This window comes from Schistocerca cancellata, chromosome 8, assembly GCF_023864275.1.
Source record: "Schistocerca cancellata isolate TAMUIC-IGC-003103 chromosome 8, iqSchCanc2.1, whole genome shotgun sequence".
NCBI classification, from domain to species: Eukaryota; Metazoa; Arthropoda; class Insecta; order Orthoptera; family Acrididae; genus Schistocerca; species Schistocerca cancellata.
The window spans coordinates 489,611,250-489,683,338 of NC_064633.1; the positions used below are offsets into that span (position 1 = coordinate 489,611,250).

General features: G+C 42.1%; 1 protein-coding gene and 2 non-coding genes across 4 annotated transcripts; 1 reads left to right on the forward strand and 2 right to left on the reverse strand.

The window, feature by feature from the left end:
* Positions 1 to 22,600: 22,600 nt before the first annotated feature.
* Positions 22,601 to 22,673, reverse strand: Trnaa-agc (transfer RNA alanine (anticodon AGC)). Its single transcript has one exon. It is a non-coding gene; the product is annotated as a tRNA-Ala (tRNA).
* Positions 22,674 to 23,093: 420 nt separating this feature from the next.
* Positions 23,094 to 23,166, reverse strand: Trnaf-gaa (transfer RNA phenylalanine (anticodon GAA)). Its single transcript has one exon. It is a non-coding gene; the product is annotated as a tRNA-Phe (tRNA).
* Positions 23,167 to 23,285: 119 nt separating this feature from the next.
* On the forward strand, positions 23,286 to 51,989 carry LOC126094462 (uncharacterized). Of its 2 annotated transcripts, XR_007521841.1 has the most exons (3): positions 23,286 to 23,548; positions 51,084 to 51,298; positions 51,405 to 51,989. XR_007521841.1 is itself a non-coding variant. In XM_049908845.1 (2 exons), the coding sequence occupies exons 1-2, from the start codon at positions 23,538 to 23,540 to the stop codon at positions 51,958 to 51,960; spliced, it is 888 nt and encodes a 295-aa protein (XP_049764802.1). In that variant the 5' UTR covers positions 23,286 to 23,537; the 3' UTR covers positions 51,961 to 51,989. The 2 variants fall into 2 exon arrangements, 1 of the variants encoding a protein (XP_049764802.1); XM_049908845.1 differs by having other exon boundaries at positions 51,084 to 51,989.
* Positions 51,990 to 72,089: the final 20,100 nt, after the last annotated feature.

The window sequence follows — 72,089 nt, forward strand, 5'->3', positions numbered from 1 at the left end:
AGCCACATATGGCAAGAAAGAACAATGGGTACCTCAAGCTTCTTTTGGTTACATTCTTGCCTAAGATGTTATCCATCATACATAGAGTAGGTTATGTTTAGTAAGCAAGATGTCTTAGTCCTTTGGCTACAACTGTTTACACTTATTGAACTTGTATACAGAGTGAGTGGAGGGATATTCTCTAGCAACACATTCAGGCCTTCTCCAACTCCATACCACTGTATTTAGATGCTGTGGTAGGAACATATAGGGGTTAACTCTGTGTTGTTGTTGTGATGCTGTTGTAGTCATGGTGATGGATAATTGGAAGCTACTTGCATTGGAACTTGCTTATTGTATTCGAGTCCTTGGTCTCTTCTATAATTTGTAACCCTTTTCCCACTCCCCACCTGTACCAAATAGAAGTTTCATTGATACCTCAGGACGTGTCCTGTCAATTAAACCCTTCCTTTTGTCAGGTTGTGCTGTACACTTCTTTTTTCCCCAGTTTGATTCTGTACCTCTTCAGTAGTTATTTGGTCTACCAGTCTAAACTTCAGCATTCTTCTGTAGCACCACATTTTAAAAGCTTCTATTCTTGTCTAAACTCTTTATTATCCTGTATTCTTAAAGCAGAAATTGTGTACAACCTGTAGTCCTAGTCATTTGTATATTGTTATGTGTCTAATTTATTGTATTAAGTTCATGTCAGCCACATATATCCTGCTTTGTCCTGCAGTTTTCACAAATTTCAGTATAATTTCATTGTTCTGTGCAGTCATGATAGCTGATTGGCTCTGTCTTCGGTACCCATGAGAGAGATTAAGAATGAAAAAGGCAATTCGAGTGCCTAACAGAAAAGAAAAGGAAAGAAATAATCCATTTAAAAGATGCAGTACACTTATTATTTTAGTACTAGTTACAAGTGAAACTGTTGTTACTCTTTACTAAAGTTCCTTTTCCTCAGAAAGGGATAGATAATACTATCGTAAAACTGTTCATTCACTTTCCAAATGACAGGATGACTTGGACAGAATTTTATTTGGTGTGATGACTAGCAGCGTGCTCTACATGTAAGTTAATGCGGCTGAATAGGAAAACCAAACCTGTAATGTTCGAATACAGTATTAGCAGTGTGCTGCTTGACGCAGTCACATGGATTAAATATCTAGGTGTAACACAGCAAAGAGATAAGAAATGGAGTGAGCACGTAAGAGCTGTGGAAGGGTGAGCAAATGGTTGACTTCAGTTTATTGGAAGAATCTTAGGAAAGTGTGACTCATCTGCAAAGGAGACCACATATAGAACACTCATGCAAGCCATTCTTGAGTACTGCTAGAGTGTCTGAGAACAGATCTGTAATTTAAGTGAATCAGTGCACTAATGCTGTGGTTCCTGAAAATGACAAAGAATTCTAGAAGCTTAGAAACTATACATAAAGCAAGACATTTTTAAAACATTAATAAATGGTTTTCTCTTATCACAAGTAATTTAATTTTTCAGACCACTGAGAACATGAAAAAAAAAATCCACAAATTTTCCTCATCTACGGGAGATTTCAATTTACTTTTGTATGTAATTTACACAGAGTCATGAGAAACCCTTATGGTGCTGGAACTTTAAAGGCCAGATGACACAAATCTTCCTTGAAAATAGCTGTAGCTATTCGAAATTCCAATTCTTTACTATGGTTCCAGATTGATATCCCTCGACTCTCACAATCAGTAGCACCCTCACGAACTATTTTGATGTTACATGTTGAACTGTCTGTTGAAGTACGGCCTGAGTGTTAGACATGAGCTCATTTTCTCTGTTTTCGACAAATTTTCCTGGGAGAGAACTTGACATTACTGTTGAAACGTACCCACAGTCACCGAAGGCGTAACTGAGAAATCTTAACTTGTTCTGTGGGAGACTCCCTACTCCTTAGATCCAGAAAGGGATGCAAGGCAGAAAAATTTGCAACAAATATTTGCATTGCATGTATGCATTATCCAGCAAAGAATAGACTAAGTGAAGATGATAAAGAGAGATCCACATTTACACTGTGTTGCTGTACTTTCATTTGGTAATATTTTTGCCTACTTGATAAATAAATCTGAATGCATGTGAGGTATGCATTCATTTCTATAAAATGACTGACACATATAAACCTGAAAAGCCCAAAAAATAACCAGCAAAGAGCAAACCAAAAGACTCATCAAATGTGAAAGGAATCATCCCAATCATTATTTTGTGTGTCTGCTGTCAGTTCCCTAGTCATTAAAGTCACATCTCCATTACAATTAGACTCAATGCCTGTCTTCTCTCCATGGCTCATTTGTAGTTTGTTGTTTCTCTCCTGCCTTGCTAAATAACAACTGCAGGATGCAATGTCAAGACCCTTTGAGTTAAAACAATGCCTGCCACTTCCTTCTTTGCCTGCTCTAAAAATGTAAGATGTAGACTTGGTCACGTTTGTAGCTGTCCAATTTGTTTGATGGTTCTTAAGATTTGTTTTTTGTTCTAATCCCCCATGAGTACATCACACGATGACTGATACAACAAACTTTATTAAGCCTTGAAAACAATTTATTGTAATGGGTACACTTGCCATGGAGTAGCTAACAATAACAGTCCAATAATACATATGCAGAGGTAAACATGTAACTGAGTTAGAGCTAGCCAGACCTCTTCTGTAAAAGCTGTAAGGCAGCTGGTAGACTGCGCAAGTGAGAGGCTGCACGTGCATCCATAAGTGATGGCCTCTGATGGTTGTTGAATTTCTAGCTGTGTCTCCTGATTTCTGTGGTGCGCCTTACGGCTATGCACCCAGATCTCAGTTGTGATCAGTGCAGGTCGCTACACCTCTCCCACATTGGGAGAGCATTGCTGATCCCCAGGGCAAGTTGTGGACAGCTGTGATATGGATATGGCATCCACATCCATGGAGGCCCTGGAGGCAAGAGGAGCAATCAACCCCTGGTTGATGGAGACCTGGAGATATGAGTGAAAGTGGTCAGTGCGAGGAGAGATCCAACAACCCCTCCGTCAGAGCACAAGACAACAGTGCTGGTGACAGGCAGTCCGAATTGGGATCCGTGGCGATGCCTGGAGGCGGTGTGCAAGGTGGAGTTGACATTACTACAGGTGGAGTCTGGTCCTGTGACAATGAGTCTGTGAGGGATATGCACTCTGGCTGGAGTGCCACTGGAACTGCTGCCAGAGGCTGCAAAGGTGTAGGCTCTTTAGGCAGAGGCAGACTGGAACCTTTGCAGGTAGGCAGCGCACAACCAGGGTACCGGTGAAGATAAAGTTGTGGCCAGGACAGAGGGGAGGGGAGGGTATTCACCTGGACGCAAAGCTGATTTCACAGCAGCCTTGTGGTAGACGATTACTGCCGGTATCCAGAAAGGATGCTCACCAAAACCAGATGCCCAGACTTCTGCCTTGGCTAAAATCTTATATGCTGGAACACAAGGGTGGGCAAGATCTGGGAGAGAGGAGATGGAGTGGTGTACTTGGCTGGCATCCATGGAGAACCTTCACTAGGTTACAGGAACCAATAGGAGTTGTTTGGTAGGCTGTCGGAAAAAAAAAAAATTAACGGCTCTTTGGTGGGGAAGACTTGCAGATATTTTTTTATCTGGGTCTTAAAAGTGCAACCCATGCGTTTAGCCTCCCATATGATTTTGGGTAAAAGGGAAGGGAGCTAACAACATGAATGCATCAGTGCATCAATGACAATCAGCCAGACCACATTCAGAAACGAACACACAAAATCAACATGGATGCATTCCAAGGGCTGGGTTGCTGGAAGCCGTGGTGAGAATGATGACCTGGGAACCGTGTGTAGACTGGTACACTGGGGACTTGCAACAACCAAGTGTTCCAGTTCTCGGTCAATGCCAGGCCAGTAAACATGTCTGTCAGCCAAGGCTTTGGTACCACTTATGTAACACCTGTAAAACCTCCCACCTCAAACTTCAGGAAATGACCACCCATGGAGCTGCTTTGTCCATGGAGATGAGGAGGCAATGGTGCAAAACAAAGTAGTTGTGAAGCAGAACCGACGAGTGGCCTGGAGGACGAAAAGACAATCCTGTTGGACGAGGCAGACTACCTGCCTGAGGATGGGTTCAGATGCTGTTGTTTTGGCAACTCGGGCCCTAATGAGCGGAAACCCGTTTACCACTTGGCAGGAGGAGGCATACAAATGAAAACAAACAAGCTCCTCCTGATTGAACTCTGGGTTTGGGCCCACAGGCAGCCAGGATAAGGAGTCTATTATTATTGGATGGTGCCCCATGGGGTGCAAATGAATATTTGGAGAGGAACAAGGCTCACTGCTGCAACCTGTAGGCCACCTTAATGTGGACCCAGGAAAATGGATTAAATAATGAAATTAAGACTTGTGGTCCATAATTCGTTGGAATTTTGTTCCATAAAAGATAACTTGAATTTTGGTGACCACATACACAATGGCTAGAACCTCGTTCTCAACTTGAGAGTGCTGGAACAGTGCTGCACTGAAAGTATTGCCTGCTCCAAAACACCTGCATTCTGATGGCAGGGATCATCCCCACACCATGTGTGAGGTGTCCATAGCCAAAACCAGTGGTTTGTTGGGATCGAAGATAGCTAGATACAGTGCCGACTGGAGGTGTTCCTTCAGTATGGTGAAGGCCTGGTCACATGTTGGAGACCAGACAAAGGGAACACCTTTGTGTAAAAGGAGATGCAGTGGGTGCGCGATGGTGGATGACCCGGGAATGAACTAGTGGTAATAGGCAATGTTGCCTGAAAAAAGCTTGCAAATCATGCAATTTTGAAGGCTGTGGCAGGTCTGTACTCCATGGTTGAGATGCCCTACCTCAAGAGGTGGCTGAAAATTTTGGAGTTCACAGATTGCAAGACAGATCTGTGGCCCAGAGTTTCTGGAAGAGGACTTGGAGGTGGTGCAGCTGGTAACTTGTAGCATGTCCTGTAATGATGACATCATCCAGGTAGTTGAAGCAATGTGGAATATTGGATGTGACCTCTTCCAAACAGTGCTGAAAAATTGTGGGGGCATTTGCCATCCCAAACATTAACCATTAGTGATGACAGAGGTTGACTGAAGTGTTAATAACCATGATACACATGGATGGAGAAGAATTGACTCCTGCTAAGCGTGTGAACAGTTGATCAGAACATGGCAGTAGGCACATGTCAACCATGGACTGTGAATTCATGGTAGCCCTAAAACTGCCACAAAGGTGAAATTTACTATAGAAACTCTTAATGATGACAAGGGGTGTGCCCCATTCTCTAGAGGAAATGGGAACCACAACCCCAAGAGAGGTAAGCCAGTCCAGCTCTGTCATCTTGACTTGGGAGCAGAGGGCCAGGGGACACTGCCTAGCACAAAAACATCTAGGACAAGCTAACCACTTCAAGGTTGTGTGCACTTGAAAGGCTGTGGTGCACTGTAGGCATTCCACAAACATATCCTGAAGTTCTGAGCACACAGATTCCAAAGACTTATAGGGGACATTGGCAGATACCACCTCTATGGAGACTGTGACTGAAAAAAGCCAAAGGCCTTCCTCCATGAATTGACCAAGCAAGGGAATTTGCTGATTACAGTATCCCCTGAAGCACCTGTCACCTATTGACAGATGTGGAATGCTGAAGTCCAAATATGTTCGGGCATTAAGCAGGGAAACTGCTGCCTTAAGATCTACCTGCAAGGTGAACCAAAACTTGGTGAAAAGCTTGTTGGAATTGTGATCAGGAACTGGCCCTGATGATGACACTTCCTGAATATCCCTATCTGTGGTCTCTGATGCTGCATTCTATGCAGTTAAATGGCAGACTACCACAATGTTGCCTTTTATCTGAAATGACAGGCAGCCCATTGCTGGGGTCACTCTGATCTTATTTGGAGTAACATAATGGCAATATGGAGGGGCAGCTGGAATGCTGTATAAGTGATGTATGGGAGCCATCGGGTCAGCTATCTTACACCACTGCAATGTCATCCTCCCCGGATGAGTAGATGCAGCCAGGCCATCCTCTACCACTGTGATATTATACCAAGCTTTCAACTGCTGATAAGCAGCTTCTCACATCTCATACAACTAGGCACTTGAGAAAACGTCTTTGAGGGAGGGGCTCTCTAACTGGAGTGCCCATTGCCTGAGTTACTTATCCGGGCAGAGGGAATGATAACATCGCATACCATGACAATCTGCATATTGCCCCTTTTAACTTGTATGTTGACAAAGTGGCACTTGTGACTAAGGCCGTGGATGGTCACGACTGAGGCGCAATGAATCTGATGGGGCTGCTTGTTGCATTGGTAAAATTCAACCCTTGCATCCATGATATGTGAGGTGGCAATAATAGGAAGATTACAATGAACATAAGGTGTCAAATGATGACAGCAAGGAAGGTTCTTGCAAGGGGGCCAACTGCCACAAGGTGGGAGAAAACCATGATAAAAACAGTGCATGATGTACCTTTGAGACATAACATGGAACATGTGAAAATGCTGCCACAGGCGGTGTTTGTAACCTCACAATCTTCTGATGGCTCGCTGAATGGCAGGAACTGAGGAGGAAATGGAGCCAGAGATGAATTTTTGGAGAGCCACGCCAGAAAAGCCTGTACCATGACTGTGCTGGGATCCTTCTGTTACTGCACCAACATTTGACTCACCAAATGCAACAAAATGCGAAAAGCAATTGCACAATGAAGAACGTGAAGATATGACCCTACTCATCGCCATTGTGTTGTAATCCCTCAAGAGAACACCACACAAAGACTGCCAAACAAATTTTACTAAGTCTAGAAAACAACTTATTGTAGAGGGTGCACTAGCCACAGAGTGGCTGAGAACAACAGCTCAATAACACATATGCAGAGGTAAATATGTAACTGAGTTAGAGCTGGTTGGTCCTGTGTCTAAAAAGCCGTCTGCTGGCCAGCAGAGTATGTGGGTGAGAGTTTGCGCACGCATCCATGAGTGGCAATGTTTGACAGTTGTCACTTTTTTTTTGCATCTCCCAAGTTCTGTGGCATGCCTTACAACTGAATGTCTGGAACTCTAGTGTTGTGCTAAGTAAGTTCAAGCTAATTACAATGTAATCTAGAAAATGGAGGGGTTATTTCAGTAAAAGCATGATTAGATATAAATAAAAGTGGTTCAATTAGTTTAAACTAAACAGCCAGTCTGTTGCCGGAAGACCTACACACATTTTATTTCTGTTCTACCATACATAAGAACGTACACTGAATTTATTATTTATCTATTTATGTACATTCTAATTCCATTATACTGTGTTTCCAATTTTTTGCATTCAGTATGTATTCATTGACTGAATAGAAAGGACTTTCTATAAGCAATAGTTTTGTTGTTTGCTTAAGTGAAATAATCCCATAAATTTTGGGGAGGTGAGCTCTGATGCCACGTTCAATCACATCCCAGATGTGTTCAATCAGGTTCAGGTCTGGCAAGTTGGGGGGTCAGTATATCAGTTGTAACTCGCCACTGTATTCCTTGAACTCCTGGCCTTGTGACATGGTGCATTATCTTGTGGAGAGATACCACTACCATTGCAGAACACGATCATCATGAAGGGTGTATGTAGTCTGCAACCAATGTATGATAATCCTTGGCCATCATGGTGCCTTGCACAAGCTCCACTAGGCCCATGGATGCCATGTAAATGTTCCCCAGAGCATAATGGAGCTGCTGCCAGTTGCCTCCATCCCGCAGTACAGCTGTCAAGGAGCTGTTTCCCTGTAATATGATACATTCGTGCCCTTTCATCAGCATGTGTTCTGAACTACATTCATATCCACTTCTTATGAAGGTAGGCTAATTGGACTATAGTTTCAGAGCACAATGGATCTCCGTTTTCGTATTGTGGTAAAATTGTGTCTACTTCATTTTATCTGTCTATTCCATAGTAGTAGTAGTTTATTCATCCAGAAACAATGAACATTGCATGGATTTCATAATATATATATATATATATATATATATATATATATATATATATATATATATATATATATATATATAAAAAGAAAGATGATGAGACTTACCAAACAAAAGCGCTGGCAGGTCGATACACACACAAACAAACACAAACATACACACAAAATCTAGCTTTCGCAACCAATGGTTGCCTCGTCAGGAAAGAGGGAAGGAGAGGGAAAGACAAAAGGATTTGGGTTTTAAGGGAGAGGGTAAGGAGTCATTCCAATCCCGGGAGCGGAAAGACTTACCTTAGGGGGAAAAAAGGACAGGTATACACTCGCGCACACACACACATGCGAGTGTATACCTGTCCTTTTTTCCCCCTAAGGTAAGTCTTTCCGCTCCCGGGATTGGAATGACTCCTTACCCTCTCCCTTAAAACCCAAATCCTTTTGTCTTTCCCTCTCCTTCCCTCTTTCCTGACGAGGCAACCATTGGTTGCGAAAGCTAGATTTTGTGTGTATGTTTGTGTGTCTATCGACCTGCCAGCGCTTTTGTTTGGTAAGTCTCATCATCTTTCTTTTTAAATATATTTTTCCCACGTGGAACGTTTCCCTCTCTCTCTCTCTCTCTCTCTCTCTCTCTCTCTCTCTATATATATATATATATATATATATATATATATATATATATATATATATAGGGTGAACAATACTACACAAAATACAGATGTGCATAGTAGACTACATAACATCAGACCACATTAAAATAGCAAGTACAACTTTGATTATTTACATTAATGTATGAGAAAGACTTTTTACATGGAATACACAGTTGATATTTAGATATAACACATACAATTCTAGCACTTTTGTACATATTATTTATTTAGATCATAGCAACAGTCAGATAAAAATTACTATTGGCACAGAGTACATAAATATAATTGTTTAGTATGAAGCTATTCCAGGTATTCTTTTACACTATAATAGCAGTTGGTCATTAAAAATTTGAATACTGCTTCTTTAAATGAAGACAATTTTTTTATTTCTTTTATCTTTACCGGTAGTTTGTTATACAATCTGCTTCCTTGTATGTTTGTTTGTTTCTGCACCAAAGCCTTGTTAACTCTTTTTATATGAATGTCATTGCACTTTCTTGTGTTGTAAGTACGTAGATCCGAGTTGGATTGGAAATTATTAATATTTCTTTTTACATTAATTACACTTTTCTGTATATAGAGGCACGTTAGGGGTAGAATATTCAGCTGTTTAAATAATTGCTTTGAAGGAGTTAGCCTTGAACTGTTGGTAATTATTCTAACAGCTCGTTTTTGTAGAGTGAAGATGGTTTTGAGATTTTTCTTACTATGACCCCAGAAGGTGAGGCCATAGGTAATAGCAGAATGTATATAAGCAAAGTAAACAGCTCTGCTACATTCCCTACTACATACAAAGCTAATAACACGTAAAGTAAAGCAAGCAGAGCTTAACTTATGCGAGAGATACAGGATATGGGATTTCCAGTCTAAATTTTCCTCTATATGTACACCTAACCCCCCCCCCCCCCCCCCCATGAACCATGGACCTTGCCGTTGGTGGGGAGGCTTGCGTGCCTCAGCGATACAGATGGCCGTACCGTAGGTACAACCACAAAGGAGGGGTATCTGTTGAGAGGCCAGACAAACGTGTGGTTCCTGAAGAGGGGCAGCAGCCTTTTCAGTAGTTGCAAGGGCAACAGTCTGGATGATTGACTGATCTGGCCTTGTAACAATAACCAAAACGGCATTGCTGTGCTGGTACTGCGAACGGCTGAAAGCAAGGGGAAACTACGGCCGTAATCTTTCCCGAGGGCATGCAGCTTTACTGTATGGTTAAATGATGATGGCGTCCTCTTGGGTAAAATATTCCGGAGGTAAAATAGTCCCCCATTCGGATCTCCGGGCGGGGACTACTCAAGAGGATGTCGTTATCAGGAGAAAGAAAACTGGCGTCCTACGGATCGGAGCGTGGAATGTCAGATCCCTTAATCGGGCAGGTACGTTAGAAAATTTGAAAAGGGAAATGGATAGGTTAAAATTAGATATAGTGGGAATTAGTGAAGTTCGGTGGCAGGAGGAACAAGACTTCTGGTCAGGTGACTACAGGGTTATAAACACAAAGTCAAATAGGGGCAATGCAGGAGTAGGTTTAATAATGAATAGGAAAATAGGAAAGTGGGTAAGCTACTACAAACAGCATAGTGAACGCATTATTGTGGCCAAGATAGACACGAAGCCCACGCCTAAAACAGTAGTACAAGTTTATATGCCAACTAGCTCTGCAGATGACTAAGAAATTGAAGAAATGTATGATGATATAAAAGAAATTATTCAGATAGTGAAGGGAGACGAAAATTTAATAGTCATGGGTGACTGGAATTCGAGTGTAGGAAAAGGGAGAGAAGGAAACGTAGTAGGTGAATATGGATTGGGGCTAAGAAATGAAAGAGGAAGCCGCCTGGTAGAATTTTGCACAGAGCACAACTTAATTATAGTTAACACTTGGTTTAAGAATCATGATAGAAGGTTGTATACATGGAAGAACCCTGGAGATACTAAAAGGTATCAGATTATATAATGTTAAGACAGAGATTTAGGAACCAGGTTTTAAATTGTAAGACATTTCCAGGGGCAGATGTGGACTCTGACCACAATCTATTGGTTATGACCTGTAGATTAAAACTGAAGAAACTGCAAAAAGGTGGGAATTTAAGGAGATGGGACCTGGATAAACTGAAAGAACCAGAGGTTGTAGAGAGTTTTAGGGAGAGCATAAGGGAACAATTGACAGGAATGGGGGGAAAGAAATACAGTAGAAGAAGAATGGGTAGCTTTGAGGGATGAAGTAGTGAAGGCAGCAGAGGATCAAGTAGGTAAAAAGACCAGGGCTCTTAGAATTCTTGGGTAACAGAAGAAATATTGAATTTAATTGATGAAAGGAGAAAATATAAAAATGCAGTTAATGAAGCAGGCAAAAAGGAATACAAACGTCTCAAAAATGAGATCGACAGTAAGTGCAAAATGGCTAAGCAGGGATGGCTAGAGGACAAATGTAAGGATGTAGAGGCTTATTTCACTAGGGGTAAGATAGATACTGCCTACAGGAAAATTAAAGAGACCTTTGGAGATAAGAGAACCACTTGTATGAACATCAAGAGCTCAGATGGAAACCCAGTTCTAAGCAAAGAAGGGAAAGCAGAAAGGTGGAAGGAGTATATAGAGGGTCTATACAAGGGCGATGTACTTGAGGACAATATTATGGAAATGGAAGAGGATGTAGATGAAGATGAAATGGGAGATACGATACTGCGTGAAGAGTTTGACAGAGCACTGAAAGACCTAAGTCGAAAGAAGGCTCCCGGAGTAGACAACATTCCATTGGAACTACTGACGGCCTTGGGAGAGCCAGTCCTGTCAAAACTCTACCATCTGGTGAGCAAGATGTATGAAACAGGCGAAATACCCTCAGACTTCAAGAAGAATATAATAATTCCAATCCCAAAGAAAGCAGGTGTTGACAGATGTGAAAATTACCGAACAATCAGTTTAATAAGTCACAGCTGCAAAATACTAACGCGAATTCTTTACAGACGAATGGAAAAACTAGTAGAAGCCGACCTCGGGGAAGATCAGTTTGGATTCCGTAGAAATACTGGAACACGTGAGGCAATACTGACCTTAAGACTTAGCTTAGAAGAAAGATTAAGGAAAGGCAAACCTACATTTCTAGCATTTGTAGACTTAGAGAAAGCTTTTGACAATGTTGACTGGAATACTCTCTTTCAAATTCTAAAGGTGGCAGGGGTAAAATACAGGGAGCGAAAGGCTATTTACAATTTGTACAGAAACCAGATGGCAGTTATAAGAGTCGAGGGACATGAAAGGGAAGCAGTGGTTGGGAAGGGAGTAAGACAGGGTTGTAGCCTCTCCCCGATGTTATTCAATCTGTATATCGAGCAAGCAGTAAAGGAAACAAAAGAGAAATTCGGAGTAGGTATTAAAATCCATGGAGAAGAAATAAAAACCTTGAGGTTTGCCGATGACATTGTAATTCTGTCAGAGACAGCAAAGGACCTGGAAGTGCAGTTGAACGGAATGGACAGTGTCTTGAAAGGAGGATATAAGATGAACATCAACAAAAGCAAAACGAGGATAATGGAATGTAGTCGAATTAAGTCGGGTGATGCTAAGGGAATTAGATTAGGAAATGAGACACTTAAAGTAGTAATGGAGTTTTGCTATTTGGGGAGCAAAATAACTGATGATGGTCGAAGTAGAGAGGATATAAAATGTAGACTGGCAATGGGAAGGAAAGCGTTTCTGAAGAAGAGAAATTTGTTTACATCGAGTATAGATTTAAGTGTCAGGGAGTCATTTCTGAAAGTGTTTGTATGGAGTGTAGCCATGTATGGAAGTGAAACGTGGACGGTAAATCGTTTGGACAAGAAGAGAATAGAAGCTTTTGAAATGTGGTGCTACAGAAGAATGCTGAAGATTAGATGGGTAGATCACATAACTAATGAGGAAGTATTGAATAGGATTGGGGAGAAGAGAAGTTTGTGGCACAACTTGACCAGAAGAAGGGATCGGTTAGTAGGACATGTTCTGAGGCATCAAGGGATCACCAATTTAGTATTGGAGGGCAGCGTGGAGGGTAAAAATCGTAGGGGGAGACCAAGAGATGAATACATTAAGCAGATTCAGAAGGATGTAGGTTGCAGTAGGTACTGGGTGATGAAGCTTGCACAGGATAGAGTAGCATGGAGAGCTGCATCAAACCAGTCTCAGGACTGAAGACCACAACAACAACAACATGTACACCTAAGAATTTTGTGGTAGCAACTCTCACAATTTCTTTATTTGGTATTCTGAGATCTAGATCAGAGTGTGACTTTGCTTTCCTGTAATGGATATAATTAGTTTTAGAGATATTTATGGTTAATTTGTTCACTTCAAACCAATTTTGCAAATATTCTATAATTCTGGTTGCAGATGTTGGCAATACCCAGTTTATGTCAGTTACTACAATGTTTGTGTCATCGGCAAACAGGGTTATATGAGTACCATTTACTGGAATCTTGATATCAGTTATGTAAAGAAGAAATAGGAGGTGTCCTAGAACACTCCCCTGCGGTACCCCAATTGGCACAGTCTGAATATCCGATCTGTAAACAATACTTTGGTTTTTACTGTTTGTTGTTGCAATTTCTACTACCTGTTTCCTCTTATTGAGATATGACAAACCACTTTTTGGCTACTCCTCATATACTGACATATTCTAACTTGTCTAGCAGGATATCATGTTGGACAGTATCAAATGCCTTTGAGAGGTCCAAATTTATTCCTATTGTACTGTTGTTCTTATCTAGCCCCGTTACAATATTTTCAATGAATTGGGTGATGGCTGACTCTGTACTCATTCCTTTGCAAAAGCCGTGTTGGTTTACAGACAATAGATTGAATTTCTCGAGGTAATTTGTAATTCTGTTTTTCATGACTGTCTCTATTACTTTTGAAAATACCGATAATAAAGCTATTGGTCTATAGTTTCCCACTTCATGTATATTGCCCTTTTTATACAATGGTTTTACTTTTGCAATTTTTAATCGTTGTGGGAAGACACCTTCTGAAAATGATATGTTTATGATGTGTGAGAGTGGGTCTGATATGACACTATCACATCTCATCATGACTTTGCAAGGTATCTCGTCAATCCCTGAGGGAATTTTATTCTTCATTGTTTTTATTATTCGATTAACTTCCAATTTGTTCGTGGGAGGTAGCAGTAATGAATTAACACTTTGTTCTTCTGGGATTGATGTTCTACTAATCTTAGAACAATTTTTACTCAGATTGATTGAACTATTTATGAAGTAGTCATTAATGTAATTTGCTAAAGTAAGATTTCTGACTAGCACACCTTGATCATCTTTTAAAACAAAGTCATCTGGATTTCTAACATTTTTGCTTGGGCCTATTTCTTTTTTACTACATTCCATATAGCTTTCGATTTGTTTGCTGACCCAGCAATTATACTGTCATTGTGCATTGTCTTGGCTTTTTTGATCACCTTTCTGTAAATTTTCTTGTATGTCTTAACATAATCTGTGAAGTGTTCATCTTTGTTATCTTTTTTGAGTTGACTGATATGTTTTAGTGTTTGACTAGATACTCTAATAGCAGGTGCTGTCCACTGGCTTGTGTTCCTAGGCACGACATTGATCTTTGTGAGCTTTTTTGGGAAACACATCTCAACTAGGGACATGAATGTACTAGAAAAAGCATTGAAAGATTCCTCGGTTGTTGTTTGTGCAAAGACATCTTCCCAGGTTTCATTAGCTAACAACTGGATGAAGGTATTCACTTTTTCTGTATAGAAGTGCCTTTTGTATCCCCACTTATATTTTACTGCCTTGGGGATAGAGTAATTTATGTATGTTAATAGTGTATTGTGATCTGAAAGACCTAAGTTTACGTTTAGTGGCTCAGTGATACCATTCTCTATATTTGTGAAAATATTGTCTAAAAGAGAAGACGACAGTTCTGTTATTCTGGTGGCATCTGTAAAGAGTGGTTTCATGTGGAAGCTGCTGAGTATACTCAAAAGCTGTCTTTTTTCATCACTTTCAATTAACAGGTTAATATTAAAATCTCCACATAAAAATAATTTCACTTCATTACTATAAAAAGTGTTTAGTGCTGCTTCTATTTTTTTTTGAAGAATATGTTTTTGTCACCCTGTGGAGATCTATATATTGTAATGACAACTAGTTTTTCACTCTTCTCCACAGTTTTTAACTCTATGGCACATGATTCAAAATGTTTTTCTATATTTAGATGGTCCAATTCTGTTTTCACTTTGAACTGCAGTCGTACTCTAGAGTAAATGCATACCCCACCATTCTTAAAAACACTTCGGCAATAATGTGATGCTAAATTAAACTTGCTTATATTTATGAGACTTAATTCACTGGCCTTGCACCAGTGTTCAGATAAACAAATACAAGAGACATCAGCAAGATTATTTAAAGCTACTTCTAGATCTAGTACTTTGTTTCTGAGGCATTGAACATTCTGACACATTAACCTGACTGTTTTGCAAGTATTTTTTCTTTTGTCATTACCTGGTAATGTGCTGCTTTTTCCATAGTAGTTGTGACTTATCTGCAAATTTTCTTGCTGATTTGTCACAATCTTTTCCTTTTCTTTGTCTGGTGCCATAAAAAATCCTTATTTAATGATGTAGATGTACCTTGTCTTGGACTCCTCCGTAGGCAGTGTTGAGTTGCTGCAACTGTTGATGGTTTTGTTGCTGCTGCTACTGTTGATGGTTTTGTTGCTGCTGCTACTGTTGTTGGTTCAGTTGCTGCTGCTGCTGCTGCTGCTGCTGCTGTTTCTGTGGCCGGAGGTGGTGGTGGTGGTAGTGATAGTGGTTGTGGTGCTGACAGGATTCTTCGTGCTGTTGCTGCCTTTGATTCTTTTATTGGCACCATTTCTGTTGATGGTGGATCTGTTGGTTTTGCTGCAGAAGACATGAATTAACTAGGTAGAAGAATGTTTTTGCCATTTCATTTGCCTTTAACTTTAAAACTTTATTTAAAAGCTCATTTGTATCAGTGGAGGTTTTATTATCACTTTTACTATCCATTGTGCTGAAGTAGGACCGAAATAACATGAGCTAATGGTGGTGTCTTGCTTATTTTTAAGAAGCTGTAGGGCTTGCAGAGGATCACTTTTGTTATTTTCTGTAAGACTTTTGCCTATGTTGGTAAAATGTGTGTTGAAAGTGCTGCTAACAGCTACAGGGTCTTCTATTATTCTATTGTTTACTTTGAGCCATAGGCTTTTATTACCTGCCAAGTATCCTGTTTCTTTGTAAATTACCTCCCATGTGCTCCTGACGCTGGTGGCTGAGCAATCATGTTCCCCACAAAATTTTTTGGGAGCTTACTGTGTCGTATTGTAACTATTTTAAACTTTATAACTCACCAAAATGACCGTCTTTGTGGATCTCTGTTACTAATATAAAGAGATATTAGTTTTGTACAGGATACAAGTAATCCCTTCGTCAGCCATATCACACGCTCTCCCTTTACCTTCATTGTCCTTGTGTCACTCGGTAGGCACTCTTCTGTAGCTTTTAAATAAATATTCAGTAAAACGTTGAACAGAAGCAAATATAAAGTCCTTCTGAAGGTTAGTAGAAGGGCTCATGCTCACTCAAATACGTTATTTTACAAATTCCTGTTCAGTTGGGAAGAGGTTATTCATATATACTTTCACTGTATACAACAACTTATGCAAAACATATTTGGAAGTTTGTAAGATATTGTGAAGTCATGTACGCAGTTGCAGTTCTATTGGAAGTACCGCAAAAACGTAAATAATACGAGGGAAAGGAAAAAAATTGTGGAGTCGCCGGGTATCGATCCCGGTACCTCTCGCATGCTAAGCGAGCGCTCTACCATTTTTTTTATAAAAACATTTATTAAAAACAATGTTACACTCCAAATACATACTAAGTTATGCATACATGAAGTTATTTAAACAAAACGGTTTGATGATTTCAGTTACGCTGACATTAAGGAAAGACAACAGAGGATTGTGTTACTGACTAATTACCAGAAAGAATTAATTCAAACTTCAAGAACAAAATTTTTAAAGACATTCGAACTTCAACCTGAAGAAGTAAAATCTGCACTTTGAATTACATGAGGTGCAATCTTTACAGAAGCATAATTTCTTTATGATGGATATCAGCAAGTTGATGGGATAATTTTAATTAAAACAATTTATAATCATATTAGACAATTTCTGAAATACTTGAGAATGGCGGAAAGGAGATATATAATAAAGTTGACTAGCCTTCCAACTACACTTTCTGGACATTAATTGAATCTTAACTATCTGAAGTGATCAGATCTATATAATCAGTCTTTCACTGGATCAGATCTATATAATCAGTCTTTCACTGAGAAACTGACTTACACATCACAGTGCAAAAATGAACAGGGCAATGTGCCAGCCATTGACTGTTACAGTTATAAGATAGAATCTTATGGTTCTAAACAATCGATAAGGACATTCTATAAAAACTGTATTTCCAAATTTCTAGTATAAGCCAATAATGCACCTTTAATGTTTTGTGTTTTGACACTATTTCGACACACAATCTCAATGTCACATAAGTTCTGTACATTAGCTTATAAGTTGCAAAAACTACTCTCTGAAGTAGAAAAAGTTCACATCATAAATATACTGTAAAATCTTAAATAGTATCCTTAAGGTAACTACAATACATCACTGTCAACACAGTCTTCTTTTTTATATTAACCAACGCCTATTCTTTCAAATACAATTTTTAACATATTACCGGACTTTTTCTTGTGATTCGAATAGCTTCTAATTTTGTGAAACTCACACAGCATGTGTACCATGAACTCTATGATGCTATCGGATCCTAATTTGTTAAGGACGTAGGTAACAAAATTTCCCAGCAACCAGTGCACAGCGTTATTTTTTGCTTCTGGGAAATAGCGTGCGTCAGGCCTGTGTATCAATGACAGCGATATATACTCAGGGGATGTTCTTGTAATCAGAGCTATTTGCTCTCGGACCCACTTCCAACTATTCATGTGACCACTGCAAGTATATCTGCGAATTACTGTGTAACTAGATGGCATTGTTGGCATAAATTTGTTTCACAGAGTCCGATTGCGTGCAGTCTTTCATTGGTGCTAACTATGTTGTTAACTGTCTTGTACCATGCCGTTTTTATGTTAGACGTGAGCACATTAGAACTAATGTTTTTCCAAATCTCAGTCCACTCAATGTTTGGAAACTGTCGTTCTATTTTGTTTCTTCCTTCGCTTTTCTTTCGTTCCCGCATTATGACTCTCGATGTTAAGTGTCGTGACTGCCTGAGTTCGACACTGATATAACTAAACTCAACATAGAAAATCCTCACGTGCTGTAAGCGACTGTTGATATTCTGCACGTCAATCGGGGGAAGCAGGCTTGGAGGCTTAATGATCTCGAAAAGTTGGCTGGTTATGCTTTCTCGCGAGTCTCTTATTAAATTAACTTGCCTTTTGATAAAAAGAGCAGAGGCTTTATCCGTTATATCAGTTAATCCTAGTCCATTTTTAGGATCTAAAGAGGCTACTTTAGCAGGTACTCTGAACACTTCACCTCTCCACAAAAAGTTGGTGATTTTGGACATTATTCTCCTCGCTATCATTCTCGGTATTGGAAACAGCTGGGCAGTATAATAAGCCTTAGCAAGGATGCATGAGTTGATATACTGTGTTCTTTGAACTTGGTTCATATATCGAGTTAAATTCTCGCCAATCGCTCCTTGCACTTTATCTGCTGCAACTTTCCAATTTAAAGCCGTCATTTTCATAGGACATGCTGTCAGGGTGATCCCAAGTGTTTTATGTTGTCGGACTATTTTTGCCCACTCGACGTAGATATTATCAAAACCTCAGATTTAACATCTTACTTTTTTTTCGTTAGCATTGGCTCCAGATGCTCTACAGTACGACTCAATCACCGTTGCTAGCGTGGTTACCTCGTCATTATTCCTTATAATGACCCCTATATCGTCAGCATAGGCTCTTATAACTGTTTTATTTCCTGATAATGTTAAGCCTTGTAATGTAGCATGGACATGTCGGAGGAAAGGTTCCAGCGAAATGGCGAAGAGCGACATGGACAGAGGACTTCCTTGAGGAACACCTCGTTGTATTTGCATCGGCCTGGATTGTTGACAATTCACCGCTATTTTAGCATTTATTCCAGTTGCTATGTTCTTAATCAACTGTATGACCCTATCGTTGAAACCTATTTTCTTCAATGTCTGTAGAAGATATTCATGATTTACTACATCGAACGCTTTATAAAAATCTAAAAACAATAAAGCACACTTTATGTTTGTTACAGAAGTTATTGCAATGATATCCCTGAATTCCGCTAGATTTTGAAAAATGGTTCTGCCTTGCGCACAGTTCTGATGTTGACTAATAATTTTATCTGTAAGGCATGAAATTCTCTTGTTTATTATTCTAGCTATTAATTTATAATCAGAATTCAGCAGTGAAATTGGACGAAAATTATTTAAATCTTTGTTTCCATTATTTTTTGGCACCAAAACAATTTTACTCTCCTTAAACGCAGCCGGAATCATTTTACCCTGAATAACCTCATTTACAATGTCCGTGATTTTTGCACCTACTATTGGCCAGCAACGGATGTAAAACTCTGCTGGCAGACCATCCGGTCCTGGGGATTTTTTTGGTGGTGAGGCGCAAAGAGTCTCATACACGTCTTCTTCAGTGACAACCTCGAGAAAATTTTCGTTGTCATCTTCTGTCAGCTGTGGGGCTAGGATGTCAAGGAATTCTTCCAAGGAAGCATCTCTACTTTGATGTACAGAATATAGCTCGCAATAATAGCGATAAATCTCGTCCATGATATCCTGCTGGGTTCTGAGAATCGTACCGTGTTTTGTTCGAATTTCATCAATAAAAGTCCTTCTCCTGTTTTTCGTATGCTTCACTAAATGATATAGGGAAGTAGTTTCATCTTCTGACACCCAACTTGCCTTCGATTTTATTTTCAACCCTTCCATTTGACTTCTCTTGATATTAAGTAACTTGGCTTTGACTTTTTTGATGTCTGCTATCCGAAGTGAGGAACCTGCTGAGACTTGATCATATAGATCTCTCAAAACGGAGTAGTAATACTCTATAGTGCATTTCATTTCCCTTGCGCTCTGGGCACTGTATTGAATAAGAACTTTCCTCAACTTTGGCTTTGCCATTTTAACCCACCAGTCAATAGCAGTGGCATATCTACTACGGGCTCGCAGGCATATTGCCCATGTGTCTTTAATCAGATCTTCTAAATCATGATTTACTAACAAGGAAGTGTTCAAATTCCACTGATTCTTGAATCGGCGAACCGGCTGTCTTGTTAGATTTATGCAAGCTAAGACACTTGAATGGTCTGAAAAGTACGTAGAAATGGTTTCTACTTTTGTCACGGAAGTTTCAAGATTTTTAGAAATATATAGTATATCAATCCTGCTGCGTGATATTGCCGTGACATAAGTGAACTCAACACTGGAGGGGTATTTGATTTCCCATACATCCTTTAATTCTAAACCAGTAACTAGTTGTTTTAGTTCATTTGAGAAATTAAAATTAGGTAACTGATCTTTTCGATTTAAAACACAATTAAAATCACCTCCAAGTAATAACTGTCTTGGCGATTTCCTTAAGAAGTATATCAGGTCATCTGAAGAAACGTGCCCTGTCAGCTCGATGAGAACTTCCTGAAGGGGCGTACAAGTTGACGATAGTCACATCATAGATATTTAGTCCTATTCCTCTTCCGGATTCCAGTCGTTCCACCTCGCTTACTGCAATCCCTTCCCTCACAAAAATAGCTGTTCCAACACTTGTTTCGGGAGACACATTTATGTAACTGACAAAACCGGGAATTACCAAATCCGAAATTAGAACTTCTTGTAACAGGGCAATATCAGTCGCGGATTCGTACAAAAATTCCTTAAGGGCCGATAATTTCAAACCGGTCGTGATTTTATTTATGTTAATAGTGGTGACAGAATAAGATTGCGTCATTGTGCTGTCGCTATGTAGTAGTTTTGACGAACTGATATAGTTTCATGTGGTTCAGGGTTCAGTTAAGCTGTAACAGCTTTCTCGGAAGGCTGAACATGGAATAACACTTCAATCAGTTTATTAGTTACTGTCCCGTTTTGTTTCTGCTTCTGATGTTTTCTCTTGTAACGCAAGCAGACTGATTTCCTGGTAAACTTTCTGATTTTTTCTCCAGTGATTCGTGTACGACCGTTTCGGACTGAACATTCTTTGGGCTTGGGTCGCCCCTACCGGATTTTCCCTTCCCTTGGTTACGAGCTGCATTCTCATTTGGTTGTGTCGGTATTTTACTTCGCGGCTTATCTGGAGCAGCAGCAGACGCTTTCGCAATTTCGGTTGCCGGCGCCTGCCCTGAGGTTTTGACCGTGATTTCAGTTTGGCCACCACTTCCTCTATTAATTTCACTCACTTTCTGATCGAGGGAAACAAGTGGAGACTGCAGTTTTGCAACCTCTCCTTGAATCTGTTTATTAACAGATAGATTCTGATCTTCGCAATCGGCTACTGCACCTGATGTTTCTTGCAAATTAATGCTGCTTACACCCCCTTCATTTTCTGGTACCATATGTGTATTATCTTTCTGTTCATTAGTTTCCATTCGCATTTTGCCTTCAGGTTCCTCTGCCTCCTCATCGCACTGTTTTTGCTTGCGAAGTGAGGGAGTGGGACAAGACAGCTCGTCCTCTGAACAACTATCAGTTATCTCCAGAGGTCGTTTTTTCGGTTGCGTTTCAGTTTCACGAGTAGTGGCAACAGGGTTTCCTTTCGTTGTTAACGGGGGAAATTGACTTATCGTGAAGGGAGACATCAGCTTGGCCCGGGCTATTCTTTGGTAACAGATCATTTAAGGTAAGCTTCTGACGTTGTATCAAATTACTTTTAAGAACAACAGTTCGCCGCGGACATTCCTGACTGAAGTGGCCGGTTTCGTTACATATATGACACGTAGCTTCCTGACCTGTATAAACAATTTGTGCCTTATACCCACAAACAGTTATGTGAGACGGAATATTCGTCTTAACGTCCATCTCTACACAGCGGACCCCGTTAAAACACTGCAGTTTAAAGCGAGGCGACCATCTTTCATTTGCAATTGATTTAACGTCTCCGTAGTTTGAAAGAGCTTCCTTAATCTTATCATTTTCAATTTCAATGGGAAGATTCAAGACACGAACGGTTTTGTAATGAATGTCCGCTCTATAGATGGAAACCTTACTTTTATAACCATTTCTATGCACAAAATCTACTTCATAGCCCCACTTTCGTAACACTTTATCAACAGTCGAAGCACTGATTAACTTGACAAAAACACAGTATTTTTCCTGATCCAGTTGCCAGGTATGAACGGTTTCAGAATTTAGACCAATTACCTGTGTAATCCAGTCATCTATTTCCAGGGATGTCGGCTGAACAGGACGGGATTCCTTGTCAAAAGCAAATACCAGAGTATTCTTCCTGAGGTTTGTAGCCATGGTTAATCCAGCGAAGCAATTTCGGTTAAACAACCGAAATTCCAAGTAGCAGCAGCAAGACCAGAAAGAGCGATCAGATCACAAGGAACAGGAACGAACACGGAGATTAACGGACGGACGGCACTCGGCGGAGCACAAGTACAGCGATGTAAACACAGAAGTGCAGCGCAACAGTTAACAGCGACCACTCGCGAGCGCGGCTGAAACAGAACTGAGCTTTTAAATAAATATTCAGTAAAACGTTGAACAGAAGCAACCTTCTGAAGGTTAGTAGAAGGGCTCATGCTCACTCAAATACGTTATTTTACAAATTCCTGTTCAGTTGGGAATTCATATATACTTTCACTGTATACAACAACTTACGCAAAACATATTTGGAAGTTTGTAAGAATTGTGAAGTCGTGTACGCAGTTGCAGTTCTATTGGAAGTACCGCAAAAACGTAAATAATACGAGGGAAAGGAAAAAAAAAATTTTGGAGGCGCCGGGTATCGATCCCGGTACCTCTCGCATGCTAAGCGAGCGCTCTACCATCTGAGCTACGCCCCCTGATGAAGGTGAGCCGCAATATATAGATTAACACTATTCCGTGTCCAATCGTTTATAATTAATAAATATTTTAGGTTGTAACGTAGATTATTGTGTATGAATGCGGAAATTCCGCTGTCTTACGTAATCACAATACGATGAACTTGGTGCAAAAATGTTTACCATTGTACTTATTACCGCATCGTGTTGCTCCAAAGTGAAGAACTATAAAATATCGCTACACGTACGGATGTGTAATTCTGAGAAACGGCCTTGCAAAACATACATCACAGAAACTGAATCAAAATCCTTTTTATAATTATTTCTCTTTTAGTATATTGAATGGTTAAAATCATGGTAATAGAGAATAGACCGAGCGCCAAAATATAATGTGCTTACAGTATGCCTAACGCGGCGTAGGATGGATGGGTAAAAAATATTTGCCGAAACCCGGGATCGAACCAGGGACCTTTAGATCTTCAGTCTAACGCTCTCCCAACTGAGCTATTTCGGCTGATGCATAGTTATAGAAAAGAAATCGGTAGCGTTCGTACCATTTTTTATGCCGTATTTTTATAGATATAATTAGCATAACATTCATGTGTTTACATGTGTACTTTGTATAACATTTATGCAGAGTGACAGTTGTTTTGCAATTCAGTGTTGATATACGACATTGTTAAAACGTCGCACTAGTATAAGTGTAGAACATCGCGATCACTCTAACTAGCGGTGAAATACAGTACGTGGGATTTAGATAGTAGGTACAGTTTCATAGAATTTTGAGATGTATGCCTCGAAGGTAACGGCACCATGAAAAAAGAAGAGAAGCTACAGCCTTTTTGAGTCTGTAGAAGATCGTGGATTGGCAGTGTATATTCTTTAATGGAAAACATGTAAGTGCAACTTGGTTATTAGGAAACAAAGAGTCTACTATATTTTCTTGATCTGCGTTTCTAGACTACCACAGTTTTAGGTCTCTTATTAATAAAAGTTGCAGTCTGACAATTTTTGTATTACGCACAGTTCATACAAGATCAAACACCGTTTACCTACTGTCGCAGCTGATTTTTATTAGTTCCATTCGAACTTTACGAAAAACCTCTTCTTATTATCTAGTGCAGCGGTCGTCAAGTTTGTTTTTTTTTTTTTTTTTTTTTAAGGGAATATTGACATTGTAGAGCGACACCTTTAGCCGCATAGGAAAGAGGGAGGGGGGCGGATGTAGAGTGTAAAGTGGCCTCTCAAAGATAAATTCAAATTTCACCAAACCAAGGTTATTGTTACAAGCTTACCACTTACGCATCTTCAATCTACGTATAGGGTATCACACCTAATATATTCAAGTGAGAAAGAAAATGATATATTGGAACTACTGGCATTTTTTCAGGAGGCTTACAATTTTCCGTACCTAAGCTGCTGCGGTCTCCTAAACTGACATACGGCCGGGAGACCGCATGCCCCTCCATAATCGCATCCTGTGACACGCGTGTGCTTAGAATGACACGGCAGCCGGTCAGTACCGTTGGGTACTGTGGCCACAGCCATCGCAAGAGGATCCCATGTTTGTTCATCTGATTTCCAGGCACTTTTTCTATGCATCTTCACGCCCTAGAATCTGAGAGAATACCAAGCGGCTGCAGAAAACTGTTTTGAACTGGACTTTTGTATTGGACCAAATAGGACAGTGATGGATTTAAATAACGTAACTTAATTATTTCAAAATTGTCACTAAGGAGTACAAAGGCGGACGATAGCTTTGAATATAAAAGTGTTAAGAAGTTAGTTTTAGATATCTAGATGACAGAAGGCAGCATTCAACAATTCTGCAATGGCACCTGCCTGCTCTGACTGGGGCACAGTAAAATGGGAGTGCCACGGGGCTTGGTGCTTGGTCCCTTACGTTTCCTCATCTTTGTCAGTGATCTGCCTTGCTGTATGACACAAAAATCACACTTCGCTCTGTCTGCTGGTGATGCAATCATTATGATTGACACAACACCCAACTGCAGTCTAGAGAACACTGCAACCACTGTATTCAAAGAAACTTTAGACTGGTCCGCTTCTAATTGTCTGTCACTCAGAGTTCACAAGACTCAATTCATTCAGTTTCGATTAGCAAATAAACAGGAAAATATTGAAATAAAATGTTGTGACAAAGTATTATTGAAACTTATTCAAACAGCTCGGGATCCTCTCCGTGCCATTTCTGTACATTTTTTCACTAATGTGCTTTGTGAACAATAATCACATTACTTACAAAACAAACAGTGAATATCATGATCATGATACAAGGAGTAAACATGATCTTCACAGAGATAACAAAAATCTCAGCATGATACAGAAAGGTCGCAGGTTCGAATCCTGCCTCGGGCATAGATGTGTGTGATGTCCTTAGGTTAGTTAGGTTTAAGTAGTTCTAAGTTCTAGGGGACTGATGACAGATGTTAAGTCCCATAGTGCTCAGAGCCATTTGAACCATTTTTGAAGCATAAAAGTATACAATAAACTTCCCTTTCATGTTAAATCAGTCATTGGGGGTATGACTAAATTCAAAAAACAACTGAAACTTTATCTTTTGATTAGTTCTTTCTGTTCTTTACAGGAATTTTTGGACAGTGTGTAACAATTAGTACAATGTGTGTAATTTTTAAGAATTCCTATAAGGACTGACTTATGTGGCAGTGGCATATCAATTGATGACAGAATGCTTTATATATGTATTAGAACGTAAGACTTGCAGTTTGTTTGTTTAATCATTATTACTGCTATAATCTATGTTGTTTAAACCCTTGAACCTCATGTATCTGTTTATACATGACTTATGCCCATTTAGATATAGTTATTACTGTAATAATCTGAGACATTCTACATCCTAGCAATACACTCGTATCAAGTATCTACGGAACACGAAAATAAACAAATAAAAACAAATGACATGGTAAAAAAATTATTACTTTCCATACAAGTGAGCTAACAAGAATAATAAAAATGACATCTCACATCTGACGACTCAAAAGCAAAAACGTTTTTACTAAAAAATAACAGAACAAGCTTCCTCTGTCAATCTCACTGACAACGATGTCTGTATATATTACAGCTATTCTGAACACTTCTCAGCAGGCAGCAGTGCGGTTCAGGGCAAAAAGAGAATGAGCGTTCGCTACTTTTCCCGTCCTGGTCCCTTTACCAAACCTTCCCCTACCGCTCTTACTATTAACTGACAATCTCCATACAAATGTATGTTACATTAATTAGCAACAGTAATAGCAAACGAGAAGCGGTCACAAATATTTACTGCGTTTTTTGAACGATATTTTTCTTTTACTGATTGCACTGTATTACAATACCGTTAATTAGACTGTGCAATACATGCTACAAGCATGCGCCACATTTGAGGATGACTGACTATAATGTGCATTCACGAATATACGAATATATGTTACTTGCATTTGATATTTATACTACAAAGTAAATCAGTGCTAGTTGCGCACGCTCGTGAGTTGTCCATTGTTGGAAAATAAACACTAAAATATTCCCGTTCTCACCTCTATTAAGTCTGCAGCGGCAGCGCTGCATACCACTCTGACCCTGACGCAAGCGGCAAACTTTACACGGCTGAAGTCACCAACGTGAGTTATAATTACGCACGCCTTAAATATTACACTGTTTAACTACTTTTCGTCGTTACTGAGCAAGAAAAATACTCTTAGTAAGCTCTTAACCTTGTATTGTATATTGTATGTTAACCGGGCACCTAGAAACGACGGAGAGGCTCCGTCCCCGCCACAGCTGCAGCGGTTCACAACCCCACGACGACTACCGCAGTCCACTTCACCCCTCCGCCGCCCCACACAGAACTACTCTTTCAGTGTTATTGTGCGGTTCGGTTCGGCCCCCGGTGGACCCTCCCAGGGAACGTCTCAGGCCGCGTCCACACTTGCGCGCCACGCACCCCGAGCGGTGCGCGAGCCACACGCGCGCTGCTCACCTTTGTTCGTTGGAGTTGTGGGTCCCAACGAACCTCCGGCGATCCGCAGGAAACCCACGAACATATAAGTATTCAGTTTGCAGCCAAGCTGTAAACATGTCTACGCGACGGGAAAATCTCGGGATTATGGTGATGAGTGGTGAGACATTATTAATGGCAAGTTTGTCGAAAAACAAAACCAAACGTCGCGTTGGTGGCACACTGAACTTTATAAAAAAAATAAATAATGCAGAACTTACGATGGATCTGAAGTCACAACAAATAAGTGGTCAATATAAAAATTTCTGTCGAATGTGACCATCTGACCTTGAAAATCTGCTGCAGAAGATTGGACCGCATATTTCGGAAGAGGACACTAATTTCCGCTCAAGACAGGTGAGCATTAATATTTGTTGTAGATAATCTGTTTACTTCTTGTTTATAATTCGCTGTATATTTATCGTAAGATCCTGACCAAACAAGCAATGGCGGGCGTGGATGTAAAAAAGTTGACTATCTTTATCTTTTTCATGAAATAAAGGCAAATAAAATCAATATTATTAATTCTTCCAGGTTAGCAGTAACACTGATTTCTTGCCACAGGAGATTCATTTACTAGCCTGCAGTATACTTTCAGGATTTCTAAGTAATCTATTGCAAGGTAACATATCAACACCGCTGTTCAACTCTTAATTTTGAAAGTTGTTTTATTTTTTACATATTTTACACAAAATCATCAAAATCCATTTAACTAAAGTTATGTTACACAAAATCCGAAAACTGTTCTGAAGTTATTGATGCAGCAGGAGATAGTTGAGAAGAGATAGGTGTCAAGGAATCAGATGGCGGCGATTGTACGGGAGCAGCTACTGGTTGCCAAGAGTGCAAAACGTATTGTTGAGAAAATGTGGGGTGATATTCACTTTCTGGAGGGATTTGCCAGTTGTTGGAATGCTGAGCACCTGCAGCAACCCAATCAAAAAAACCTTTTATCGGCTTTCACAAGAAGGTCGAACACGGCATGCTGTAACGATTTCTGCGTTTCAGGCGAATATTTCTTCACTTTTGCAGCGACGTACGTAAAAAAGGCATCGATTTCGTCAGATTATTACACGGTTCTTTCTCCAATTTCTGTACAGCAATTTGTAAAATGTCAAACACACTTATCATTGAGTCGTAAGCATCAGTTCGCTTACGCTTAGTAGGTCTGGCAGTAGATGTTAACCCTGTTGGCTCTTGTTCGCTGTCTTTAGAAATGTTGTGTCCTGACTCGATGTCATGTTAAATTCTAATAATCTCATTCATCTCCTGTAAATTACAAGTAATAATCAATAGTAACCAATATTAATTATGTATTACTGGTATTACATGACTAACATAAAAACAGGAGCCTATCAAAAAACATTAAGTCGTGTCGTTCGCCTTAGACCAATAACGTAGTAGTTTTCCAGTCACCAAAACAATTATCAGTCCTGTTTTACAAATATAATATGTAAACTCAACCCCCGCCCCCAGTGTTTAAAGTAAGTTTAAGTATGACTTCTGTTTCAGCTACCTGCGACACCTGCAGCTTGCCGCTCGGGATTAGCCGAGCGGTCTTAGGCGCTGCAGTCATGGACTGTGCGGCTGGTCCCGGCGGAGACTCGAGTCCTCCCTCGGGCATTGTGTGTGTGTGTGTGTGTGTGTGTGTGTGTGTGTGTGTGTGTGTGTGTGTGTGTGTGTGTGTGTGTGTGTCCTTAGGATAATTTAGGTTAAGTAGTGTGTAAGCTTAGGGACTCGTGACCTTAGCAGTTAAGTCCCATAAGATTTCACACACATTTGAACATTTGAACCTGCAGCTTGTAACACGTTGGAACCTGCCTCACTGTGTTGGTGCTCTGGACGGGAAACATGTTTTGCAAGCTCCAGTGAACTCGGGTACAGAGTACTTCAATTATAAATCCAGCTTCAGTATTGTGCTTTTTGAATTAGTGGACGGGAATTTTAACTTTATGTTTGCTGACGTGGGATGCCAAGGAAGAATTTCGGATGGAGGAATTTTTCAAGGGACCAAGCTACATAGTATGATGACTGGGAGCTCATTGGGACTTGCGGTAGCGGAACCGCTGTCAGGGCGTTCTATGCAAATACCTTATTTCTTTGCAGGTGATAGTGCATTTGATCTAAGTGAAAACCTCATGAAGCCATACTCTGGAGACTTTGCCAAAGGAACTCCTTACAGAATTTTTAATTATCGCTTGAGTAGGGCCCGACGGATAGTCGAGAACGCCTTCGGTATATCAAGCTCAGTGTTTCGGGCTCTAAGAAAACCAATGCTTTTGGAACCTGAAAATGCCGGCCGGCCGGTGTGGCCGAGCGGTTCTAGGCGCTTCAATCTGGAACTGCACGACCGCTACGGTCGCTGGTTCGAATCCTGCCTCGGGCATGGATGTGTGTGATGTCCTTAGGTTAGTTAGGTTTAAGTAGTTCTAAGTTATAGGGGACTGATGACCTCATTGTTAAGTCCCATAGTGCTCAGTGCCATTTGAACCATTTTTTTTGAAAATGCCTAGGTAATAGTGATGGCAGTCAATTTGTTACACAATTATCTAAGGACCCATTCGCCAAATTTGTACACTCCTGCTGGCATTGACCATGAAGAGAAAGGAGTTTTAATTGAAGGGTCATGGAGGGTTCAGGGAGAATATAATATGACGTCTTTGTTACCACTGAGACATGTCCCCCGACGATCCACAAATTATTCTCAAAAAATTAGGGATGAAATAGCAGATTATTGTACGAAAGAAGGCTTCCTAGAATGGCAACACAAATATGCTTGAGTACATCAACATTTTCTTACCGTCGTTGAGTCCTTTTCTTGGTACGTCCCTGCCCTCCAGAAACTTGAAAGCTTCATAAGGAAACCATCTGCTTACGTAAACGTCGTCTCTTCCTGAAACAATAAAATATAGAATGCAGTAAAACCCTGTTTAAAAAATACAGAACTGTACAGTACTTATGAAAGTTTGTATGATGTATGTATTAAATCACTTAAAAATGAAAATGAATCTTATTATTTTATAATACTATCCATTTTCTTAATATATTTTTATCCGAATACAAAATTCTTCGAATAATAATAAATGACAGTTGTGATCGGTCACATCGCTGAACTTGTCAACTAATTTCATTATAACAATTAAGAAATGGTTCAAATGGCTCTGAGCAATATGGGACTTAACGTCTGAGGTCATCAGTCCCCTAGAACTTCGAACTACTTAAACCTAACTAACCCAAGGACATCCCACGCATCCATGCCCGAGACAGGATTCGAACCTGCGTCCGTAGCGGTCGCGCGGTTCCAGACTGAAGCGCCTGGAATCGCTCGGCCACACCGACCGGCCAAACAATTAAGAGCTTTAGGTACATAATATCGTATTAGATTCGCAACTTAACTTCTCCTGTTCCCATGCTGTTTTTCAATTTGCCCTTCTCCCATCGGTATGAAGACAGCAAAGATATATATATATATATATATATATATATTCTGCACTGGTCTGCAGATACATCCATCTCCGCAGATATTTCTGAGCGAGCATGTGCTTTCATGTGTATCCTGTAATGAACCTTATGCTGAGGATGGCAAAGAATGGATTGTTTTCTATATTCATCATTTAGTTTAATTAAAGTCACTTCCGACCACTCCATATTTAATCGCTGGAAGACCAATCTCAAAATCCCTTTATTGAAGCCTGACAACAATCTAAAGATATTAATTAAAATGTAATATTTTAGTTCAACTTAAAAATCCCTCTTTTCTCATTAATATCTTGCAAAACAATACTCACATGTGCGCTAAAAACGACAAACACTTTCAAAGTGTTCGTTGGAAAAACGGACAGGAGATGGATCGCGCTGCGTCGCGCAAGCGCAGCGCGCCCTCAGTCCAAATACACTACTGGCCATTAAAATTGCTACACCAAGAAGAAATGCTGATGATAAACGGGTATTCATTGGACAAATATATTATACCAGAACTGACATGTGATTACATTTTCACACAATTTGGGTACATAGATTATGAGAAATCAGTACCCAGAACAACCACCTCTGGCCGTAATAACGGCCTCGATACGCCTGGGCACTGAGTCAAACAGAGCTTGGATGGCGTGTACAGGTAGCTTCAACACGATACCACAGTTCATCAAGAGTAGTGACTGGCGTATTGTGACGAGCCAGTTGCTCCGCCAACATTGACCAGGCGTTTTCAATTGGTGAGAGATCTGGAGAATGTGCTGGCCAGGGCAGCAATCGAGCATTTTCTGTATCCAGAAAGGCCCGTACAGGACCTGCATCATGTGGTCGTGCATTATCCTGCTGAAATGTAGGGTTTCAAAGGGATCGAATGAAGGGTAGAGCCACGGGTCGTAACACATCTGAAATGTAACGTCCACTGTTCAAAGTGCCGTCAATGCGAACAAGAGGTGACCGAGACGTGTAACCAATGGCACCCCATACCATCACGCCGGCTGATACGCCAGTATGGCGATGACGATTACAACGCTTCCAATGTACGTTCACCGCGATGTCGCCAAACACGGATGCGACCATCATGATGCTGTAAACAGAACCTGGATTCATCCGAAAAAATGACGTTTTGCCATTCGTGCACCCAGGTTCGTCGTTGAGTACACCATCACAGGCGCTCCTGTCTGTGATGCAGCGTCAAGGGTAACCGTAGCCATGGTCTCCGAGCTGATAGTCCATGCTGCTGCAAACGTCGTCGAACTGTTCGTGCAGATGGTTGTTGTCTTGCAAAGGAAACGTCCCCATCTGTTGACTCAGGGATCGAGACGTGGCTGCACGATCCGTTACAGCCATGCGAATAAGATGCCTGTCATCTCGACTGCTAGTGATACGAGGCCGTTGGGATCCATCATGGCGTTCCGTATTACCCTCCTGAACCCACCTATTCCATATTCTGCTAACAGTCATTGGATCTCGACCAAAGCGAGTAGCAATGTCGCGATACGATAAACCGCAATCGCGATAGGCTACAATCCGACCTTTATCAAAGTCGGAAACGTGATGGTACGCATTTCTCCTCCTTACAGGAGACATCACAACGTTTCACCAGGCAACGCCGGTCAACTGCTGTTTGTGTATGAGAAATCGATCGGAAACTTGCCTCATGTCAGCACGTTGTAGGTGTCGCCACCGGCGCCAACATTGTGTGAATGCTCTGAAAAGCTAATCACTTGCATATCACAGCATCTTTTTCCAATCGGTTAAATTTCGCGTCTGTAGCACTTCTTTGTGGTGTAGCAATTTTAATGGCCAGTAGTGTATGACGAATTCAATGCGCACGAGCCGCGCAGCGCGCTAGTGTGGACACAACTTCACACCAGACGAGTGTAACCCCTACGTTTGCGTGGTAGAGTAATGTAGGTGAACGCGTACGTGGAGAACTTGTTTGCGCAGCAATCGCCGACATAGCGTAGTTGAGGGGAACCAGCTCGCATTCGCCGAGGCAGATGGAAAACCGCCTAAAAACCATCCACAGACTGGCCGGTTCACTGGACCTCGACACAAGGCAGCCGGGCGGATTCGTGCCGGGGACCAGGCGCTACTTCCCACTCCGGAAAGCCGTGTGATAGACCGGACGGCTAACCGGGCGGGCTAAGCTCGTAACCTTAGTTGCCGTTTATGGATTCGGCTTTTAATTGCTTGATGCATATAAGAAATACGGCTGAGCCTCGGACCGTACGAACCCTTGATTTGGTCCACAGTTAGACGATCCACTGAAGTAGTGTGTTGTTATTCTTGTCACTGAGGAGAAAGTGTAATCTGGTTTCTTCCGTTACTGGAATTACTGGGAAATCAGAACTAACAGCACTTAAAAGCGCTGACTTGTATAGACTGTCTCGTAATTAATCCATCTCACGTTAAGAAGTGTAACGCTTCGCATTAGAAAGTTTAGACCTCTGGATAGAACAAAATTTTGCAAGACGTTCCATACGATTATGCTATACAGCGCAGATTCGCGACGCACGTAGGTCAGTACGATTTATGTTGCGCTTATTGGTGGAAGTTGGAAACCCAATATTGCGAATTTGGCGGAAGAGAATGAACACACTGCCGTACCGTATCTGAGTGGATTAAACATAAAGTATACATGGAAAATTTATAAATGTTTTTGAAACATGATAGGCAAACACACTAAAGGCATACTGTGCCCGAATTCAAAATTAGCAAAAGGAGCCATATGCAAAAATAGAGGGATCGACGAATCTCAAATGAAGGGTGGCCCAAAATTCAAGCAAGATTTGTATTTTTTTCCATTTGTGCGGTAAAGTCTTGCCAACAAAAAGAAAAGCTGACAGTTCAGGGTAATTAAAAATTGAGCAATACACGAAAGAACGACGCGTTTTCATTGTTGAGCAATATTTTCAAAATAATGAAGGTTGTGCAGCTACAGTTCGCAATTATTGTATAAAATATGGTCGGAACAGTGATTCAGCTTCATGGGAAGCGAGAAATTTTAAAAAATAGGGTGAATGGATCAGTTAATGGCCTTAAACACTCAGGCCGTACTTCAACAGACCGTTCAACATAAAACATCGAAATAGTTCGTGAGGGTGCTACTGATTCTCAGAGTCGAGAGATATCAATCCGAAACCAGAGTAAAGAATTGGAATTTCGATTAGCTACAGCTGTTCTCAAGAAAGATTTGCGTCTTCTTGCATACCAGGGTCGGTTGACTCGAAACTCAAGTGTACTGAGCATACACAGCGAATCGAGCTTTTTGAGTGAAGTGTGAAACAAGTGGATGCAGATTTTTCGAACAAATTCACCTTCAGCAATGGCGCTCACTTTCATCCTGATGACTTTGTTTATCAACAAAATTGTCGCATTTGTGATTCAGAAAATCCTCGAGTGATTGTTGAAACCGATGCACCCCTAACGTGTCACACGTTAGTGAGGATTTTGGGCTGGAGGCATCATTGGACCATTCTTCACCGAATACGCAGCAGGTAAGACAGTAACAGTTAATGGTGCTCGCTGCTGGAAGCCATTTACCCAATGTCTATTCGGTGTACTGTACGCTTTATAAATCAATAAAAAATACAATTTTTAATGATAAACCTGTGTTTTCTATCGAAACTACTACTTTCGTGAATTTTGGAGCACCCTTTACTGAATCAAACTAATAGCTGATGATTCAAACGAATGGCTGCCTTGCGTTGAGAGCGTTCAGGTTTTCCTACTCTTTGTTTTAGTAACCTCTCTCTGTAGCACAAGTTCGTTAATATATGGAAATAACACACAACAGGCCAGAGTGGAACAGAATGTGTGAAGAAGACACATGTGACATTTTGTAAGACGTAAAATCTGAATTACTTAGTAGAATTATAACGAATCTATTCCACAAACGTTCGCAAAAAAATACGCACATTTATATCCATGATCTATTATTTCCAGTGCTTTAAAAATACTGCATTGGGATGCACTCACAATGTTATCACAGTATAACTATTTTCAATCGAAAACTAGTAACCATCGTTCTGCTCGAGAATTGGCCAATGTGGCTGCGAGTCTCTGACAGCGCGGGGCTCGTTGCATATGCTGTACCGATAAGCCGCCACGCTCACTTCTCCATCGTCTTTACATAGCCTTCCCATCACTGGAACTGCCTACCGCGAACAAGACGTCGAAAACACCAAACATTTGGGTCAAATCGAGATTACTTTCCTGGAAGCACGCATGGCCACAGTGTCCCGCGGGGAGCGAGACGTCAGAGGGGATGTGCGTTCTCGATTTTCTTTCATTGCGGACAACACCAGCGTTATTTCTAGCTCGGGTACACAAATACAATCATGACGAGATAATTTTTAGCCAATATACCATATTTTACGGACTAGAGAACGCACTTTTTTTTCAAATTGCTTCCAAAATTCAAGTGTGTCTTATATTCGAAATTAATATAAGAAGTCCAGTGTTTGATTTAACATTCTCGCCAGTCTTTAAACTGGCCACACATTTGATGGTGCGGGAAACCTACACCTATCTGGCAACATTGGATTCAACTGACAGCAGCAGCGCACCGATGCGACGAACATGAGTTGTGGGTATTTCCAAGTTATCACTGTCCTCCTCCAGCCCCGCCATCAAAAACCCAGAACACTGTCTAGCCTATGATGTGCCATTGCAACCTACGGTGCCAGTGAACTTGAACTGAAAGTGGTTTGTGATATCGGTAACAGTACGAATTTCGTTAGCAGCGAGTTTCGTAATGGAAAAAAAAGGTATTCATACGATGCGCACCATCAATTTAAACTAATAGCATATGCAGAAGAACATAGAAACAGAACAGCCGAGCAGCATTTCGGCACTCCATCAAGAAAAAACCATTCGCGATTATGAAGAAATAAAAAAAATGAAGACTAAATGTGCAAATAGAGGATTAGAATGCAGAATGGCAAACTAAAGTAACATATTGTAATGGATTCAAGGACGGTGGCCGGAGTGGCCTAGCGGTTCTAGGCGCTACGTCTGGAACCGTGCGACCGCTATGATCGCAGGTTCGAATCCTGCCTCGGGCATGGATGTGTGTGATATCCTTAGGTTAGTCAGGTTTAAGTAGTTCTAGGGGACTGATGACCTCAGAAGTTGAGTCCCATAGTGCTCAGAGCCTTTTGAACCATTTGATTCAAGGACCCCGCCAAAAATACCATTGGAATTAATACAAAAATTATTCAAATATTTACAGGCTCGTAAGCTAGTGCTACAGTGGAACTTAACAGTCTTTAAGGGTGGAGTTGGTTGGTGCTATAGGTTTATGAAGCGGCGTCATGAACCTAGCTTGCGAACCAAAACCAAAACACTGTACCTCAGAAAATGCCACAAGAGTATGAAGAGAAAATATTCTTTCCATCGCTTTATTATTCACCGAAAGAAAACCAGTGGTTTTTTTTAGAATCAGATCAACCTGAATGTATTAAATAGCATCTGGTGTATAACAATTATTATTATGAACAAATACAACTGCAGACACTGTCAATAATAATAATACACATAACTTGTCTGACGAAAGAAAGACTCGCTTCTGTGAAATTTTGTTGTTTTGTACATAATTAAGTAGAGTTTAGAGCAAGAACAAAATAATGTATAAGCTTTCATTACTTTCCGACTCCTCAGCTACATATTAATATTGCTGAAGTTTTATTACTCACCAAGTCTCAGTTTCTGAAGCAGGAAAATGGCAGAATCTCTGTTGTGGATTGGCAAGACAGCCAACCCACTATGACAGGAAGCCGAAAGGCACGCGTTTAAGCTCACGCAGGCTGGCGTGAGGTCTGGAACTGAACAAGGAAGTTAGACTTTAGCAAAAAAGGTCGTAGCTGTTGGAATACTTAACTTTAATCCATAATTGGTGAACATAGCTCTTGACGGTACATGTTTTACAGCATCAATAGTAACAGGTAATGGCGCCTTGCTAGGTCGTAGCAAATGACGTAGCTGAATGCTATGCTAACTATCGTCTCGGCAAATGAGAGCGTAATTTGTCAGTGAACCATCGCTAGCAACGTCGGCTGCACAACTGGGGCGAGCGCCAGGAAGTCTCCCCAGACCCGCCGCGCGGCGGCGCCCGGTCCGCAACCACTGACAGTGGCGACACGCGGGTCCGACGCACACCAACGGACCGCGGCCGATCCAAAGGCTACCACCCAGCAAGTGTGGCGTCTGGCGGTGACACCACAATCTCTTATTATGAAGTGTCCTATCCCTCCATATAGTCCGCACAAAAGTTAATACACGTATGCTGCACTCTAGGTACACATTAAACTATACAGCAACATGACTGACGTTACCTATTTATAAATAAAATCCATGCGTCTGTTTTCCAATCGCGCAAATGTCTCGATCAATCCATGACTGAAGTCTTTAGTATGATTCACAAATTTTTTTCTCAATTACAAGCATTGCCAATGCCTAAAGCCTGTTCTCTGTCACTGTGTTTCGAAGAAAGGTTTTTATCCTTTTCATTATTGAGAAACAACGTTCAGCTTCAACTATTGTAAGAGCAGCTGTTATAATTATCGTCAGTTCACATAACTGCTGAAATGAAATGTGTCTGGATCCTAGTCATTGTCTAGTAGAAGCTGCAGCATTGCAACAGCGCCACCTGCGCGTTGAAAGTCTTTCTGTTGTAGAGTACTTATAGATCTGTTCTCAGTTGCGCCTTCCCACGTATCTCCGTCTCCACGGCTCCTTACACCCTACACCGCACCGATAACTCGTACCCTCTGGCGCGTGGCGGATTTGCTATAGGCCACCTCAAGCACCTCCCTGTCCTGTCCCAACCTCTCCTTAACAATCCTGCCGAGCATCTCACCCTCAGCCTCTTCTTCCCCACCCTTACCATCACCTGTGCCACCATTTATGTCCGCCCACGCACCCCCATCCCGTACGATTTCCTGGCCCACATTGACCGCACCTTCTCCAGCTACGTGATTGCCGCCGACCTCAGTATCCACAGTCGTGATCCTGCTGACCTCCAACGGTGGCATCAGTTTCTCACCACTCTCCAGGGAGACCTGGTTCCCCTGCCTCAGCACACCCGACCCGAATCGAACACCACTCCTGATGTGGTCCTTGCCTCTCCCAACCTCCTTGGGCGCATCAACGCAGATGTCCTTGACCTCCTCACTATCTCTAATGGTCGCCATCCCCGCAACACTCCTCGCCCTGACGTCCCTCCTAAACTTGTCCATGATTACTCCCGTGCCAACTGGGATGCCTACCGGGACTCCATTCACACCCAGGTTGACGGCCACGACCTTACCCTCCAATCTCCTGATGACATCTCTCGCACTGCTGCCTTCCTGCACCAGACTTTGTCTGACACCGTCGCCACCCATATCCCCACCAAAGCCATCCACCCTCACCGCCCCGCCCTGCCTCCACAGGCCGTCGTTCTCCTTCGAGAGTCCCGCCGCCTCTACCGCTCTTTTGTCCGCACTCGTGACCGGGATACAATTACCCGCCACTGGCAATTACAACGACACATCCGCAACCTGCTTACTGCGAAGAAACGCCGTGCCTGGCGCCAGACATGTACACAACTCAACACCACGCTCCCCATAAACTCTTCCAAGTATTGGTCTGCTTTCCACCGCCTTACTGGGAACCGCCCCACCCCCCAGTACCCTCTCCTCCTTAATGACCGTCCCTTTCCTGACAACCTCAGTAAGGCCAACCACTTTGCCTCCCACCTCTCTGATGTTTTTTCCATCCCAGATGATCCCCACTTTGATTATTCCCTCTTCCCTGATGTCATGGACCGTACGAATACCTCTGTTCCTCCCCTTGCTCCTAGCTTCCAGTACTTGGGCCACACCCCACCATCTGCACTTAACACTCCCATCACTACACAGGACATCAGCCTCACACTCCGCACTAAACGCAACACTGCTCCCGGCCACGACTGCATTACCTACCGCCACCTCAAACACTGCCCTCCCAACTTCCTTTCAATCCTTGCCACCCTCTACATTGTCATCCTTGCCACTGGCTTCTATCCCGACCTGTGGAAAACCTCCCATATCCTGATGTTCTCCAAACCCAACAAGCCTCCATCGGATGCCTCTTCCTATCGTCCTATCTGTCTCGCATCAGTGTTCAGCAAGCTCTTGGAATCCATCCTTTCCTGGCGCATCCATCACCACCTCCACCAAAACCACCTTCTACCAAACACCCAATGTGGCTTTCGACCTTCCTTCTCTGCTGATGACCAACTCCTCCGCCTCACTCATCTCCTCTCCCTCCAGCTTAACTCCTGTCGCTCCGCCATTTTTGTCTCCCTTGACCTCGAAAAGGCCTACGACCGTGTCTGACATCCCGGTCTCCTGTTTAAACTCCAAACCTACGCCCTTCCTGTCAACTACATCCGTCTGGTGGCCTCCTTCCTCTCCCACCGCCCCTCCTATGTTACCATCCATAATGCCAATTCCCACACCTTCTACCCCTCTGCAGGTGTGCCGCAGGGCTCTGTCCTCTCCCCTCTCCTCTACCTCCTGTACACGGCAGATACGCACCAAGCCCCCCTCCAGTACACCTCTTGCAATATGCTGATGACACCGCATTCCTCGCCCTTGCTCCTACCCTCCACCGGTCCCAACGCCTTCTCCAGAATCACCTTGACCTTTTTGCTGCATGGTGTAACCAGTGGCTCCTGAAACTCAACCCTTCCAAGACCCAGGCCATCATCATAGGTCGTACCACTCGCTCCTTCCGGCTCCTGGATTTCTCCCTTACTGTCTGCGCCCGTCCTGTCCGCCTCACCCCCACCCTCACCTACCTTGGCCTCACCATTGATCGTCACCTCACCTGGATCCCTCATCTCCGCTCCATCCAATCCAAAGGCCACAACCGCCTCCGACTCCTCAAACTCCTCTCTGGCCGGACATGGGGGTTGCACCCCTCTACCATCCTCCACACCTACACATCCTTAATCCGTCCCATCCTCTGTTATGCCAGTCCTGCCTGGATATCTGCCCCCCCCCCCAAATTCTATAAGTCCCTCCAGATCCTTGAGCATCATGCACTCCGCCTCGTCTTCCGTATACGCCTCCCGTCCCCCACGCGGATCCTCTATGATCTCATTCCTTTCCCCCATCTGCTCCTATTCCTCGAACATATCCGCATCCTCTACACCTCCCGCCGTCTTGAACCCCCTCACCCCCTGGTTGCTCCTCTCCCATCCCCGCCCCCTGCCACGTCTTCACCGTTGTGTCCCCCCTACCCACCATCTCTACACCCTACATCTCCTTTCCCAAGGTGGCTTCCATCAACTCCCCCTCCCAGATGATGCCCTCTCTCCCTCCATTTATCCTTCCTATCAACTCTGATCCTCACCCCCCCTCCTTTCCTCCGTCCTTTCCCTGGGCTCCCTCTTCCTCCACCCTTCCATCCTGTGTTTTCTCCCCACCTATCCTCTCCCTATCTCCTTTCTCCCCCCGAGTCCTTTTCTACTCCCCTCCTCTGCCTTCCCCACTCCCTGGCATGTCTGCTCAGCAGCCCCCACCCCTCTTATGGATCCTCCTCTTCCATTGGCTCCTTTCCCCTCTCCCCCTTCACTTTTCCTCTCCTTCTCCTCCCCCCTTTTTCCCGTCATCTGACCAGTTTCCCCCCACCTGCTCTCGGGTGTGGTATGTCATATTTGTGCCAACTTTTAGTACAGTGTTTAAGTGAGTGTTCAGTGTTGTGCGTCCTTCCACAGTGTTGCGAACAGAAATCATGCTGTTGCTGGGTGTGCTTTTTCTATCTCTTGCGAACAGAACCCAGACTGTCGCCGTGTTTTTTAATTGTCTGTGTATTATTTTTCTGCTTCCTGTGTATTTTATTAGCATCATCCACCCTGTGTTTTATGTTTTAAGCTCCAGAATTTTCTGCCATTTTATCTTTAAGTCACCGATTTTATCGCCAACTGTATTATTTTTTTATTATCTTCATCTTTTTAAAACAAATTCTGTAGGCTGAAGAGCGGCGTAATAAGCTGCTGCCAGCCCGCCCCCTTTAGGGGGAATCGAAACTCAATAAAGGAAAAAAAATTGCGCCTTCGGTGACCGTGGGTACGTTTCACCAGCAATGTCAAGTTCTTTCCCAGGAAAATTTGTCGAAAATAGAGTAAATGAGCTCACATCTAAGAAGTTTGAAGCCACGAAGTGATTCGTCAACGAAAATCTTGCGTTCATATGACTTATTATGGCGTCACAAACTTCCTTCGCATCTTCTACTTTATTTCTGATTTTCTTTTCTTCTGAATTTGTTCTTCACAAGATGACGAAATTTCTTCAATGGTAGTATTTCTTAGTCCTGCAATTAAATCTTTAAACTCCAATAAATATTGTCTAGCGGTCATAGCTTCAAGTTGCCAATGTTGTAGCTTCCTAGAGAGTATGTTTACATGTGGCATGATCCTACGAAAAAATTGTAGCCAATATAAGAACTCGGGATCTTTCAAATTGGAGAGGAGGCCGTAACTTTTTTGTCTGGTTTTGTCATCTGCGCGATCAGAGAAGGTAATTTCTTCTAAACACTCCGTCCGACTTTCCTCGCCCTCTTTAACTGTGTTGGCTGTCCGAATGTTAAACACCCACCTTGTAGCTGCTAGCCGTGGTAGTCTAGTCTGCACGACACTGCCTAGCACGCGTGTTCTGTGTGACGACCGGAGAAAAGCTGGCATGACGGAGAGATTAGAAAAATTATTCTAACAGATTTGTTTATAGATGCAGCTTTTTGCAGGACCAGATTAAATTGATGAGAGCATAGCAGTGAACGTATAAGCCGTAGGAATTACGTGCGTAATACTTGCCTGAACACCGTTAATGCCTCCACTCACAACAGCAGCTTCATCATAGTATTGTGCGATCACCTTTTCCTTCTTTCCATCTGCATGCTTTTTCGAGTCATAATTTATCGCCCTAAATAATGTCACGGCATCGTGTGCGTCAGGGTTAATGAAACCCCAAAACGTCTCCACAATCGAGTCATGATGTTCGTACCTTTACACAATCACCAATTGTTGTATGGTAGACGCATCTGTTGTTTCGTCCGCCATTATAGCCAAATAATGCTCACATAAAAGTTATTGCGTTATTATTTCTCTGAATACGCTTAGCATACAATTCAGAAGCTCATTTTGAACTGTTTTGCATGTACCTTCAAACCCAGTTGCAGTTTCTAAGTGTTCTTCATTGAACCGTCAATAGCACTTACTAAATTTATAAGCCCACGAAACCACTCCTGGGTTTTCTGAATCTTCCCTTTCATCGTGACCACGTAAAGCTAACTCTAACGCCCCGCAAAGTTTTATGCAATATGTTATCCTGGAGAGGATATATCTATTCCTGTCCACTTGCACGTTATGTTTCCTGACAGACGCTGCATACGCCGTCAAGCTGAGTACTGATGTTCACTTTTCCAAGCACTGAGAGTTCAATGTTCGCGTTGTTGTGTAAGTGGGAATTTTCGTGCGTGTTTTATTTTTTCAGACAACTGTACAGGATCCCTTCATGTGTGTTTAATTTCTGGGCTGAAAATCAGACATGGGAAATAATACAACGCCTGTCTTAACGCTGTACTCACACGAACACTTACGCTTATTGTACACTTCTTTGTCAAATGTTCGCTTGTAGTCACGCTTATTTGATTCTATAACATTCTCAGCCAAGAAATCTGGTCTGGCGCGGGGGAGGAGGGGGGAGGGAGGGAATTTAGTTTTCTGTTAGCTCTTAAAATCAATGCAACAGAGTTCATCGTCACACTGCACACGAAAGTCGACTCACTGTTTCCTGTCCGTATTGTCACCAACACAGTAACCCAACCAACTACAACACAAACTGCTATTTATGGAAATGATTCAATTCAGGTAGTAACGCCATGATGTATACTAACATAGTCACCTGACTGCAGGCAAATGAAAGCAACTAAACAGGTGCAATCTCCTGTTAGGAATACAAAAGGATTACTGTATGATAAAATCCAAAACTTAATATACTGTAACTCTGTCAGAAGCCCACAAAATAGATGTTTCTGTAGTATAACTATACCGTATACTGATGTCCAATTTAAATTTACTGTATATCGAATGAATCAGCATATCTAATGGGTGTGCTACTATAACAATACGGGTCAAGATAGATGTAACGGAACTTGAATAGCGTATTTGCCTCTATTGGTTACGGTAGAGAGATCAACTTTCGGTCCTGTCTGTATATTTATATATAATATTGCCTGAATAAAGGCTGGGCGAGTGTAAAGCTATCGTTAAAAACGCATGCCACGCGATTTGTTACGATTTGGTCGCTCATAATAATAACATGCTTTTGAATACAATTAAAATATAACGGCGATACCTGTTTAGTGTTATTGGAAATATGTGGTAAATTAATGAGTAAGGTAGCCGATCCTATAAGAAAAGGTAAAATTGGGTACACCTACAGGGCGGTCAATTCCGGGATAAATCTATACGCATCTCACGAGGGACGCGGTAGTGAGACCGTTTTTTTTTTTGTTTTTTTTTTTTAATTATATTGCGGAGAGCGGGCTTCAATTTATGAAAAGGAGAAAAACTGTATCATTATCATTGACTGTTGGTGTCAAGCAACCAAAACTGTCCATCAAAGTGTGGGGCGGCGGGTGGAATAATAGAATAAATGTTTTGTATGTATTTATGCTGTTTGCCGTTCTCGACACTGGCTCCCCAACTACAATATTGGCAACCAGAAAGTGATTTGCAAAACGTGAAGTCTGTAATTAGAATTCCTAGTGCCCACTTCATCTGAGAAATACATTTATAGCTACAGCTTATAGCTCTGAGGAATTAGGAGATTGTCTGGGATTCATAATCAAAAACGATTCTCTCTAAAATGTTCACTATATTCTGAAAGTCACAAACCAAAAAGAATCCACACAATCCAACTACCAGAGCAGTTCAGAGTCTAATGCGCTGATGCCACTATAACTGTTCAAATTAAATGTTTAAGTGAATGCTCGCCATAATTTGATGATAATGCTCATCAAACGCCACGCTAAATAATGGTAGAATGTCTGTCCTGCGGCGGCACGTGAAAATACGACATACGCAAACTGAAGATAGATCATTAAAGTCATCCCAGAATTAACAAATCACTCGAAAACGATTTCATGGTTACGCGTATCCCGAGTAACTTATTACGGCATCCGAGGCTGTTTATAGCAATGATTCCGACGCTACGCGACGCGACTCCCGGCACAGGCGCTGTGCTATTCAGCGTCTGGAGAGAACTGGGGCCTTCTTTTTTCTCGCGCAGCGTTCTTGCATATAAAGCCGCGGTGCGGACGACTAAGGGAACGCCTGATCAAATCTGCTCTCCCGACTAGCCGCTGGGCCAGTAATGCACCACTTTAAGTTATCGAATAAATCATTGCTTCCTTTGCTGATGGCCGATGAAGCTTTCAATTTAATTGTGCAATCAGCACACAAGTAAGTAATCATAATAAAAGTCTGACGTGGCTAAGTCAAATATTTTGGGCGAGAGAATTAATTTAATTTCACTACACGCAGTAGACGAGCTCTGAACTTTCTCTTTGGAGATACGCTATAGCTATAGTTTTATAGTTATTCTGTTGAAACTTCTCACATTTTTATGATTATAGCGGATCTCCCTTCTACTTAAATTTAAACATCCTGGCTTTATTTATTCGCCTACTTAATCTATCTTGCTTCCTTAATTTCTAAGACAAAAACCAGAAAATCATTAATTTCAACTAAAATTTTAATTTGTGAGATCCAGAATACTGTTTCTACTAAATTATTATGCAAAAGGAATCTAAATATAAATTTTTAAGTTTCTAGCTCTTTTCTGTTGCGCCAATGATTTTTACAGAAAAACATCCAAATTTCGAAAATGGTTAAAGTTATTGAACTGATATTCAACACATATTGATTTAGTATTACTCCTGACATGCTAGAAACGTTTCAGGTTATTTACTTGATTTTTAAAGTATTGCGCAATAATTATGACGTCAGAGCTAGTTACAGCGGACTAGGCTGGCACACAATGGAAAGACTGATGTGAATTTTATAATGCGAAATAAAACTGTGAACAAAGTTATGTTAAATAAAACAGAAGAAACAAGACAGTTTGGTCGTATCTGTTATTATTCCATAAACTGTAACATTTCTTCTCGTTGTACGAAGCCTTTATAGACGATCGTTATGACAATTTGCTTCGAAGGGATCTCGTTACGAGTTAAGTTTTGGGGACCTGATCAAGAGGGGGTAGTTCGTACATTCTAACTACTGCAGCTATCTTGGAATCAGATGCTACCGTGACCGTTGTGTGTTGTCAATGGCTTAAGGTTATCATATCATATCTCATGCTCTAAGATCGACGCGCCTTTCCTCTTGGTATAACGGTGCCTCACGGCAACAACGACAACGCCGACGACGAAGGAAGATACGGTAGACCACCACCCAATGGGATTTACGCGAACTGCCAAGCGAATGGAGTGTGCTACAATCTGGTGGCATTGGCATAGACTTCTGGTTGAGTCGTAACGCCTAGCTGTACACGTCACAACCTGTGCACATTGATTCTCTGATCCACATGTATTTGACCCATAAGGCAATTAAGTCAGGCCAATCGCGCTTGTGCAGAAGCGCCTCAAAACGTGCGCAACTGACCGTGAGCTCGCGCTCCTGATCCCAAGTTTAACCGAGTGTAGAGGGTAAATTTAAAGTGCCATATATTTCAGATTACTGCATCTATATTACATTTAACAACATTCAAAGAAAAATAACCGGGAAATCCGCAAGGTGTCAAAAGTTTGGGTGTCCTTTCGTGTTGTGCTGATGGTACTAAACTTAACCAATGATCATTTTCAAGCAAACAATGCCGAAACCTTCTGAAATGACACCAGGTGTTGTTCTTCACGTACATGAAAAGGGTTGTATGGACGAGGCTGGTATGAAATTATGGATTAACAGAGTGTGGGAGAGAAGGTAAGGTGCTTTATTGAAGAAGAGTTCTCTTCTTGTGCTAGATCAGTTTGGTAGTCATCTGAAGAATTCTCTGAAAGAGAAACTGAGACAGGAACAAGCTTGTGTTACTTCACAATTGCAACCTCTTGATGTCTCGATAAATAAACCATTTGAAGTGTACTTGAGAGAGAGAAATGGAACAAATGGATGATGGATGAAACCAACATGAATTCAGGCCGAAGGGAGCTTTAAAACGACCTATAATGAAAGAAGTGTGTCAGTGGGAAGAACAGTCATGGTCTAGAGTGAGAGAGCACATTATTGTTAAATCTTTCAAGAAGTGTGACATTATACTCTGTTCCTAGTAAGCATAAACCTGATGTAAGCAAACAAACGCAATGATTGGTCAGAAGCCGTAACACATGTACAATGGTGTTGTTACGTTGTTGGAAGTAGGTCCTACTTATAAATTTGGTATGTTATGTGAATTTTGGTATGTTCTGTTAAATGAAACTAAGATAGTCTAATATATTGACAGGCATCAACGTTTTTCTTAATCAGGCTTTAGCTGTGTAGGTTTTATTTCAAAAATCGTGTACAGTCAGTCTCTGTACTATTGTGCTGTGATTGTCGCGCTGTTATACGCAGTATGAAAATGGCTGAGACTGCTTCTTGTTCCGTAGTGGAAAACGGTCAAAAGGTGCCGAGAAATGGGTCTTTCTTAATGTTTTTCATAAATTTACAGAAAAAAACGGCTTTGAAGTTTTCCGATGGACTAGTTGATACAGTTGAAAATCATGTACACATGGATGTATAGCTGAATTGGTAGTGTAGCAGACTATTGGAAATTTGTGGTAATTTTTATGGGACCAAACTACTGAAGTCATCAGTCCCTAGGCTTACACACTACTTGACCTAACTTACTCCCCGAAGGAGGACTCGAACCTCCGACGGGGAGAGCCGAGCAGATTATTAACCAAGTGGAATTCATGGATTACTGGTTCAAGTCTCACCTTAGTCAGCTTTTTTGCTCAATTTGAAGTATCTACATCTCGTTATCATCATTTCTTACGAATAATGCGCGTCTTGTTGTTTCTAGTAACGTATTTCACGCGAAATTCCTGTTTTCATTTCAAATATAAATTCTTAACTAACAATATTTTTTGAAAGATTGCTGATAAATGTTGCTTAAATTAAGAAAACGTAACAATTTAATTTTAAGGGCAAAAATGAAAAACTAAATACTCTTTATTTGGACTATGTCCGCTGTTTTATACCACAGATGTAGTCTCACACGAACCAGAGTGGTAAGTGCCGTAGAAACATGAGAAACAATGATTTTCACAGTATCCAGCTCACCATACAACTGCTGCATTTTTACGTTTGCCGCTGTACGATTGCAATATGAACCCAACAGAACTGATCTGGGGTCAACTTAAGGGACTTGGCCCGAGAAATAACGACTGTTAAGCTGCCAGACGTACTGGAACTAACGCACGCAGCTGTTTCATATGTCGCTGGCGGGATATAGAACGGAACGTCACGAACAGCGTTGCCGGCTTGACGGATTTCCCGTCAAATTTGACGGTTGACGGATTTTTTGACGGATATTATTATAACTGAGCCTTTTTTGACGGATTTTTCTGGTTTCATTTAATTTAAAAAAATGCTTTTATTAAATTAATACGAATGCAAATCTTTGTGCACGTGCAAGACACTGCCATGGATGTATTTCACTAAAACTCTTCAGGTTTCACTCAGTATGTTACAAAAACGGGCTGTATTTCTGATTTGCTCATTCAAATTAAATTCTTGTAGGATATAACCGAAAACTGAACTGAAATTACCTCCTTAGATTTCCTTCCTATTGAGCAATGTACATGACTATTTTTTAGCTAACAGTATCAAACATCTCTAATGACTGGCAAACTCAGCAAAGCAAACATAATGCGGTGGCAAATGGCTCTAAGTTCTGTTGTAAGCAAAGATACAACAGTAAGTGAGCGTTCCATACTCGCGAACCTCCATACGGAACAGAAGCAGGAATCCTGAAACGCCATCATGGGAAGGGTCCGAGAGAAGGTGGTTTGCCATTGCCCATGTCCGACGAAGTGTCGAGCGCGTTTTTGTTCGTAGGAGATATTGATGTTGCGTGGTGTCGTGTTTGTGTTTTTATGGATGAGGAGGGAGAGGTTGAAACTCGGTACTGGCACATAGCGTAATTCTCCCGAAAAGCATAATGGGGTCGCCGAGGTTAACATCCCCATCCGACGGATGAATCACCAGCAACTGTGTCATATGCCCTGTCTTCATGAGAAATTGTGAAGAGGTTTTGAATTTAATGCAGGACATCGGCGCAAAAACTGGCGATCAGGAAGTTTAAACTGCCATCTCTCCTCCCCTGGCGGGCCAAATACTCGCAGCGAAAGTACCATCCACCACCGGGATTCGAACTGTCTTTAAATATCCGATACGTGCCCCTGGCATCTGCAGCACAGTAACAAAAATGTGCTTTGCTGTATGTGTTAATGCCGCGAATGCTGGATAGTGAACGCAACACGTTAGTGTACGGTACTTCCTGCGAATTGTAACTTGGCATCTGGGTTTGCGGGCAGAGGGGAGGCAACAGAAACCTGTGTTCTGAGCTTCCATGAGCTCCTGATAACAGGTTTTCTTTTCAGAAACGGAGTAGGAGATAGCCACCGTGATGAGCCAGCAAGCGCATCGTCACTCATTTTCGTAAAAATCACAACGAATGTAGCGCAACAGAAAACAGACAGCTGAGCTCAGCAACAGAGGAGACGACAGTGCAGATAACACTGGGTAACGGGACGCTGCGCTTTTGGCAACGAGCATCTGCAAATCACCAGGGGCACGTATTCTCCCGGCTGCTGCCGACTGCCAGCGATCGTAACTGGGGGCTGCGTACAGTGTTGTAGTGAGCTATTGTGTGTTTAACAACTAGTGTCTAGTGCACTTTTCGTTTGTATTTGCGACGGACTGAACATGTCTGAAAAGAATGTCAAGCGATATGTACGACATTTTAGAAAACAGTGGTTAAGTGATGAACAAAGGATTTGGTTCTTAGAGGCGCCAGGGGAACCTAGTAGTGCACGGTGTAAATATTGCCAATGCGACTTGAATGTGCGTTTGTCAGATTTACTTCTGCATGGAAAAAGTAAGAAACTTTTAAAAGCAGCCGAACTTTTTTCATCTTCATGACAGTCAACATTGCTACTTCAATCTATCAAAAATACGTACGAACATGCAGCTGCTCTTACATTGTTTGTAGTTAATCACTGTGCCATTAGGTGGGTTGATCATCTTTCAAAGTGCTGACTATGCATCTCTTTTACGGCTACACCGTACGAAGAGCAGTGTTTTGATCACCAACATTCTCTTCCAGCACTTTAAATCAGAACTTCAGAACAATGTAGGTAATAGACATATATTTCTTATAGACGGTGGTCGGAAATTCCCGTTACAAACTTCTACATAACATTTTCAATAGGAACCCATGTCCACAAACGTATCGTTTCCGTTCTACGACAGTTTCAATGCAGATGACTGTCTCATCGGCACTCACGTGAGGAATGTACTTAAGTGTGACCCAGTACAATTGTTGCAATCAATTTGAAAAGAATACTGACTCGTTCCGTTATTACTTACGCATTTGCATTACAACTTACACCTTATGGTTTACATTAGTCGACAACAACAAGAAACCAGCATCTATGGCACCATCCGCAACGTACCGATGCATTACAACAGCGGCTCGATGTGGCGACCACCAACGTTGTTACACACATTGTACCTCCGAAGCATGTTCTGGTACACTCTCTCCATCCCACCTGGTGGCCCTTCAATGTCTTGTGCAGCCGACAGAACCCGTGCCAGCAGATCTTCCCCTGTCTCTACAGGTATCTCATAAATTAGGCTCTTCATACGACCCCACAGGAAGTAGTCCATAGGAGTTAAATCCGGCGATCGTGGCCGCCACGCGGTTGGACCACCACGGCCTATACGTCTTTCACCATACCGTCTGTTGAGATGTCTCCGGACAGCCAGTGAAAAGTGAGGTGGTGCTCCATCATGCTCAAACCACATTTCCTGACGGACATTCAATGGCACAGCTTCCAAGAACGGGTCCATTACGTGTCGTAGGAAGGCTAAGTATGCGGGACCCGTGAGCTTGGATGGAAGGAGGTATGGTCCACTCACATGACCGTCCAGAATATCTGCCCACACGTTAATTCCAAACCTATCTTGAAATCCCTGAACATGCATGGCGTGAGGGTTTTCGTCCGCCCAGACATGGCTATTTCGAGCATTCAGAAGACAATCCCTTGTGAACCTACATTCAGCTGTGAACAGAACTCGACGTGGAAACAGGGGCGTGTCGATGCAACGGTGCAGGAACCATATGCAGAAGGCGACGCGTTGTGGAAAGTCTGCTGGATCCACAGCGTGTACCCGTTGTAAGTGGTACGGATGTAATTGTGACGGCACTGTGAGTAAGTGTACGTTTACACTGCCTGTGACGCGATGCGACGCGACGCGCTGCGATGCGAGCCATAATGGCCAAAGCGATGCAATGCGATGGAGCGTTCACATTGCACACGATACAGCGCGCTCGCGATCTGGCCGGCAATTGAGCAGTCTCGGCACGATGTCGTGTTTCCTCGACCCAGTAAATTCTTTTTTATTAGAAAACAGTGCTCTGAGAATTCAACGCAGTCGTGAATGGGTGCATGAAATCAACAAGCAGAGGAGGTCTTTAGGAGAATTTCATCATTTGTACAGTGACTTGAGAAAAGATGAGGATAAATTTTGGAATTATTTCGGAATGAGTACAGAGACATTTGATTATATAGTGTCGTCTGTTTCAAATAGATTACAGAAGAAAAACACAAATTTCAGAATGGCTATTACCCCTGAAGAGAAAATTATGATCACCATCAGGTAAGTACACAATATTAAGTTTACAGTAATCATTTTATAATAAAAAAATTACAAATAGTGGTAGATTCTAACTTTCTTTTAATAAATTTTGACGTAGTTGACAATGAGAAGTTAAATACATCACAGCTCACTCACTTAAGTATCAAAGTTTTCAGAATCTTGGTGGCTTAAAATAACAATGTCATCAGGTTGAATTTCAGAAATGACTATTTCATTTTGCGGATTTCCAGCAATTACGAATTCAAATGGATTTTCAGGTGCATAAGGTGACATCAACGAATGTGCAGTGGATGTGGTTGATTGTTCCAATTCTTCCAAACGAACTTGCTGAATTTTTATCCTGGCTCTCAACTGAGCTGCTGGTGATAGTTTGCGCATTGCTGGCAGCAAACTCACTACAAAATCATAGCTGTCATCTTGCGTTTCTGATTTCGACATTTGTTGCTCAATTAGCTTCAACTTTTGCTTCTCTATATTTAGCAACTCAGAGTGTGTCGATTTCTTGGATCTTTTGTTTTGGTTTGTGTGTAGGGTGGGTGAGGGAGCAAGCATCGAAACGCTACCCTCTGAACTTACAGACAGTCTTGAAGAGCTGGCTTGGTTGGTTTCATCTCTCTCTGTAAGAGCTGGTGAAACTGTTACGTCGTCGGGTGCGTCGTCGTCTTGCGATGCTGTTCTTTTACTGTAATGAACATTAGTCTTCGTCTTCCGTGGCGTCATTATGTCAGTCAGGAAGGTCATTAGCTCGTACCACGGCCAATTGAATTGGAAAGGCGGTATGCCACCTTCGTTTCCTGAACGTTCAGCACGAGTTTTTTTTTTTTTTTAGTTCAGAGCGGAAAGTGTCACGTAGGTTCTTCCATTTATTCTTCAGTACCTCGCCTGAAAATATAGACGTGAAATATGCGTAAATAATTAAGTACACTGTATACTTAATACATTTTTTGTCCTTATCACATCCTTCAATTACGCTCATTTCATTCTTTTTCAGATATTTGTCGGTTGGGATGTCTTTCCGTGCACTGTCACAGTCGTTTCGGATGGGTCTAACTACAGTCGCACAATGTGTGCATGAAACATGCGCCACAATGTGTGAAATTCTGAGCCTTGTACACCTGCCTTCTCCTACTATACCACTGCTTCAAACCGCTGCAAAACACATGTATGCCAACTGGAATTTTCCGAATTGTGTGGGCGCCATTGATGGTAAGCATGTTCGGGTTAAATGTCCACCTCATTCTGGGACAATGTATTACAATTACAAAAAATATTTTTCGCTTGCTTTACTAGCTGTAGCCGATGCTAATTGCAGATTAATAGCAGTTGACATTGGAGGCTATGGCAAGCAATCAGATAGTGGCACATTTAGAGCAAGTAACTTGTACAATAATATTTTGAACGAAACTGAAAACTGGCCTCCACCGATAGAACTACCAGGTACTTCAGTAAAAGCCCCATTAGTGTTGGTTGGAGATGAAGCCTTTCCACTACTGGAAAACTTAATGCGCCCTTTCCCTGGACTGTCACTGACTGAGGAAGAGAGGTTATTTAACAGGAGGCTATCGAGGGCTAGAACGGTGGTGGAACGCACTTTCGGAATTGTGGCCAGCAAGTGGCGTCTTCTCCGAAAGGAAATTGAAACTTCTGTAGAACATGCAGACATTATTATTCAGTGCATCTGCGTCTTGCACAATACAATAATCGATAAAGATGGGCCTGACATTTCCCTTCAATTGTCTATTGACCAGGACATAACAGAACACAGTGCTTTAGCAGCATGCTTCCAAAATGACAGAGCAAACAGTAGTGCTTCAAGAAGAGCGAGGAGTGTCAGAGAGGCCTCCAAAAACTATTTCAACAGTCATTAATGCAGAAATATTTCATGTCAAAATTATCAAATACTGTAACTATTGTGAACGTCATTTCATTATCAAAATACTGTAATAGTATCTACACACAATTAAAATTAGAAAATAAACGAAGTTGTTTGTGTTACTTATTTCTTGGAGTCTTGTAGCTATTTATTTTACTTTTTTGTACTTACTGTCTGTTCCACAATCTTCCGCTATTTCGTTCCATGCTTGACGAACAAAATCCCTATTGTGGTAATATTTATTTTTCTTGTCCCACAACACGCACATTGTTAATTAGTCTTTCGACGTCCATCGCAAGCAAGCAACTACTCCAGACGCAAGCGCAAACAAGCAATCGCTCCAAACACTCGCGCGAAACGCAAACTCGGTTGCGACTACAGCGGAGTCATCGCATCGCACCGCATCACATCGCTCGACCCAGCCTGCAGTCTAAACGGGCACCGCTCTGTTGCCACTGTTAAACGAAGCCTGCCCATTGTCACGCGATTTCAGCGCTTCATCGCTCCGCTCGGCTCGGCATCGCGCCGCGGGCAGTGCAAATTTAGCCTAACAGCCATTGCACGCGCAGTTGTTCGCGAACTCGTTGACGGGCTATCTTCAATGCGACGCAGTACACTTCTTCAAATTCGGGAGTGCGGCGTCGCCTTGGAGCACCACAGTCCTGCTTCCTCACGGTGGAGGTACCCGTTTCTCGTAGCCGTTGTGTAACTTCGGAAAACAGTTTGTGCGATGGAGTGTAACGGTGTGTAAAACGTTCGTGATACAGCCGACTAGCAGCTCTTCCGTTACGTCCAGCTTCGCCATACTCAAGGAGCATGTCTGTGTATTCCGCAAAAGTGTACTGCACCATGTTTCCTCTATCGGTGATGCACAGGTATTGACGCGGTCTCACAGCAAAGCAGACAGTAAGTGACATCTGGGGATCGTTTGACGTAGTACACGTCATCGTGTCTACCCTGTTGCATACCAGGACAGGGAACTCTAAGATGTTTCTGTTGCCCTAAGCAGACGTTGACGAGGCACACATATGAATTGAAACTGTCGTAGAACGGAAACAATACGATTCCGGACATGGGTTCCTATTCAAAATGTTCTGTACTCGCTACCCTCTACAAGTCCTAGACGTTTGTAACGGGAATTTATGAATCTACAGACATTTCTGTCACCCAGTTGTTGGCTGTCTGCACTGTATATTTTTCAAAACAACAAAACAGAGATATTTCCACCTTTTTAGTAATTGTTGAACTAGAACAGGGGAATGCTGAGTGTATTATTACTGCAGTAAAGTCATTATTTTCAGATTATGGTCGAGACATTGAACAAATGAGAGGAAATGGTCCGGATAATGCCTCAGTATTGGTGGGTATTAACAATAGGGTTTACCAGAAACTGATATGTGAAGTCCCTATTCTTGTAGTGATCTCCTGTGTTTGCCATTCTGTTCAGTCAGCAATGAATCTTGAGTTTTTAATTTGTGTAACTTATTCTTGGTATTCTAAATCTTCTTCTCGACTAACCGTGTATAGCAAGTTGTTTAAAGCAATAAATGATGCAGCCGAACCCCTTAAAATTATACACTAATCAGACACGAGGTGGCAATCGATCGAAGTTGTTGTTAGTCGCATTTTAAGTCAGTGGCTTGAACTACAGACACATCTTGAAATATCCACACATCGGAATAAGGGCTACACAGCTGAACTGTTACATATTATGTACTCTGAGGGCATCAATAAGTTTTATCTTCTGTTTCTTAGACCAACTCTAGAAGAATGTCAAAAGGTCAATAAATCATTCCAGTCAAGTACAGCAGGACCGTTCAAAGCTACTGCGAGACTTAATTCTTCTTATTGTAGGTGTTCCGAGGCGGATTGTTGTCCCATGTTATAAGCGGGATTTGCTAACGGTAGACGTTGGAAAATACAAATCGCTTAATATTTATCTTAGCAATGAAGTAGAGGTTTCATTCGTAAATATGACGAAAGAACAACAAATTAACGCAGAAAACTAAAAAGTTTTTCGCAGTAGATGCGAAAGTTTTCTGCTTTCTTAGCAGAAGAGCTCCGGAGGTGACTGCCAAATAATGTCAAGGGTTTGCAAAAAGTGTGCCTAATTGCTCCAGAACAGTGTTTGAGGGTGCCAAAAGAAAGTATAATCCCACTAGCTCAGGAATTTCAATTACCTGACACAGAAATAACAAAAATTGACTTTCAGTGGTCAAAAATAACTACTGTTCAATGGAAAAATGTCGACAATACAGTAGAACTTCGGCAAGAGATCGCATCATATAAAGACGATAGTTTCCGAAATCCATTTCAGGAACTCTCAGGTTTTGCAAAACTGTTTTTGCAAAATGCTGGGGTCGAAAGAGCATTTCGGATGCTCAACAATGTGAAAACCTCCCTCAGGAATAGATTTAAAACCAATATAGTAAACGCAATTCTCGCTGTGCGGGCTGGTCTTAGGAGTGTGAACAAGTGCTGTCATAATTACGTCTCACCAGAATACCGAGGAGACCTACAACCCAGCACGTCAACAGAAGAAGAGGCAGAGGACGATATGGATGAACTGTTATTATTCTAATCAGCAAAGGTGAGTAAATATCTTTAAATTTGTGCATCTTCACGTTTTCGTGGCGCAATGACTGCTCCATTAAATTTTGGGCGTGCTGCGCATAATTTCGGCTTCTTCTTCTAATATTTCAGCTGTACAGTGCCCAGCCATCTTTCTGTCGGTTCATTCTGAAGACGACTGGACATTATATAGCCGAAATACTAGAGGTAGAAGCTGAATGTGTGCAACTGCATGTCCGAAATTTAATCGAGCGTGTTTAAATTTGCTTGTTACTATTCCATTAAAATGTGATGTAGTTATATAATAATTTATATTTTGGCAGAGTTAAGCGGATATTTAAATGTCTGTCCGTCTCGTAAACTAGGTATGAGTATGATATTTAAACTAAATTTTAATTTCGTCTTTTTATTTGCAAGCAGATACGGAGACATCTCATTTTGACGGATTTTTAAATGTTTGGTATGTAGTATGCATTTGCATCACACATAGCTCGCTCAGAAAAACTACCCTGTGTTTAAGTCATGAATTTTTATCACTCTTGTTTGTAATCAGAATATTACGTTAGGTTAGAACGAGAGCATTTTATGCTTACCATCTGGTCACTAAAAAAGCGCGCGGCACTGCTGGAGTTTTGCCCAATATTATCTCATTCTCTTTGAAAATTAAATGACATTCGAAGCTATAGTGTTTCTTAGCTAGTCTCGTTTTACGTTCGAACTGCAACTGCTCACATCACTGCAGGTTAGTTGGAATCAGCTAGCCGGCCGGTGTGACCGTGCGGTTAAAGGCGCTTCAGTCTGGAACCGCGTGACCGCTCCGGTCGCATGTTCGAATCCTGCCTCGGGCATGGATGTGTGTGATGTCGTTAGGTTTAAGTAGTTCTAAGTTCTAGGGGACTGATGACCGCAGATGTTAAGTCCCATAGTGCTCAGAGCCATTTGAACCATTTTTTTTGGAATCAGCTGGCTGGCCAGCGGTGTCCAAGTTTAATGCGCCGAAAAGCTGTTGTCCCGTATTATGCCTCTGTTTATGTGCGTGTAACCCAGCATAAAACTTATCCTTACGATCGTGCGTGACAGTACTGGACACAGCTTGACTGACGCTCCACATGAAACGAAATCCAATGAGATTCAAGCAAATGCGGAAGAATACATGGCGTAATATTTCCATCAGGTTTATTCTTACGAAGAACGTAATATAGTAACGCTCTCGATGGCAGTGAAGATCATTTTATATATGGGGAGAACGATGACAATGAAGAAGAAGGAAAATAAGATGGAAGTTCAGATGACGATTTTAAGAGAATTTGGTCAGTTCGCTTTTATAACTATGAATTTTTTTAGTCTGGCTTTGCAATATAACAATTAAAAAATAGCACAAATATTATTTTTTGTTCAATTAAGATGCGCGTTATAGTCCGTAAAATACGCTAAATGATACAAACTAACGTAAGTCGGTTTACTGCAGTATCGAAACATTATTTTTGGATCACATACGTCTAGTGTGAAACGTGCATTTGCAGAATTGGCTTGTCAGCATACAACTGTCTGGTGGTGCGGGAGTATTGGGACAAAGAGATTTCCATCACGATGACATCCAAGATGGCTTCATGACGTCAACCACAGGGTGTCCCACAAGTTCCTACACGATGACGTCATCCAAGATGGCAATGTGTAGACTTGGCAACAGTGCATGATGTCACCCAATATAGCGGCCATGACGTAATTCAAAATAGCTGATTTTGGCGGGAAGTTTGAATTTTGATGGGAAGATAGGTCAATTGGGCTACCTCCACTAACCTAACCCCCCAGAAAATGGCGGGAAGTTCAAATTCCATCAGGATAACGCAACACACCGCTACTAACATAAGAAAAATGCCAGGAAAGAAAGGGCAGATGGGTTACCTCCACTAACCCAAGTCATCCGACTGCCACCTCCTAGGGTTTGGTGGGAAAAGGACTCAGCCTGTGCTGGACATAAGTCTTTATTATTTAGCATGCACCAGTCTTTATTTAAGCAATTAGAGGCAGTACCACCATCCAGTGTGTTCGCCACAAGGTCCGGACTCCAACTGACCTAGTACACTCATTCGTGAAATAATTCAAGATGACATCATCACATCAGCTGATGACGCAAGTACCATCATCCAAGATGGCGGGAAACAGTGTGTGCGCCACGAGGTCAGGGTCTAGTACACAGTACCACCAGAGAGCACTTTCATCACTTCTGTGACATAACCCAAGATGGTGGGGGAAAATGGTAGGTAACAGTGCAGTTACCACAAGGTCTGATCCTAGTACACAATACTGTCACCAGAGGGCGTTGTCGTCTGCTCCGTAACATAACCGAAGATGACTGGAGCGGAAAATGACTCAGCCTGCCCAGGGCTGCTGGAGAGAGGAAGGAGTGCACTTTATTTATTTTGGAACAATTTATTTAGGGATGGATGTGAGATAGTATATTTATCATTCTGATATGAAACACATGCTCTCACACACTTGGGGTCACACCACACAACCCACAGACCTGTAAACTACTCCTAAATAATGCTTTGCAGCCACGCAAACAACTCCAAAATTACAGAAATAATGCAGTACACTAATGTGCAGACACGAAATCAACTCGTAAACTTTCTAAATAAGCCGGCCAGAGTGGCCGAGCGGTTCTAGGTGCTACAGTCTGGAACCGCGCGACTGCTATGGTCACAGGTTCGAATCCTACCTCGGGCGTGGATGTGTGTTATGTCCTTAGGTTGGTTAGGTTTAAGTAGTTCTAAGTTCTAGGGCACTGATGACTTAACTTCTGAGGTCATCAGTCGCCTAGAACTTAGAACTGATTAAACCTAAATAACCTAAGGACATCACACACATCCATGCCCGAGGCAGGATTCGAACCTGCGACTGTAGCGTTTTGTAAGAGGTTTTGTGATGTCTCAACTTCTATATGCAAGGAAATTCTTGCCCTAACAGAAGCTGTTGACGAAAATAGCACAGAATAATGTCTGATGCATTCTTCCTCTCAGTCCTAATGTGACACCCCGTCCATCACTTGTTACGCTTACTTGTTGCGCAAATGTTCTCACCACTATGTAGAGACTCCTATATCCCAGCACAAAGGATGTCTTGTGAAATGAATGGAGCAGTATGATTAGCTCTTATCGAATTTACCCTCTGAATTACTGATGCCTCTGTTGTGGAAGCACTGTCCACCTTTTTTTTTCTTTCTGCAGACTAGACTTTCAGTGGTTATTTAACACAGATTGCCATATTGCACCGGCAATTAAACCTTTCAAACTACCCTACATATTGTCAAGTACAGGAAGACTCCTACTCAGTTACACCGCTCTCCCATTGAGGACAGGAGCTTGAATATTAGAACGTGAAACCGATCTCCGACCCATCATTATATCACTGTGTACTGTATCGATCTTGTAAACATGCAATTCGTATCCTATGCCATACATTGTCAGCCCATTTATATAATTCGTACATATACTGCAAAGACAGACAGCACCATGCATATGCTCGCAAAACTGGATATTTACCACGAGGTCGGGCGGGCATCCACCAACAATGCCTGACCAGAGCGCCCTTAGTGGATCGAAGTCACTCTCAGAACTGTTCTACAAATTTGGCCTCGTTTCCCCTCTTGGCGCATATGCGTTACTGTTTCTGGTCTAGACCCGCTTGCTTGCTCGCTTTTCTACAACCATAGCCAGACTCTGGGATTACAAGAACATAACTAATTTCGCATGGCTTACTAGAATATCATACCATTTTCGCAGTACTTCTTGATATCAAGCACGCAGCAGTATCCTACGGATTGCTCGCGCAACATAATTCTGCAGATGTAAACTGGATTATTTCTCTACAAACCCAAAACTTTAGCTTGGTGGGGTGTACTGTAAACCACTGACTAACTAGAAACTTGTCATGTCAGCAAAGACATTTACGCAGAAACTCGAAAAACAAAATAGATATAACTGATATATCCACTCACGAATACCGATGTCTGTGATGTAGCAGATACCAAATCATCCATATGATTTACAAGGTCAACTAAGGTGTTTCTCATGTGTAGGGAACTGGCAAACGAGTCTTCCACATGCTAGATGCACACACCACAATCGACCTTCTCTGAACTAAATAAAGGTGTAAAATGTCCAGAAGCAGTCAACCGAACAATTTACATGGGAGGAAATAATGCACCTACATATTCAATCTTCTCAAATTTCCACACGATCACGAAAGCTATCCAACACATATTGAGTATTAGTTCACTATTCATCTAGAGGACAACACAGTTAATTCATCTACTTTGCTATACTCCAACAGGCCTCTCCATTCTGACAGCTCCTACCATTAACGGGAAATTTGAATCACCCACGCCCAGGTCACTGAAGCTGCAGGCCAAGCACGCACAGGTAGAATCAATTTTCATCCTAAGAACTCGGTCATATATATATATTATATCCCTGTACTTACAACTGAATGTTACGATTGTGGTCTCAGTTGAATGACATTCGACAATGAGCAAAGTATCGGAAATAGATTTTGTTGACGGCTGTGGCTCTGGAAATAGAAATGTCGGTACCGTATTTATGACCTGACATACTCTTCCCTTTGCTATCACAGTACTTGACATCAAATCTATACCTTCCTTACAAATGGACATAGTCATTCCCTTTTGCACTTGTCGGAACACGAACATATACTTTATGAGCCAGATGCTTAAGGTGAACCTAACATGCACCCCCTGCTACTAAGTATAATACTTCATCAATAACCGATCGCTGGCAATGCGAAATAATACTGACTGAAAATCAGTGATGGGTGGACATGTCTCATAAGATTTTCTTGTGAGTCCTACCACCATGTCTTAGAAAGAGAGGTTTAATCGTCTTACAAACTACCAGATGTTAAAAAACCTGATCCCAACAACTACAGTATGTTACTGCCACAAGCGGTCTTGGTTCTACATGTGCTCACGAGCATCTGTGTTAAAAGCTATACCGGATTTATAAAGTGACCTGTGGCATTACCTCCAAATGAATATGTTTTTTCTGGACAAATACCAAGACGGTGATTGCCGGAGTGTATAGTATCAGGCCAACACGTCGCAGATGGTGCAACCTCGTGATAAAATCGCTGAAATTTTGAAAGTGATTCGGTTAAGCAGCATGGTATGAAACCGGTATTTGCAACCCCCTCATTCTGCCGTCGCTAGATATTTCCCCAGAATTTGTAACGCATTCTGTCTCAATGCAATGTCAGAGGGTCGGTGATATATCCTCTGGTGTATAGGCAATGGTTGATTCAGAAGGATCACAAACGGTAGTAGATAGTGTGATGATTGAGGTCGTAAGAAATGTACCCTAGCTTTCCAGATCTCTAGTTAATCATATTTCTGGCCCTCTCATACCTCAAAACGAGTCACCTTTCTCGAACGTGTCAACTACAGTAAAATTCCCACCTTGTTTTAGGTAGCCCACATGCATCCTGAAACTGCCGCCTCAGATTCTACGCTACCATCCAAACAGTTTTGTGCACGTGATCGTTCCAATGTAAGTCGGAACTGAGTAGGGTTCAGAGTAAACTATATCTACCACCTCCTGCAAGCTGTGTAGAAACAGGCAAAACTGAGTTACCGTGACAGCACTGTGTTTTGACCATTCGATGGAAATGAAGCCTGCTTCTGTAACACGAGTTAGTATAAAAGACAGTAGGGGACCTGGGGGAAGGGCGTGGATTTTGCTGCTGCATTGTGGTGCTTCTCCAAACTACACTCCTGGAAATGGAAAAAAGAACACATTGACACCGGTGTGTCAGACCCACCATACTTGCTCTGGACACTGCGAGAGGGCTGTACAAGCAATGATCACACGCACGGCACAGCGGACACACCAGGAACCACGGTGTTGGCCGTCGAATGGCGCTAGCTGCGCAGCATTTGTGCACCGCCGCCGTCAGTGTCAGCCAGTTTGCCGTGGCATACGGAGCTCCATCGCAGTCTTTAACACTGGTAGCATGCCGCGACAGCGTGGACGTGAACCGTATGTGCAGTTGACGGACTTTGAGCGAGGGCGTATAGTGGGCATGCGGGAGGCCGGGTGGACGTACCGCCGAATTGCTCAACACGTGGGGCGTGAGGTCTCCACAGTACATCGATGTTGTCGCCAGTGGTCGGCGGAAGGTGCACGTGCCCGTCGACCTGGGACCGGACCGCAGCGACGCACGGATGCACGCCAAGACCGTAGGATCCTACGCAGTGCCATAGGGGACCGCACCGCCACTTCCCAGCAAATTAGGGACACTGTTGCTCCTGGGGTATCGGCGAGGACCATTCACAACCGTCTCCATGAAGCTGGGCTATGGTCCCGCTCACCGTTAGGCCGTCTTCCGCTCACGCCCCAACATCGTGCAGCCCGCCTCCAGTGGTGTCGCGACAGGCGTGAATAGAGGGACGAATGGAGACGTGTCGTCTTCAGCGATGAGAGTCGCTTCTGCCTTGGTGCCAATGATGGTCGTATGCGTGTTTGGCGCCGTGCAGGTGAGCGCCACAATCAGGACTGCATACAACCGAGGCACACAGGGCCAACACCCGGCATCATGGTGTGGGGAGCGATCTCCTACACTGGCTGTACACCACTGGTGATCGTCGAGGGGACACTGAATAGTGCACGGTACATCCAAACCGTCATCGAACCCATCGTTCTACCATTCCTAGACCGGCAAGGGAACTTGCTGTTCCAACAGGACAATGCACGTCCGCATGTATCCCGTGCCACCCAACGTGCTCTAGAAGGTGTAAGTCAACTACCCTGGCCAGCAAGATCTCCAGATCTGTCCCCCATTGAGCATGTTTGGGACTGGATGAAGCGTCGTCTCACGCGGTCTGCACGTCCAGCACGAACGCTGGTCCAACTGAGGCGCCAGGTGGAAATGGCATGGCAAGCCGTTCCACAGGACTACATCCAGCATCTCTACAATCGTCTCCATGGGAGAATAGCAGCCTTCATTGCTGCGAAAGGTGGATATACACTGTACTAGTGCCGACATTGTGCATGCTCTGTTGCCTGTGTCTATGTGCCTGTGGTTCTGTCAGTGTGATCATGTGATGTATCTGACGCCAGGAATGTGTCAATAAAGTTTCCCCTTCCTGGGACAATGAATTCACGGTGTTCTTATTTCAATTTCCAGGAGTGTACATACAAGTACTACAGATCCACTTCCATTCACATCTATCTCCCCAACATGCTATCTTTGTTATTCTGTACCATCCATCAGAGAAAAATTACGAAACTCAGCTAACTTCATCCGATAGATAACTAGATAAGATTTTTACCGCATCTCCCTCCTCCCACTTATCGAAAACAAATACCGCATGCATGCAGGCATGGAGCACATGACTGGAGCGTCTAGCCGCTCGGCTACAGCGGTCGGCACTCTAGGAGAATGATCGTATCCTGCGGACTATATTGTAAGTCACAAGAGACGCCCCCTGTGGCCCTGTCACGTTGTTTGAAACATTTTTTTTCCGCTCTAACGCGCTCTGTACACTGCCAAACATTTTGTTTTTCTGCAACGACTTTGAGGTCTGTGTCAGTTTGTAAACTGACATTAAGATGTTCTGGCCCACTGCCTTTCGCAGACAACAAGAACATCAACCCAAAGTACTGGGAAGTTTGAATTTTGAAGGGAAGATAGGTCAACTGGGCTACCTCTAGATGTAGCACTATGTAAATCATATTCTTACTGCTGTTACCATTATACACCACGCACACTGGATGATTTTTAAATAAAGTCATTTACAACACAGGGAAATTGGGAGAGTTTTACGGTGATGACGTGGGTTTCCAAACTACATTTCAACTCATCTGTCACATTAACCGAATAGCTGATGGCTCTGCATTCCGTTTCGACTGATTCCATATTGCAGTCAGGTATGCGATCCTGTTTTGGTGCTAGCCTTCCCCAGAAGGTGTCACTCCTCCACAAAACGCTTCCTCTAACTCAAACAAGGGCTTCCAGTCAATAATTATGTCGTAACCAACAGTGTGCCATTGGACAGATGGGATGGAAAACACTCCGCTGATGTACTAAAATAATAAGTGTCACAGTTGATACTGTGAACAATTTTAGCAATTTTACACTAATTTCAACACCGACCAATGGTGTGACAACGTGTTTCCCTGTTTCAGTATCATAGCTAAATCACCCCTTCTCCACTTTGCGAGTATCATTGCGAATGTGGATAGATGACTATGCAGTACATCCATTCATTGTTAATTCCCGAACACATACATCATCAAAACATATCAGACAGTGCTATACATATTTCTATCACCTTGAGCATAGTGCTCAATTTACGATCAATCTCTATGCTGATCGGAGTCACAGAGCACTCTTGCAGTCTTAGGGTAAGATTAGAGACTGAAAGACCCCTTTCACACTGTCATTGACCAACCCAGTCTGCAGCACCCTTACCGATTTAATCTGCAACCGACCAGAAGACCACTACATTCCACGTCTCGTGAATGAATGGAGCTTACCGAGTCCTCACCCAACACAAGATTTCTCGAGATGCGTCCATGTCGAGAAGGTTAGCACTCCTTATCGATGTATAGCAACAGATTTAAAAGTATCATGATGTAATAGATGACAGTTAAGAAGAATAAGAAACGGATGATTCTTATGCGTGATGGAGCTCCAGGCGGATGGAGTTCAACGCATTTTTACGTAGATCAACCAAGCTATCAATTTTAAATTATTATCCCAGAGTGTAGGATCAGTACCCGGAAGGTACTGGTAAGAGGGAACATAAACACATGCACTCTTAAGGCTACAACATTCTGCACTTAAAACGGGCTATAATATTAGATCGCTTGCGTTACCAACCTATCAGTCATATGGAATGTAGTGCTGTTAATATTCCAATGTACGAAATATATTTCAAGTGCAGGACATACATCCTCCTTCCAGGTTCCTCTACGATAAACTATGTTACCGAACTGTAAAACGAAAAAACTACAGCTTTAAAACATCGGTTCTGTGTGATAGGAGCACAATATAGCTTTCCAGAGATGTATAGTGTCTACTGTTCACATCCAATCATGGTTCAGAAATTATACTATGCCTGCCTCAGCCCTATATAAAATGATCATTAGTAACGAGGAACACCTCTTACAAGGAAATAGGTAAAAGCATACCAGCAGTGTTCGACCTGTGAAAATTACAAGTCATTCCGCCACTAACTCTGTAAACAGCACATCTGTCAGGTAAATGTATACACGGTGATTGGAGTGCCTCACAAGCACATATTGAAGTCTTGATTTTACACTCAAAATGCAATAGGGGGATGGAGTACATCGCATAAATCATAGTTCGTTTAGAAGAATGTGTCACGTTTCATCACATTGAGATGGAAGTCCTCCGATGACTGACAGGTTTACCATTAATGATCGCTAGTAGACAGGGCTTTAAACCACATAATGAACACGTGGCTGTATACGAGTAGAACACAGGCTATGTCACGTGACTGAAGCATCCTGACAGAACAGTGGAAAAGTTGACCTGCAGCAACTTCTTCCTCTCTAGAATGAATCATCAGACAGCCATTAAACCGTACCTCATTACAGCTCCATTTCAATTGATCACCCCGTCCACTCTGTTATCCTTTAATGCACATGCATGTAAGTTTAGAGGGGGATGGTTCTCTGTCTTCCTGATAAGCATCAAATGCAGTAGTCAACTCACGTGTATCACTGGTACCTGTATGGAAATACAGTATAATGCAGCCTCAACAGAGAAAAATTGACTGCTACCCTGATTCCCTTCGCTTCCATGTCGACATTTTCTCGGATTCCTCTTGCTGCCACATACTTGTTACCGTGTGCAAATTGTTCTATGTGAACCTGAAGGTACGCAAGTACTTCCACAATTTCCATGCATTTCGGTGTATATTTGGTCAATTTATACTTATTCCCTCATCATTTTTCGCAATTCGATCGTTTTTGTGTCACATCCATCCATGCGATCATGACATAACCTCTCGTTTTGTGTTCTAAAATTGCTTGTAAATGTATCACAGCGCCAACACCTAGCCCAAATGCACTGATCAGGAGGTGTAGTATAGCACTGTACTTGATTGTGTCCAGTCACCTCCACATTTGGAGAGCGTTTGCTCTGTTTTCTGTTTGTCCGTGTATATACATGTGCCGCGGATGGCTCCCAGAACCCGTAGTAGACCTGAGTTAGCGTTCGAGTGTGGATCTGCTGTGCATTATATCTGGAGCCATGTTGGGATGAGGATCCACAATATACCAAATCCAAGATAGCAGTCAAGTGTGGATCTGCTGCGCACTAAATATATATCCGGACCGAAATTTGGAGGCGGTTCCACCACACGTCGCAGCTGGGACAGGGCTCACAGGTGGACCAATCACCCACTACATACGAAAACATGTTCTGTGTTCTAAGTTTGGTCCACCAGAGGGGGGACTGCGTGTGGTGTGTGCTTCAAGCATCTGGAAGAAATGTTTGCCGGTTCTCTACACATGAGAGACACCTTAGCTGACCTTGTAAATTATATGGATGATTTGGAATCTGCTACATCACCGACATTGCTATTCGCAAGTTGAAATATTAGTTTTCTCTATTTTTTTCTAGTTTCCACATAAATCTCTTTGCAGACGTGACAAGATCGTAGTTAGTCAGTGGTTTACAGTACGCCCCACCTAGCTAAACTTTTAGAAATAATTTCGAGTTTATATCTTCGGAATTATGTTGCGTGAGTGATCAGTAGGATACTGCTGCATGCTTGATATCAAGAAGTACTGCAAAAATGGTGTGATATTCTAGCAAGCCATGCGAAATTAGTTATGTTCTTGTAATCCCAGAGTCTGGAGATGGGTCCAGACCAGAAACAGTTACACATTTGTGCCAAGAGGGAAAACAAGGCCAAATTTGTAGAACAGTTCTGAGAGTGACTTCGATCCACTGAGGGCGCTCTGGTCAGGCATTGTTGGTGGATGCCCGCCCGACCTCGTGGTAAATATCCAGTGCTGCGAGCATATGCATGGTGCTGTCTGTCTTTGCAGTATATGTACGAATTATATAAACGGGCTGACAATGTATGGCACAGGATACGAATTGCATGTTTACAAGATCGATACAGTACACGGTGATATATTGATGGGTCGGAGATCGGTTTCACGTTCTAATATTCAAGCTCCTGTCCTCAGTGAGAGAGCAGTGTAATTCAGTAGGAGTCTTTCTGTATTTGACGATATGTAGGGTAGTTTGTAAGGTTTAATTGCCGGTGCAATATGGCGATCTGTGTAAAATAACCACTAAAAGTCTAGTCTGCAGAAAGAAAAAAAAAAAAAGGTGGACAGTGCTTCCACACGAGCGGCATCAGTAATTCAGAGGGTAAATTCGATAAGAGCTAATCATACTGCTCCATTCATTTCACAAGACGTCCTGTGTGCTGGGATATAGCGGTGAAAATGTTTGTGTGTGTTGAAATTAGGAAGGATAACATGTGATGGACGGAGTAACACATTAGGACTGTGAGGAAGAATTCATTCGATGTTATTCTGTGCTATTTTCGTAAACAGGTTCTGTTAGGGAAAGAATTTCCTTGTATACAAGCCAAGACATCACGAAAGCTCTTACAAATGCGAGTGTTAACTATTTCTGGGACACTATACAATTTCCAAGAGTTCGACTTGTTTCTTATTTGTACATAGCCATGTGATATCAGTATAAGACTGAGAACCTTGTTAGATGCATTTGTGGAGGTTTGTAGCTACGCGAGCGCATTTCGCAGCACTAATTACGTTTGACAGTTAAGCATGGCTATATGCGTCTAGCATGTTCTGTTAGGAATCACGAGCGATGGAACAGTTTTCTATGGCGTTTGCAAGGGTGAGTCGTTCTACAAATAGGTTTTAGCTGGACCGCAGGTAGAGAGAGAGATCACACCAGCAGCGGGAAAAACACATGAGCGTGCCCCAGAGGATGACTTGGTGGTTATTTAGACAGACATGCGACATCAATATAACACTCAAATAACTTTCACATGCTGTCTGTATTGGCGTGAGGGTGATGGCTCATGCTGGTTTGTGTCCAGCGATGGCTCGCGCCCTTGGAACATCTGCGCTCTGCAAATAGGTCTTCAATCCCATACGGTCGTGTCAGCAATGGTGCCTAGGTGAACACGATTTCGAGAGGAATTGCTCAGGTACCAAGTATGAAAGGGAAGTTGCTGTCTCATGGTTGCACGACCCAAACCAGCACCTGTGCGTTACTTTGTGTGGGGTTCCGGTGCATCCCGTCTTCTGGGTGCATGTGCGGTAGCCTCCTGTGTGGTCCTATGAACGGGGTGGTGGGCAGTGCATGCGGATGTTGTTTGCGTGTCTGTTGCATTATTTTGCAAGCAGGTCTGTAGGCTGTGCTATACTGCTATACATTATTTGGACAGTTTGAGTTGATTTTGTGTCTGCACATCAGAGTACTGCATTATTTAGGAGGAGTTTGCATGTCTGTACTGAAAATTATTTCTGTAATTTAGGAGTAGTTTGCGTCCACTCTCCAGGATCCCTGTGCTGGCTGAGTTATTTTCCGCTCCAGATAGTCATCTTGGGTTTTGTCACAGAATGGATGACAATGCCCTCTGGTGACAGTACTGTGTACTAGGTCCAGACCTCGTGGCGACCACACTGTTTCCCAGCATTTTCCTCCACCATCTTGGGTTATGTCACGGAACTGACGAAAGCACCCTCTGGAGGTGGTACTGTGCACTAGACCCTGACCTCGTGGCCAAAACACTGTTTCCCGCCATCTTGGATAACAGTACTTGCGTCATCAGCTGACATCATGATGCCATCTTGGATTATGTCACGGATGAGAGCGCTTTCTGTGTACTAGGTCAGTTGGAGTCTGGACCTCACGGCAAACACACTGGATGGTGTTACTGCCTCTAATTGTTTAAATAAAAACTGGTGCATGCAAAATAATAAAGACTTATGTCCGGCACTGAGCAGGTTCGGCCGGCCGAAGTGGCCGTGCGGTTAAAGGCGCTGCAGTCTGGAACCGCAAGACCGCTACGGTCGCAGGTTCGAATCCTGCCTCGGGCATGGATGTTTGTGATGTCCTTAGGTTAGCTAGGTTTAACTAGTTCTAAGTTCTAGGGGACTAATGACCTCAGCAGTTGAGTCCCATAGTGCTCAGAGCCATTTGAACCATTTTTTTTGAGCAGGTTCTTTTCCTGCCAATCCCTGGGAAGAAGTGGCTGTCGGGTGACTTAGGTTAGTGGAACTAGCCCAACTGTCCTTTCTTTCCCGCGATTTTCTTAGGTTAGTAGAGATAGCCCAAGTGACCTTTCTTTACTGACAAAATTCAAACTTTCGCACCAATCCCTAGGAAGAGGTGGCAGTCGGATGATTTGGGTTAGTGGAGGAAGGGCATCTGCCCTTTCTTTCCCGCCATTTTTCTTACGTTAGTAGAGGCATGTTGCATTATCCTGATAGGAAGTGAACTTCCGCCATTTTCTGAGGGAGGTGCTTATGTTAGTGGAGGTAGCCCAATTGACCTACATTTCCGCTAAAATTCAAACTTCCTGCCAATATCAGCCATCTTGAATGATGTCTTGGCCGCCATCTTGGGTGATTTCATGCACTGTTGCCATGTCTACACGCCGCCATTGTGAATGACGTCATCAGGACAGAACTTTTGGGACACCCTGTGGGGTAGAACTCTCTCTGCCCCAATACTCCTGTGGTCCTTATTGTTCTCAATAAAGACGTAGGGAAGATGTCTATAGGAGAGTACCTACGCATTCTTACCGCTGGTTTTTTAAATATGAAATGAAGGAAACGACGTATGTGCCTGGCTTTATTTGGTGAATTGTGACCCTAGAACACCAAAAGGGAGGGGGGGGGGGGGTATGTTACATTGATATCTCCTACACTATCATAAATTTTACTACTTCATATTTTTTTCTAATCAGTTCATAACTTATACACTAATATATACAATTGTAAGGTCTCAGGTGGTACGTTGCATTCAAAATAAGTACAAATTGTCATGTTCTACACTGTATATTGACAATACCAGATTTGCAGGAATGGGAAATTGATAGCAACTGCAATCACAAATTCTACAACGTTGTAATAATCTATGTTTAGCCAAGATTTATTAAAATTTGTTCACTTTCAATCAACCGTATTTCCCCAGACACAAAAAAGGTCTGGGTTTACCACAGACAGTTGTATAACATCCTTTTCTCTTAGATGCCCCCGAAAGCCCACAAAACTAATTTAGATCCGAGGAAACCCGGACGTATGGCAACCCCAGCTAATGATAAATAGTGGGCAGTGGTTACAAACAATAGAGCTGCTGTCTTTTCAGTGTGAAGTGAAACTGAGTACCATGGACCCGCCACTGGTATCAAATGGCTCACTGCGCCCATTTTGAAGACTACCATGCCATGTCCTGTTTTGTGATACTCGGTCCTATTGCTTGAAGCAGTATGTCAAAACTATTCTTATTGATTTGATAGTACTGAAAGAGTTTAAATTTTGTAACTCTTCATGTAATTTGTATAACTCATCTTTCACCAGTCTTTGGCTTACAGTTGGATGCACCCAGTAACGGTATTTGAACTGCAGGAAATCTGTACCACCTGAGCAGTACTTATCAGCACTCATAATTTAATTCAACAGTTTTTACTGCCCTTTTACGTTATTAATTAGATACAGAAAGAAAACAATTACTGTAAGTCGAAATTGCTGAATTTACTTTCCATGAAAACTGCAAAACCAAGTTGTTCATAGAAGTTTTGTTGTGGTTGTCAGCAGAGGGTCACAGGAACACAGTTCATGGAGGCTGGAGTTGTGGTGTTATGACCACAGACATACATTACTAAACTGGCAATGAAATGTTATGTGGCTCGGTTAGACAGGTCCCCTGGTGCAAGTCTTTTTAGTTGATGCCACTTTGGTGACTTGCACGCCGATGAGGATGAGATGATGAAGATGAAGACAACACAACACCCAGTTCCTGAGAGGAGATAATCTCCGACCCACCCAGGAATCGAACCCGTGTGCCTTAGCATGGTATTCCGTCACGCTGTCCACTCAGCTATCGAGGCGGATACTAGACTGGAAAAGATCCATCTTTTACTGAAGTCTGACGTTCGGTGAGGTAAGATGACTGTGTCAGCAAGTTTTACCATTTTCTAAAAAAAAATGACGTTGCATCCTTTATGAGGTGGCCTAACCAAGTTCTGCAGTTGACCAAATATTTGGGTACTAGTTGACGTTAACACACACATTGTAGAATCATGTTTTGGGAAGAATATCAGGTTTCATATATTATCATTTAAAGGAGACAACAGTTTCCGTAAAAACACTCAGATGAATAAAGACACTTGTTATCAATGATAAATTGCATGTTCTACTTGCAGGAGCACTTTCATAATGAGCATACTATTCAAAGAAGAGCCAAAGTTAATCAAAACTAGTTAAAACACATCATTTAGCTACATGTGTTAATGTTAGATCTATGAAACCCCCAAAAAATACATAAAGCATTTAATCACTGCCGGTATTTCAGCTAAGACAAATTGTAATGTAATTATTTGGGATTACATACAACACAAAAGCAAAAATATGTAACGCGTTTCTAGTTATTTGTGCATTGTGACATGTTTCTTTCCTTGTATCTTCTATCTACTGTACGAGAAATTACAACCAAACATGACATATGTATTAACCATTTTGTCAGAACTCTAATGGTAACATAGTTATATCAGCGTATCCCCACTTCTTACGAATGTTTTGTCAGTAAATAAACAGCTGTTTGGACGCAGTTTGTGCTCGCCGCCATTTTCCTAAACTAAAGTGCTAGCTTCAGTTATATCAATGATACAGTATACGGTACTCCAGTCTAGTAGTGTATGTCTGTGGTTATGACAGCTGCCCGTATGCTGTGGAGAAGTTAGTGGAAGCTGATAATGTCTGGCATTCCTCATCAGGTTTAGTATTTCTACTTTTGCATAATGTTTTGTTCTTTGTTTAACTTCGCGAGCATGGGGGTAAGCATTAAAGCCAAATGTTTTGTTCTTGTTAATTTCATCATTTTGTTTCTCTTTTTATATATTTAAGATAGATTCCACATATGAAGTAACTTTCTTGGCTTCTCTTTTCGTAGTGCTGTATCATTGTTGTTTTGTGAAGACAGCTTGGGGAGGAGGGGGGGGGGGGAGGCGAACATCCTTCCCTGTTTCTTCTGCTATTTGTCAGAATTTCAATGTTGCTGGTGGTCAGTCTGTCTTCCATTTGAGGGAACGGAAATAGCATTGCATCAAAGTATAGATATTTTCTCCATATTCTTGCAACCTCACCAGGCTGTGTCTTTTTCTGTGATGCCAGTTCTCTTGCAAAACAGCCCTTTAGATTCTTCCACTTCTTTTGAATTTCATTACCTTTCATGAATGAAATTAACACTGTGTATGCTTTGTTGTAAGTATGTAGCCTAATACTGCTACGAATAAATATTAATGCTGGTACTAATTCTACTGGGTTGCTTCTTCGAGATACCTTGCAACTGTAAATGGCTTTTGCTCTTAACACTTTGAATATCTACAACAAGCCACTACAACCAGAGAAATTCTGAAGGATAGATGCAAGCAGCTGTGGAAAAAACTTGAGATGACTGAACTGATACTTTTTTGACAGAACTGGCTTTCCAAATAGTATTGATGCTGTGGTCGGAAACATGAGACTAAAGTTTTATAATTACAAGAATTTTTTTCGACACATAATACTGTTTCACTGTGATAGAAGTGGGCTCATACATCACCACTGGTGATTCTAAGAAATCCAACTTCTATCAAAAGTTGAAAGCTAATCGGTTAAACACATATCCTCAAAATTTAACTCACAGCGAGGGAGAAGAACTTTTAATTTTATAGAAAAGAGAGAATTTGCACTATCTAGGTAAATTCTGTGGCCCCATTCTAAGAGAAACCCGACAATGAAACAGAGTGTTTATAATTAAAGACTGTAGTGCTCATAGAATGGTGGATTGTGCTTTTGGGATTTTGACTAAAAATGGAGAATATTTCAACGGCCTATCAATGTGGATGTCAGTTTTTCAGACATAATCATAAAAGCACGTTATATTCTACATAATTTCATAAGAAGAGATGATGGTCTATGACTAGAGGACAATTGTACAAATGCCTTCTGCGACACTGTGAGCCTATAAGAATAAGAGCTGATATGCATGGTATGCAGATAAGGGATTATTTTCTAAACTACTTTACGACTCGACAACAATCAGTACCTTGGCAGAATGACAAATTTTAAATTGCAGTAATGATGATATCTACATGAATGAATAAAATTACTGAACTACGGAGTCTATAAATGAATGAATAAAATTAGTGAACTATGGAATACCTTTGTTATATTCTTTTCTTGTCCAGATAATTCAGTCCAATTCCGAACAATGCTGTGGCACACTTCTCTCCATTGTGTGTGTTTC